The sequence below is a fragment of the Salarias fasciatus genome, chromosome 1 (genome assembly GCF_902148845.1).
Source record: "Salarias fasciatus chromosome 1, fSalaFa1.1, whole genome shotgun sequence".
In the NCBI taxonomy this organism is placed as follows: Eukaryota; Metazoa; Chordata; class Actinopteri; order Blenniiformes; family Blenniidae; genus Salarias; species Salarias fasciatus.
Window position 1 is genome coordinate 35,493,230 of NC_043745.1, and position 72,089 is coordinate 35,565,318.

Consider the following 72,089-nt stretch of genomic DNA (forward strand, 5'->3'; position numbering starts at 1 on the left):
GAACAGAAAAAAAAAAAAACAAGGATAACAGAAGATTTTCTGTTCAGCTATGCGTAGCTGGAGGCTCAGTGCTGCTCGCTCTCATCCCAAGACAGTAATGTCTTCTTGGTTGTTAACCACTGGACTAATAACTTTTTTTTTTTTTCCCTTGAAAGTCCTTTCCTCGGCTGATTAATAAGAGTCTTCTGCTCTGCAAGATTGACACGAGGAGAAAACAGAGGAAACAGCCGCAATGAAGGAAAGCTGCCGGGAAGAAAATAGGTCAGCAAAGAACAAGCATCGTCCATCCATCTGAAAACACCTCTTTGACCACGATGTGAACCCTCTGGCTTGAATAAGAATGAATTTATAATATCACATAGATTATTAACTTCAGTTTGTGATTTTCCCCTGTAAAAGTGATATAAATCAATATTGAAACAATACAGAACACACATATAAGGCAAGCACAAAATTTTTATGAGGGCCAGAGTGAAACTTTTGGAAAACGACTCCGAATCTGTCTCCGTGTAAATAGAACAAAATGCAATTTTTTGAAAGTGCGCCATAGTAAATAGCACTTCTGCACATGCACCAGTAGATGGACGATAACAACAGTGGTGACCTGCAGAATGGCGTGGCTTCCAGTCCAAATCCCTGATGTGTGAAAATGTCATGGAAAGATGTGGAGATTTCAGATTATATCTTAACATTTGTAATTCATGCGATAACATTTTACCTCTGAATTGTAGTGAAATAAAACTAGAAATGAGCATAAAATATCAAAGTTATATTTAAAAATTAAAATTGTAGCACTTGATCAAATATAATAAATGAAGAATTTACATACATATACGTTCAGTCTTGAGAAAAAAAGCAGAGATTTGTTTTTTTTTTTTTATGTTTTCTCACCGCAGTATTCAGATTACTTTTTCTCATTATAAGATGATTTCAACCACGCCCGTCAGAATATGGCAGGAAATCAGCTGCCATTGAGTCCTGTTGGCTTGATGAGGAATTGTTTGGGATTATCTTATTATACATGCTGTTATGTAAATGTGCTTTTTCGTGATTAAAGTGGTATACTGAATAAATCTTATTATACATATCAGGCCCAGCAGATAATGTTTCAAATGATAATTACAGGTCCTTTAAATACTTACCAACCACATCCCATTTTTTTTTCCATGTCTAATATCTCTCACTCATTATCTGGATCCCTCTGCTCACTGACCACAGCTTCTTAGATTTCCTCCAGTTAAAGTCAGATGATTGATTCCAGTGATTAAACTCTTCTCATTACACAGTGGCAGAGTTTGAATTCTTTAAGAATAACTTTCACTTCTTGAATTAAAAACTGTCTCATTTCTCAAGATGGCACATTTTATAATATGCATCTTTTCCTTTTTTTTTTTTGGATCTTGTGTCTCCTGATTTGTCCCTTTCTATTTAAGATATTTAGCCATAAATGTTAAAAACATGAAGATGAAGGAGAATATGGACAGTAGAGGAGGGAGTGGATTGGGTTAGATGGAGGCACTCAATACAGTGCTGATATTTCAGATGCATTCATTTCAAAACAAAATCCTGTTGTTTTGGTCGGGCTGTGGTTGTAATATCAGAAGTAATTTGAAATTGTAGCCGACAAATGTATTATAGCAAGAACTACTTGACTGAGTCCAACTCAAATGTCAAAATCAATTTATGTCAGGGGCCACAAGAGACAATTCTGGAATTATAACACTGTATTTTAAAAAATAGGACTCTAAATCCATGTCTTTGTTTCACTGCAACTGAATTTTCAGCTTTAGAACACACGATAAACCTTAAATGTGAATAAATATGAATAGAAGAACTGAGAAAAACCAGTGTTTTATTTTCACACTATATTACCGTACATCTTCAAAGGTTTAAAACCTTTGACCAAATGTAGCTGGAAGTGAAAAATACAGAAGGCAACGGAACATTATGATCAGAATAACTTGCCAAATTGCAGAAATCATCCTGAATGCAGACACATTTCTACATGTGTGTAGAAATCTTGATCACCTGACACACAGGACTGAGTAAATGCCGCCCTGGTGGTCAAAAATGGTTGTGTATTTCTATGGCTAAACTGTGATTTTATTACTTTGCATTGTGACTGTTTGTCTGCCCTGCGACTGCGTCAGTGAAAGGTCACCACAGCTTAACCTTTGATCTCTTTGTGATAATGTAAAAACCACATCCCTGAGGGACAACAGGTCTGAACCAGCCAGAATAAGGAGCTGACGCCGGGTCAGAAGCCCAGGAGGCAGTTCATCTCTAGTACAGGCTGCCTTCTATGGGTGTAACCATGTGTCAGTCTATTGTACTGGTCATATGTGGCCTGCTCAGATGAGCTGGACTGTTGTAAAAGGCCCCAAGCTAGCAGGAAGAGGGTGTTGTAACTGTCTGCAGGACTGCAAATCTTAAGCATGATTGCTAACTTCTGAAGAAGAGAAATGTCATGTGGTCACCCTTAATTATGCGAAAACCGAGTATGAGGAGGGCCCTCTCCCTTCGATCGGGGCCATTTGCTTGGGGTTCTAACTGTGATTAGTACTCGCAGGGCTGTGGTCCGAGATGTCTCGTATTTTGATTTTATTGCTAGCATGAGACCTTCTTCGCTGTCTGATCATCTTCAATCAAATAAAAGAATCTGTGCTGAGACTTACAGGTTTCAATCAATCAATCAATCAATCAATCAATCAATCAATCAATCAATTTATTTTTGTATAGCCCAGTATCACAACAACAGCTGCCTCAGAGGGCTTCAAGATGTTACATTGGTTGGTTTCAAGCATCCTTATTTCATTTTAAATTTAGTCTCAACAATAGACATACTGCAATTCATGTCAATAATTTTCATAGCTGGCAAACTTAATTTTGGAGGCTGGATTGGACTTTTTTGAGGGTCGGTTCTGGCCCACGGACCATATGTTTGACACCCCTGGTCCTACTGGCCTGAAAAATAAAGCATGGAGCCAAAATATAAAGAAACAGAATAATGTAAATATATGTATGCAGTACTTTAATCTGGCCCCAGCATAAATTAATCTCACAGATTGTATTCAGATGGATGAAACCATGAATCTGTGGTTTACAGATCAGGATATCATGAAGGTCAATAGCATTAAAAGGCTGTAGAGTTCACCCACAAATCTAATCCCATGTTTGATTTCATGTATCACAGCTGACCAGTGAAGAGTTTTTTCTCCCCAACCCGATTTTATGTTTGACAATTCGTTTTTTCTGCTGTCAGAAGAAGAGCTTCCCTTCCCTCTTGTCTAAAGTTTCTAAATATATCCCACTCCACGGCTGTTGCTGTCAGGAATGACCTGAAAACAGCCTAAAAAGGGAGGTTTGACACGTGGTATATATGTAATAGGCTTTCCCTGCCAGATCCGTCCCAGTGTTTGCCAATAAAGCAACCGCGACAAATTGATCTGAGAATGAGAAACTCGGGAGGACGGGCGTCGGCGGCGGAGGTATTAAAGCAGAATACCGCTGGAACTCAGCCCTGATTCACCCGCTGCCCTGTGACATTTCAGCGTGTGAACAATAATTGCAGGCTAGATTCATTCTTGCCATTTTAGCGACGAAAAAAAAGTGGCTTTGATTTGCTGTGTGGTCTCCTCGTGAGGCATGGCTGGCTGCGCAACTCAATAATTTTTAAATAAAAAGCAATAAAGCACAGAGACAATGCAGGGACTTTGTTTATATATTTGACTTTTAATTCAGGAAAGACTTTATGATGTATTTCTGTGACTCTGAAGTTGAGGAATACATTTCAAATCACCCTAAGAAAATGGGAAAAAATGCTGTTATTCACAGTAAAATGATCTCCAAGATGATGAAATCATAAATGAGGTTAAAATCCTTGCAAATGAGCCGATGGGGGCTCGTGGTCAAAAAACTAGACGTGACATTTTTCTGCCTCAAACCCTCCGTCAGTGTGTTTCAGTCTCACACACATCAACTTAAATGTGTGTTACATGTGAAGATGTATAAATATATCTGTTACTATACAGTGTTCATGCAGTGTGCAGCTCCTGCACACACACACACACACACACACACACACACTCACACACACACACACACACACACACACACACACACTCACACACACACAAAATCCTTGCATTTCAAGGACTTGACACCTCTGTGTTTCTCCCCAGTCAGGGTTGAGTCACTGCTCCACTCTAACAAGATATTCAGGACAGCAGAGCAGAAGGAGCAGAAGAAGCTTATTCAGGTTACTAAATAATGAAAATGACAGAGGAGAAAATATTGCTTTTGTTTGTGTTGCGGGCCGGGACTCTTTATTGTAGCGACACGGGTGATTAATACGATTGAAACAAATGAGATTCTGCCATCTAATGAATGCCAGGGAAAATTAGGAAAAAAAAATCTTAGTTATTAAAGTCAAAAGATCCCTTATTCTATATTTTGATGTTAATAATAAATCAGTCAAATGAATTCAGAGATGTTGCTTCTTGTAATGACAAATGCAATTCAGCCCTGACGTTCATCTCTCGCTCTTGGAGAGGTTTGTTGTGTCTTTCAGGTTATTACTTTTCTTTGTTTTTAACATCATTTCAATTAATGGCTTAATCCTAAACAGCGCCTGTCAGGTGTTCCTACTTCTGTTCTCTGAGGGATGCATCGATACCGCTTTTTTAAAGGATGACAACAAGCATGAGTACCTACCAGGTACTGGTACGAGAACTTAATGCCATCAAGTCTAATTTATACTCCGTAAGCGAACGCTATGTGAAGCCAGTGCATTGCTGTGAGCCTCCTCTGCGTCGACGCCGTGTTCACCTCCAACTCTGCTGGTCCAAGAGTCACGGCTGACTATGTTGCCGGTGTCTCCAAGAACAGGCGAAGTTTGTGACTTATTGGTGCACATAATGCAGTGAAGAGTGCATCCAGAGTTAAGTGGTAAAACAATATTGGTCAAAGAATTATAAAGACCATAAAAGCAGTATCCCTGCCTCACTGATAGCAGAGCTTTTAGTCTGTTGCTCTTACACGAGTAGCCCTCTTGTGCTCATTATGAATTGAAATGTGTTTATAACTTCAGGTTTAAGACTTGCTGGATGCGGAGCGCCCCAGTTAGCTTGTTAATTAACTACACTGTTACTGTGAGCAGCTCCTTCTCTCTCTCCAAAAATATCACTATTGCAGTCAATTCAGCCATGGAACGCCACACACACGGTTCTCCATTAAAAATCAAGAATGTTGCCAAAGAACAGTTTTAATTTGACAATTAATTCGATATAATTAAAATCTCATTTTGAATAAAGATTACCTGGAATCTCCTACATTTAATCAACTTGTTCATCTTCGTTGAAAACTGGGAAATGGATCCTTCACAACTGGGAACTGCCAGTTCCCAGTTGCATTTAACCCATCCATCTCATCTCAAACAGTAATATTATTGTACACGTTCAGTTATTCATTCGTCAGTTCGATTAATGAAATGTTTGATTCAACTTCCATCCTCACCTCCAGCTTTTTCAGTCAAGTCGTTCATTCAAAGCTCTCTCCAAACCTCTGACTGGCTGGTGGAAACCTGGTTTATCAACACAAAAACAAATGACAAATGAGTTCAGGATCAACAAAAAATTTAGGATTTGTAAAATCTGTAAATTCTTGAGTGCAGTTTACACTGTATGATTAAGCTTGATTTCTTTTGAGATTCACATCGAACATGAAGAGTGAAGGATATGTTCTTGGTCATTTCCTTATCAGAGCATCGCTTTGGTAAATCTTCCTGGTTCTGCAGGTTTCTTCCTGTCAGCAGAGACTTTTTCCTCTGCTTCCTCAGGTGTAACTGTTGGTTTTTCTCAGTTGTGCCTTGAGATGAATGTGTATTTGGCATTATATAAATAAAAACAACAGTTTGTTCAATGCCACTGCTCCTCTTATGTAAATTAAGGTTCAAACATTCAACTTCAGATGTTGTAATAATAATTACAACTCATCTCACTACAATATCAACCTGAATGAACGTCAAAGTGGCGACTGAGCAGTGTCTGAATATAAACAGAAATATGTGAATACTCAAACAGGAGCATGACTCAGAAGTTGTAATAATTCAGAGTTAGAAAATTGCACTGTATCATTTATTCATGTCCAATTTTCAGCAAAATACATGAGTTCAAAACGGAAATCCATTCATTTGTACTTGAAAGTGTTGAATTGAAATTACTGCTGGATAAAGATGAACATTCATAAAAAACAGTCTAATATGCACCATGAGGCAGTTTGTGTGAGTTTCCATCTAACGCGATGGAACAAATGAACTTGACATTATCCGGCAGCTCGAGTGTGGAGCAGATGTGTCGTTACCTCTGGAGCTTTCAGATTTTCTGCTTCCTTTGCTTTATTTAAGGTGGTATACTTTTGTTTGAGGCACATCTGCACCTGCTTCAAAGGGATACCAGTTTCCTCCTGGGTGACACTTTACACACAGGAGCAGATCTGGAAGTTGCTTTGTATCCTCATGAAAAAAAGAAAGAAAAAAGCCAAAGCGCTCTGCCATATATCATCCTGCCTTTTTAAAGTGAGTGAGAATTTCAAACATTAAAAAAAAAAGGTAAAGTGCATTAAAGAAGAAGACTTTTAAAAAATTCTTTTTTGAAGCTGCTGGTTGGTAAAGGGAATATGTGTGCAAGAAATCCTCTTTAATTATAACAACACTCTGTCAGCTTCTCGTGGTAAAACTATATGAGGACATAATTGTTCCTTAAGAGTTCCTCGCTGAAACTCGGTCACATTGGAAATGCAGGAAGTCGTAAAAGTCTGCATATGTAGTATCGCTCACAGTATGAAAGTCTGACGCAAGAAAAACAGTTTCTCCAGGTTTAGTTTCAGGCGGCGCTGCATCAGATGAGATCATCTTTTCTATTGGTGGCAATACAAGCAAGCTAAAGCATGGGACAAGAAACACACATTATTACCTCCGCCAAGGAGGTTATGTAATCATGTCGGTTTGTTGGTTGTTTGTTTGGCTGGTTGGTTTGTTAGCAACATTACGGAAAAAGTAATGGACAGATTGCAACGAAACTTTGTGGAAAGGTGGATCTTGGGCTAACTTAGAATCCATTAAATTTTGGTGATGATCCAGATCACTGTCTGGATCCAGGAATTTTTTTGAAGGATTCTTGATCATTGACAGATAGGGCAGCCTTTCATAGTTGGGCAGGCCCGCTGACAGGGGGGGCAAATGGGTCTGTCGTCCCGGGCCCAGGGGAGAATGCACTGGACGCGGAAGCGCCGTGCACGGAGTTTCTGATCGCCTCCCACGTTAACCTGTCTGACTGCCCGCACACAACACGCAGGGGAGCGCCGCGGCTCGCGCTCTGCAGCGCGCCCGCTCCGCTTCTATTTTTCACGCAAACAGCGAGCGCCGAGCGCCGACAGCGCCATTTCTCAAGCTGGATCAAACAGATCGGACCAGACAGGAAGTCGGAAACAGAAAAGGCAAGAGAATCCAGTCAATTTTCAAAATAAAATAAATTAAATGACGATTAGTTACAGACGGTGTTTCTCGTCCGTCTATAATTTGTCACTTGTCTAATCACAAGAGAGATGGACACAGACACAAACAGACATACGCACGTACGTATTGTTGGTGACTGATTTGAGCTGTGGCGGAGGTCTGCGCTCTCTGAGTGCCAAATTCTAGTTTAAAAACAAAATTAAAAATATTGGATAAATACAAACATCTGTTGACCAGTGTGTTGCAGAAAAGTCTTAATGTCTTTAGAGCCCAATAATTTTTCATGAGAACATCCGAGAAACTAATGGAAATAAACCAAATAACTCTTTAATAAAGGATGACCAGTTTAACTGAGACTCTTTAAAGGCTGTGTGGAAAATAAAGTGTTCTTACTTTGTTATTGCCATTGGGGAAATTCATTCTTTTCCACACTGACTCAATGGGATGTGAAGGTGCAGCCATATTGTGGCGCTCCAGGGAGCGGATGAGGGTCAAGGGTCGTGCTCACAGTGACGACCTGCCAGGCGTGGGATTCAAACCTGCAAGCTCCCAATCCCAAGTCCACTTCTCTGACCTCTCGGCCTGCGCTGGCCCGGTTCTCCACATTTGACCATTGCAGCGAGGGGTGGGGCTTAAGAGCCCTCAGCGATGACCCGTTGGCTGTGGGAATCGAACCAGCAACACTCAGATCCCAGCTCCACGTGTCTAATCACTGCTCTCATGGCCCGTTTAGCAGTCAACAAGCATTATTTCAGAATTTCAGTCTGAGGGTCATTTTCTGCCCGACAACAGGCGCCGATGGAAACCAGACTGCTAACCACCGACCATGAAGCCTCTCTGTTCATCTAATCTCCTGAGTATTCGTGTTGTTTTTTTCTTTGATATGATTTTATTTTTGCCATTGTATTTGCAGTAAAATGTGAATTAATGATCTACACAAATAGATCAATAAACAAGCAAACCTTTGGAGTGACGTGAGACTCGCCGTACCTCCTGAAAGCTGTTTGTCATCATGTTGTTTGTTATGGAGTGTTTTGCATTCGGCGTTTTAAACTCTGATTTAAATTCACCGTCACTGCTTTAACATACGTGTGAAACGTTCCACGTATCTCAATGGAACTTTAATAAAAGAAACCCCATGTTTCACTGTGTGTGTTACTAATTAGTATTAGGGATCACCAAAGTGAATCTCATTATTTTTCTAATGAACATTGAAGACAATCACCACGACTTACATTTCTATAAAATATTGTGGAGAAGTCAATCTTTGTTTATTTAGATTCTGTTAAGGGGGAAAAATAATCCTCACCAACAAAAGAGAAACCTTTAAAAACTCAATAGGTATGCACATTAAAATACATACACAAATTTAAAATAAGGGCCTGAATCGCAGCACTGCAAGATAACAAAGCTCTCTCTAATCAGTGCTGTTTATTAATATTTTCAAATCATATGTTGTCATTTGTTTGAGGGCCGAAGATGGTCCCTGATATTGAACAACACATCAAATGTCAATGGATCAGTAATATTCCACTCTGTTGAATGTGAGCTACAGTACGTGCACGGATTGTATAATGTGTGTCAGCCCATTCTACAGACGTGACAGAAGAGTAAAGAAGTCAGAGTTCAAAGCTTATCAGAGCCTACACTGTCTGTAAAGACATGAAAACTGCTCATGAAGGCCTTCTGCTGATCATATCAACCAGAACTTATCACAGAAAGCCATTTATGTCAGATTATTATCATGGTTGTTTGTCATGTGCATGAAAAGACTATGGATCGTATGGAAAACCTCATTACATAAGTCTAATTTTCAGTGTTGGCAAATCAATATCGATGCCTTCATTTACTGATCAATCACTGCATCATTAGAGCCCCGAGGTATTTGGGCTCATCCTCCTGTGACACAAACAAGTATTTGGTCCACAAATCTGACCCTTTCACACTCTCTCCGTGCAGCGTGTGCACACACTGCACCGTTTGGTCTCCACCTCGCTCGGCTTGTAATATTGCAAAAGGTCTCCACAGCACATATTTGCAAGTCTTATATCACTACATCAAAATGTCACCCAGTGTCAAAATTGTGATATTTCCATGTTTCCTCTGCGCCCACAGCTCCAGGAGTGTCATTTTTAGCTCTGGACTGCTCATATTTGTTTGCTTGTGTGCGTGTGTGCTAATCTCATTTCAGCTTTTCAGGCCAGCCGAAGGGAGAATTTGAGCAATGGCAGCGAATCAAGAGAGCCACAGCTGACCACAGTGACGTCAGCCGCGCTGACCGGCCTGCACAGACACACACTCTCACACACACACACCCTCTCACTCACCTATAACCACATTTCCACGGGGGAATTAACCATCAATGGCTCCTCAGTGCAAGCCAGTGTGTGTGCGCGTGTCTGTGTGTGTGTGCGTGTGTGTGTGTGTGTGTGTGTGTGTGTGTGAGAGAGAGAGGGAGAGCTGGATACAGAGAGAAAGAGGCAGAGTACCCTATGCTTGCCAATTGCAGCTGCAGCTTCAAGCATTAAAAGGACAGAACATCATTTCCAGCCTTTTTTTTTTTCTCTCCCCATCTCATTTAAAAATAAGTTCAAATACAAGCTGTGATTTGATACTTTCGTGTATTATAAATTATGAAAAGAAGGATTGCATGAGATATATCGTTTTGAAAAAACGTGTTAAAGGCTATGAGATTTTCTCGTGGTTTGAAATATTTCAGGAATGTGCTTTGTGCATCATTAAATGAACCCTGGAAGAACACGGACTTCACTCAGATCATGTATTTTCACCACTTCAGCGGCCTGGAAACGCTTCACACTGTCACATTAATCTATTATCAGACGCACCAACTGCAATCGCTGTGCGTCTTGTTTGTCTCTGGGGGATCGAACCACTTACCTTGGGATGGGAAGGCGACCTGCTCCACCAATTTCATTTTAAAATTCAATCCAATCAAAGCATATTGTATATTGATGAGAATGTGCCTCCTTTGTTGTTGTTTTTTCATCACTTCAGTGCCGTTCTGCCATCAAACCCAACACGGCGCTCCGGTTCTCTTGCAACACAATGACCTGCACGCTATAAATCTGCTCCGGCGACCCGCTGACGGCTTCAATTAAGACGCTCTCATCAGGTCTGCAGCGTCCCAGCTGGCCCCGTCAGCGAGGAGAACCTCCACAGACCAGACCGACAAAAGGATCTCATGATTTTCATATGAATAGTTTTGATTGCACGACTCAGCTCTGTCACCTGAGCAACAGCTGATTGGATCAGGCGGGCGGCCCGCACGCAGGGCAAGGCTGGGTGTGAAATCACCGGCGGGAGTGTGTGTGGATGGTCCGGGATGAAGCAGGTGAAGCCGCATCCACTGCTCGCAGCTTCTGAGTTCACACGATGCACTCAATGAAGTGAGCGAGAGTGCGTCGTGCTAAGTGGTGGAACCGGAGTGATTACACACACACACACACACACACACACACACACACACACACACACACACACACACACACACACACACACACACACACACACGGATAGTCATAACACAGGGCTGACAAACACTTGAGTAAACACACAGTCCAATCTAATATTGAGTGGGTTGGGTTGGTAAAATATTGTTGTAATACACTGTAAAGTTAAACGTTTTTCTTTGTTGTGGCGTAGATTGTATGGGACGAAAATGTTTCTATTTTTGCAAAAACCAAACAGTTTCTACCAAAAACGACCGGAGCAAATTTTAATGATACCTTCTAACGCAAAATACAGTGAAATGTAAAAAAAAAATATTTTGGCTACGACGTTCAGAAATTTCTATTTTTTTTAAAAAATCAGTGTCTTGGCAGGCTAGATTGAAAAGTCTTGTGGGCCATTTTTGGTCCACGGGCCTTATGTTTGACACCCGTCCCCCAACACGTGCAGCCGAATGTTGACTAAAGTAGAAATTTTCAACTATTTTTGGTTAAAATTATCCTTTTTTTTTTTTCCTGCACACTGTTTTCTGGAGTAGCCACCAGGACTTGTTCTGTCAGCAGGGAACAGCGAACACAAAGAGGCAAATATCTTCCTGCCCTGTCATGCAGTCACACTGGGTCAGGCTATTAAGGTCACATTATGAGAGGATAAGAATAAAAAAAAAAAAAAAGAGAGAGAGAGAGAGAGACATGGCGAGAGAGGGATTTTCTGTGATTCCTTCCAGGGGCTTGTGAACCATATGTTCAGCCCTGGGACACAATAACAACATGAGGGGGCTCAGCGAGAGCCCAGAGGCACACCGACACACCGACACATGGGTAGCAGGCAGCAGAAAGCGTCTGTGAGTCAGTGTGTGTGTGTGTGTGTGTGTGTGTGTGTGTGTGGAGGCTGGGTTCAGGCATGTGGAGGAAGTGCACCATTACTGGCAAACTGTCACAGTGCAGCATCAGAAACAAAAAGCCGAACTGAGTTTAATTGAGAGCTTCAGCTCAGACTTGTACATGTTCAGCTAGATATTGCTCAACCGCACAGCTATTGACGACCTGTCCGATGATGTTAGTTCTCTCTATTTCACAGGAAGTAAAATGAGGGATAAATGACGCGGCGCAGCGGCAATCCGCTTTTACTCCCGCATGATGGTGTTGCAGGCCGTTCTTAAATCCATTTGAGCCCATTAGGAGTTTTATTGGCACTATGGACAGGTCAGAGACTGTCACAGGAGAGCCCCAAGGCATTTTCACTGTGTTTGTCTGAGACTGAACAAGTCCTCCCACTCCATGAAAAACCAAATTAAACAATGGCTCGGACTCCTCTCTGCACAGCGCCAGTAACATCGAACAGAGAAAATGGTTAAATAGTAGCCAGACACAAGCTTTTCACATATAAATGTGTGCGCTCATTCAGATTCAGTGTGGTTATTGGCTAGTTTATCACTCAACAAGAGAACATCTTGTTATCTAACGGCTGCTGTGGTGAGGCAGGCTACAGACGGAACGGAGATGGTTGGATATAAAAATGGTTCGAGAAATTAGAGGTTCTTTATTTTTGAGAAGAGATTATGGTGAATGTATTTTAAGTGCAGCGAAAATGTAATTCTTTCAGTTAACACATACTGTTTTGGAATTGGGATATTACTCGTATTTGTGCAAAATTTAAATATTAAAAGCTGTAAAATGTACAGCTGTAGGTAATAAATATGCACTATCTGTGTGCAAAAAACACCTCCACATAGCAATACCGAAGAGCATAATCAACTTTGTGATTCACAATAGTAGAGGTAGAAGTTCCATATTGAGCTAAAAATTGCAAAACACATGAATGCGGTGTGAGTTTAGATCACTGAAGAAGGCTTTTTCTGGACATTTGTTGAGATTACAGTCATTTTCTATCGATACATGAAATTACTGACATATTCATAACATATAATTTTCTCTACAACAAAGAAAACTTTAAATGTTCAATTTGAAGGTTATTAATGACACTATTTTACCAGTCCGGCCCCCTCGTCCATTAGGACACTGCTTCAGGTTCTGCACACAATGAACAAATGACATGGTGATTTGAGATTATGAAGCTCTTGTAACTTTCGCTCCGTCTCATTGACCTTTGATGACTCACAACTACTAGTGGCATCATTTTGCTGCTGCAGGAGACATTGAACTCCGACCTCTTGATCCCACCTCTCTACATGCCTTTATGTAAAACCGATCGGTAGGTTTTATCTCAGCTATTACAGATCACGCACACAAACACGTTAACGCCTTTAACTTTGGTTTGGCTTCTGCTTTCTTTCAAAACAATAAATACCGAAAATTAGTTTGACGCTGCTTTTGAAACTTATTCACCATAAAACTGTACATGGAAGAAGGCATGCTGGGAAATACCGATAGGTTTCTTCAGTTGCTTTCTCCTTTTTGCACACAGTCGGGTGTAAATCACACACCTCAAATATGTACAGTAGATGTTTCCTTTGAGGTAACTGGCATTCTTTAAACATTCAGCTGAATGTAAATTCAAGTGGTGCGGAATCGACATTCTGTGTGCACGTCTGTGTAAAGACAGCAGTTTCAAAAGAAATAATCTCATCCTGAAATGTAGTCAAATCTTAGCAGTCCCGTGCCAGATAAATCAAAATACAAGCTCGCCTCTTTACCTCATTCCTGAAATGTCACACACTTCCTTTAATTGCCCCACAGAAATCATACGAATGCACAAAAGCCCAGCTTTGCAGCCTTTTCCAGTTTTCAAGTTCCAAATTAAAAATATGCCAAGCACATCCAGAAGATTCAGAGGTAAAGTGAAAAACAGAGAGTGAGCACTGAAGCAAAGGAACAATCCCCTGAGATCTCTGTAAAAAAAAAAAAAAAAAAAGAAAAGAAAGAAAGAAAGAAAGAGGTGGATGATGGAGAAAGCACAGGCAGCGGCAGAGAGAGAGGGAGAGAGGGAGAGAGAGAGAGAGAGAGAGAGAGAGAGAGAGAGAGAGAGAGAGAGAGAGAGAGAGAGAGAGAGAGAGTTTGCCTCCAGTCTCGGCACAGAGGAGGATCAAAGGTTTGTGCTCTGCATCTCAATGGACATCCGGTCACCAATACTGATGAGCCCGGCGTGTGATGCTCCATTCACTGGGTTTATATCTTATGGGTAAACAAGTGGCCATTGCATGCCAATAAATGACTGCACACTCACAACTCAATATTCAGGGTAGCAAAATGTCGAATTAACATGACGGCAACGACATATAAAGTGTTGCGGTATCGTGTTTGTGCTAGTTTGAAAAAAAAAAAAAAATACATAACCTGCATATTTTAGCCTTTTAAAAAAAAAGTTACTGAATATAACTTAAAAGCTTTATTATCTAAATGAGTTATGACACTTTGTTTTGTTCAATTAGCTTTTTTTCATAAGCATTAATGCTTGTTTTTTGGATCTGTTCCATGTTTTGAATGCAAGGCGCTCATCATAATTTATTTAGTGTCTTTACCCGTATCCCTTTGAAAAAAGCTTACTATGCATCTTACAGGTGCCAGTTTCCAGTTCAAGCCGACATTCATTTTCAGCTGCTACAGTCACAGAGAGAGATTTGAAAATTCATTGCACAGCACGACATGATCACTGCGTTTGCACTCTAACTGCGGCGCCTGTTTGCCAAACTAGCCGCTGCATAAGCTGGTAAACATCCTCACATGCAAACCAACTCCCTGAGTGTTTACCTGGACAATGCAAGTTCGGATGAAACGGATCCGTATTGATTGCTGCAACACTGGTGAAAAACTCCCAGAAAGAGTAGAGAATTTGGTTAACGGTGCATGAAATGATATGTTTAAACTGAATGAACCAATGATCTTGTTTTCCTCCAAATGAAAGGGAATTTTTTTAACAGCTTTATCAGATTTGATGGGGTTATTTTAAGGTGCGAGACAGAAAAAAAAAACTCACTCAAACAACTGCAGCACGTCGTATTTCAGCTGTGACCCCCCCCCGCCCTCAACGTTGTCGAGCTGAAACAGCACATCAGCAGCAATTATACTGATCAAAGGATTTGTTCTAGACGATGGACAGCCATTACTGTAAAACCCTTCGCATGTGATCCATTGTGGATGGAGTGTGGCTCAGTTTGCACCCAACACATTTATCCTGTTCAACCTGTTCAAGAAAGATATCTCCTCTCCGGATGTGAATCTTTCATCTGTAGGATAAACATAGATGCAACATAGACCGCCAAAAGTGCTGTGCTTCCCTGTTTGGAGTGACAACCCAGACGCTGGATTGTCTTTTCTCATTTGGAAAACCGGGAGAACAAAGAACTGTTTTACCTTTAAATTGATGACTCAAGATCACAAATGGAAAACAGTGTCATAAACATTTTAATTGAAAACAATAAAGGCTGTGGAAAGTGAAGGCTTAACAATTTAGAATATGATGATGCTGGAAATTAAAAGTAAGTGATAAATAAAGACTTCAGAATAATTATTCAGTCTCTGTTTGGATACATGATGTTAAAATAATGATTTCTCTTGCTGTAATAACCCTGAAAGAGATGATGTTTTCCACAGCTTTCTGCAGACGTGCGGATTCCAGCATTACCTCTCATTACTGTGTTTGTCTATTCCAGATGGCTGTAAATCCTCCTGACCTCCAATGGGATTCTGTCCCTTTAACTTGAGAGCCTATTAATTGTTTGCAATTATCCTCAGCGAGCGTTGCATCTGTCAGAAGTTTCTCCTCCCTTCTTCCCACATGGATAGAAATGCCATAGTGGTGTAAAGGTTGACTGCGACATTCACTATTTATTGCACAGTAGTCAAAATAAGCCATCACAGGTCTAACAGAAACATGTTGGCTCCACTGAATCCCTTCCAAATTCTCGTGTTTTTTAAGGGCAACATTTTAATTTGGTGGAAACAACATCTTTGCGTACAGGAAATGAATCGAGACAGCGCCTTGTATCGGCTCGCTTCATGGAAAAACTAAATCATGAGATACTTGTAAACTAGCTTGTTTGATTACTTTGTGTTGAAAATGTGCTGTTCTGTAACGTTGGGGAATAATCCGGAGTTCCCTTGGTGCATTCAAAATCTTTTAGTGCAAATTTGAAGAAACAAAATGACAGAAATAAGACAAACTAAGGAACTTATAAGGCAATAATTATAAATATATCAAAAATAGTCATTAGAGAACTATCTTTGTTACAAAAAAGGTACAAAAGTTTTGTCCTGTACCAGTGAGAGGGACATATTCTTCAGTTCCTCTACTGATTTCACAGCCTTGTATCCCAGCTGGTGAAGTACTTTTTGACACACAGTCTGAGTGTATTCTACCATATCATAAGACAGTTTCAAACGCCAACTCTCTGCATTGGCCGCCGAATCCCTCACTGTACCAAACTTGTGTTTGGCTGAGGGCTCATTGCTGCCTCGAGTGTTTGCATGTATCCAGTCTTCCACGTTTTTATCCATAGGCAGCCCCAGATAGTCATAGATCTCCTTTGTCTTTAGAAGCGGATTTCTGGCCAAATCCTCGTATCGAACCAACATGTACTTCCCTTTAAGCCAATAGGGATGGCTAAGACCGGTCGAAACAGAACTGAGGAAGTCTTCACAGACAACTGTAAGCTGACTCAAGTCTAGATTATAGGGCCTTCTCCCTGTGGCCCTCCAAATACGCCACAGACGATATGTATCCCTGAACGTCTCAATCCGCGACGACAAGATGCCACGCGGGTCTCTGACGAGTTGAATCACTTTGATATTCAGCCGGGGGTCTTCGACCAGAGCGCGTAAATCTCCAATCTCCGGCACCCGGACGATTTTGATTGCCACGTGCCGCTTCTCACGGCAGGCCTCCGTCGCTAAGGTCATGTTCAGAGTGGCACATTTCTTCACGCAGTCCCCCTCCTCCACATTGACATCGGCGGGGCTGAAGGCATCGCACACCGGCTGCTGGCACAGCGCTCGGCTGGCGCCGCGGCGGAACAGTTTGTCCGTGGTGTGGTTCGCGGGGGTCGGCTTTATGTAGCTCTCTAGAAAGTAGAGGTCGCAGCCGTACAGGCTGCGCAGGAGGTCTCGACTCGCGCCCAGCATCACCCGCCGATCCGCGGCATTGCGACTGTGCGACAGCCGCGGAATCAGCGTGGTCTGGACATGGTACAGCGGCTCGAACAGGTAGAAGACCTCCTGGTGCTGGTTCAGCAGCTGCCCCACGAAGGAGGAGCCGCTGCGCGTGGTGGCCAGGACCAGGATATGCGTTTTACGCGTGGCGTTGATGGAAAAGTACGGATAGTCATCGCAGCCGCCGCCGCCGCCGCCTGCCGTTCCACGCTCAAAGGGCGGTTCTGTCTCCTGGCCTCCCAGGCCACAGTTCTGGGGGCTGGGCAGCGGGCACAGCTGGAAAGGCTTGGAGGTGAGTGTCCGGATGGCCGTGTACTGGATGGCAATGGAGGCCAAGGCCAGCAGAATCACTGCCTTCCAGGAACATTGCATGGCTGAACCACTTCATTTAGACACAGCGGTCCATGCCAGGTCCTCCCTGCAAACACAGCATTATTTGTGATTTTAATCATAAAGACAATTTTAAATTTTAGTTCATTAGATCACCACAGTTTTTTTTTTTTTTTGGAAAATATCCCTGATTTTAATCTGTGTACAATAACAACAAGCTGCTTATTTACTACATGAATATATCGTATTATTATCACATAGATTGACACTGAAATTATACGTTCACTCAGTTATAATTACCAAACATAAAACTGTATTGATATTGATTTTCAAACTGAGGAGTCATCAGTAAGTCAAATAATAAGTACAAAACAGATTATGGTATTTTTAATTGCAAGTGCAGGAACTGTAATTTCATTGATTTCCGTACTTGTATAACAGGAATATTAACGATTAACTATATGCTGAGGTACAGTTTGCAATTAATTCAGTAGCCATGAGACCCAGCGTACTATTTCCTCCTCCACTGCACCAGTCTAATTTCTGAAAATCACAACAGATTAAGTTTGACACTGACTGACAAACCCATGCAGCAGCAGAGGACATAAAATACTCAAATAAGATATGTCTGCATGCATTAATGTTTTCATACGCTCTAGTGATACTTTTCAATGTTGAGCATCAGATAAAAGTTACTAGAACGATCAGTACTGAAGACTATTCACCAAGTAGTACTGCAGCACACCCTATGCATCCACTATAGCCCCTCTTTCTCTTCCAGCATGTCTGCATCTACTTTAGGGAACAGTTTGGCCTGATTGGAGAGTCGATGCACAGTGCTGTATACCACTTGTTCATGAAGAAACAATAAAGTCTGAGCTGGTTCAGGAGGGCAAACAATAGTTTTAAACTGCGCTGCCAATGTCACGTCAAGGGGAATCAGTGCTGTAAGGGAAGATTTAAATAATCAGGGGGAAATTTACATGAGGGTTTTTAAATAACAAGAGGATAAGCTGGGGCCATGATCCAGAAAACTTTGTTTGTTTTAATAAAATAAGGCTCACCAGAATAATGCATCTGTTTTTCTTTTTTTAAAATTTACATCAAATTTTGGTGCTTAAAAATATGAAAAAATACATAGGCCTACATAAAAAAAAAAAAAAAAACTGCTTCATAAAAGCATATTTATGTGTTTACTCTGGCCGGATTGAGAGTCTCCAAGCCATCAGCTTGTGTGAGAGGAGATGAAAAATGATGATGTTTTTTTTTCTTTATACTCAACAAAATACTGACTTCCGATGGAAACACGGTCGAGTTGGGCTGATATGAGAGGATATTCTCAAACACACAGCGAAGGGAAAAGGCAGCACCTCTCTAACACCGCTGATTCTCCGTGATGCAGACACCCTCACCCAACGCTGCGATAAGACAATATAGCACAGACGAGCGGATCCCACCCCAGCCGCAAGTGTTGATGGAATAACAGGAGAAATCGGGCTTGCGTAATTGGGTCTGAATGGTGCAGGGAAAGCTCAAAGTGCATGCTCAGTTATTCACTTATACCTTGTTAGTAGTTGTAGTCTTCTCATGATGCGTCCATGAAACCCGGTTTGTTTTCCTTTTTTTTCCCCCCTCTCTCCCTCTCCCTCTCCCTCTCCTTCTCTTTTTTTTCAGTCCTGAAACGTTTTCCACGGTGCGCTCTGGAGAGAGGATGAATGCGCCGCGCCGGGTAGATCCGCCGTATATTCCATCAATCTGCGCGGAGACGCGATCAACTTCAGCGGCTGGATTTACAGGGATAACTGAGGGAAAAATGTAGGACTAGGATGGAAAAAAAAAAAAAAAAAGGTACATATGTATGTGAAGGGTGGATGGAAAGAAAGTGTTGGAGGAGCGGTGGTATTACTGAGCAGCCGCGCGGAGAGAGAGGCTGCCGCTGAAAGCGACAGCCGAGCTTCCCTTAAATGATGCGCAGAGGCTGAGTGTGTGAGGTACACAAGGAGCGACTGTCTGGACCACCCCAGACCCCTCCCCCTTTCCACCTGCCTCTCTCTCTCGCTCTCTCTCTCTCTCTCTCACACACACACACACACACCAGCCTCACCCCCACACACAAGCAAATAAGCTCATTTTATTCTCAGTCCGCGGTGTTTTCCATCAGCCATTCCATTAGAATTGCATGCTTATGTTTGTTTTCTATTATTTTGTTTTATGAATAGATCTGCTGCAGCACTCCATGCATGTTGGCTGAGCCCGGTTATTATCTTGCATGTTATCAGTGCAGTTTGAGGGGTATTATGTATGAGATTAAAAAAAAAAAAAAAAAGAAGTTTCTCCTCCTGACTTTGACATGAACTCGTCACATCAGCATTAACGCCCGGGGCTCTGTGATTCTGCAAAGCCCTGTCTCCAGGGCATCTGTAACCCACTTATTAGGGACGGGTGGGCCGATAATGAATGTAATGTGAGGGTGGAGATGGTGCAGTTTGTATGAATGGAGCTGGACTTCAGAAGCAAGTCAAAGAAAAAGAGAGAATAGGGATGGATCCATGGACTCTATGGTTCAGGGACGTTGTTAATGCGAGGAGAACCCAACAACTTTAACCCTTTTAAATCCTGCCTTTTTTTTTTAATGTTCTAGTAAAGTTGATAAGCACTCACGCTCTCATAATCTGTGCAGTCACTGTTTCAGTCACCTCCCTTGGCAATTTACATCCGTTACAAAATAAATCCAATACCACTGTTTTTCATTTACATTATAAGCACGCAGATTAAGTGGCATGTCAACAAAAAAAAAACAAACGAAAAAAACAAATAAATACAAAAAGAATCTGAAACACCATTAAACAGCCTGACCACGAAATAATAATATCATAGTGAACAAAGAATAAGAGTAACACATCATTTAACAATCAACATGAAACAATTTGGATAACTTGGATAACTCCATGCATAAGCTATTTGTAATTGGACACTGCTTTACATTTGAACCAATGTCATTATTTTCCATTTTAAGGGTTAATAGTGATAGCTGGTTTTAAAATAATTACGTTGAAAGTGAATGTTTTTCCCGTTTTGCAGCGCCTTCTGGAGGCCGGTTTCCTCAGCATTTTCACATCTTGCCCAGCCACCTCTGTAAAAATGCTATTAGTAATCTTGTAACTGATGTTTTCTTGTATATTTCTTCAAAATTCACACTTTTAAGTACAAATTACCTCTTTGTGTCATAAATTGTTGAGTTAGCGGATTCATTTTCTTCATCAGATAAATATATCTTTGACAAATATGTCTTATGTTCCTTTTTTTTTTACTGTTTGCATGTCGCCTTGGCTGCACTGTTCTCGTCAAAATCTGGTTCTTTGCGAAGTTTGTTACTGTTCAAGAAAATCCCAAGCATCTAAAGTGGTGCAACACAAGAAAGCAGTATTTTCTCCTGGCTGATTGCTTACTTTTATATCAGTTTTTCACAAAGGAAAACATACAAGGATATCTTTATAGTGGAATAAACCATATAGCAGTCATGGGAAACGTGCAGTTGAATGAGTTTAATGATGGGAATTCTGCCTTTGACACAGTGTTATGCGCACTGGGAAAACTTGACAGTTGTGCAGAATGTGATGCATTTTTTTATACCTAATATTTATATGTGAGCCCACAACCCAAAAAACAAACAAACAAACAAACAAACAAACAAACAAACAAACAAACAAAAAAGGATTTTCAACCGTGTTTACACAGTGGTTCAAAAGAAAAAGCATCGTTCCGGCATTTTTTTTTCCAGAAAGGTTTTGCGTTTCAATGGCAAGGTTTTGAAAATGACGTCCATCTACACAGAAACAGCAGAAATACTTAATGCAATAGCATGTGAAGCCACAAGGTGGCACTGTTTACTTTTGTAACGAAACCACAAAAATATGCTTGTAAAGAACAACTCGCTCTACGGGAGTACGCGAACATTGGCATAGACAGTGAGAGTTAGATTCACCAACAGGCTACTAAAACTACTGAGTGCCATAAGCATGTAACTCTGGAGGCCACCACTGGTATGACTTTTTATCTACCGTAAATCCTCTAATAATGGCCTGTATTCCATTAAAAGCCCGTCTCCTTTAATGACCGGGTGCGTCTTTGAAGAAAGCTCATAAAAGCCGCCTCCCAATACAAGCTTGTTTTTTTTTTTTGTCTTTTTTTTTTCTTCTGTGAAGCGCTACGGCACTGTACTGACAGTAGTCTGTGCTACAGCGCCAGTCCTCCTGGTATGGCGACTGGGTGTATTACACGCGTCCGGTAAAAATGGCAGAGGGAGAGAAAACATTAAACTCAATGTTGAGATTTCATTTTTTCACATCGATTGAAAAAGTACATTTACAGTACATTTTACTGGGTTCAAACTGACACAAAGGATCTTTCTGTTCTTTTTGAAAATTTTAAAATATAAGCCTCTCTCTCACACATGCCTCCTTCCATTAAAAGCCTGGTGCCACCTACAGTTGAGAAAAATAAAAGCCCCGGCTACTGTAAGAGGATTTATGGTAGCGCAACAGACATGTAAATGGATAATAAAAATCTCTCTGCCTCGATGTACTGTATCTTCCTGATTTCCCTTCTTCTTGCTTCAGTCAAGTTTTTTTTCGTTCTTATATTTATGCCTCTGGATAGATGGAGATGAAAATCAATCCCTGAGAAAATGATCCACCAGCGAGTTTCTGTGCTTCAGCTGGTAGAACCAGTTGTTTCCCAATCCCAGAGTAATCGGTCAGATCCTCCACCTGAGCCAGCCCATGTGTCCAGTGGTAAAACACCAATTCAGGAGTTGCTCTTCATGGTGTGTGTGTGTGAGCCTGCATAGCCCCCGTTGGTGTGTGAATGATTCTGTCTGTGAACGTGCTTGGACTGTGTACTGAAGTCGTTAAATATGCCATATGCAGAACAGAGTGAATTTAGTTGTTTGCTATAGACATAATATATCATATATTACACATATTCATATTGTATACATACTCAGTTGTAGATAAGCAATGAAATGAAAACATTTGTATTTCAGGTTTTGGTTTAAGTTACAGACACAGACTTAACTTTACTAATTTTCATTGATGCTTACAATCCTCTTATTTTGAAAGTTCTTCACCAGTTCATCTAATGGCAATCACATCATTATCAAATAACAGTAAAAAAAAAAAAATCAAACATCAGCTTCCCTAGAAAAAGGGAAACACGGCCACTTGATCAATGAATGATAAGACCATATCTGACTCATGTACTGAATATATAAGTTTATAATAAAAGTTGTTATCAGAATCATGTTTAGAAACAGAACTGGGATTTTTAGAGATCTTTTTATGTCTTTTCCACATTTGATATGATTTTTTTTTGTACGACATCCTTTGATTATGAATTTTCCAACATAAAATCTTCACCCAAAGCCCAGTCCAGCTGTGCATGTAAGGAGAGCTGGTTCACTAACTACATCAATGGTGGGGCGCTTTTTGGCGGATTTCGTCAGACAGAATTTCATTATGGACTTTCAAGGGGAACTGGTTGCTCCTTGAAGAAAAAAGAAAAAAAAAAGCATTTGGAGGTCACTGAGGCAGTTAAAAACCGTGAAGTGGAATTCAGCCAAAGACAGATTTATCCTGAAATTCGGAAGTCCGGGATGTTTACGAGCCGTCCGATATTCCATCTGCTGCTATGCAGCATTTCACAAAGAAGTCAAGCTGACTTCAATATACTGTGGTTTTTTGGAATCTTTGTTTCTTTGTAAAACTAAAAAACAACAGCTGAAAGCTTCAACAAGTTTATGGTATTAGAATTACAATCAGGATATTTTTTATTGGCCAAGTACAGTCGCCCTTATAAGGAATTTCATGCGGTGGACACCCAGGCAGCCATTCGTGGCATGAGTACTGTATGAGGAAGGATTATAACATCTTCAATTTCCTGTGAATTTCACTTTTTTTGGTTTTGTCACTTCTCCTAGCTGCTGTCCTATAAACAAGCTAGAAAAATGTAGCTATGTATTTCTTGATAAAAAAAAAAAAAGTTCCAGACATGTCAAAGCAAACACAAAATGCAAATACATACTCACAAAAAAATCAATTTAGTAGTAGCAGTATGGGTTTGTTAATGCGCACACAAACATGCATGCACGCACGCTGTATGTACATAAAGATGTGCTGAGAAGACAATGGAGACCGAGGTTTGGATGAGCCAACGGCGCCCCAGAGAGGAACGTTCCATCAACTCAACCTGCGCTGAGTGGTGAGAGTGGACCGGTGCCCCGCCCCCACCCACCCCCGGCCCTCCAGCTCAGCTCGTGAAGCTCAGGCACCTGTTGAACAAAAGAAAGACTCATTCATCCAGGATACATGACTGAGCCGGACTTAACCAATCCAAAACAAGAGGGTTCAAGGATTACGGTACTTGGTTGCACAAAAGAAGAAGCCAGGATGAGAATACACAGATTCACTAACTCAGGTTGCAACTGTCTGGGATCAGCGCAACCTGTAGTTCAACACACACACACACACACACACACACACACACACACACACACACACACACACACACACACACACACACACACACACACACACACACACACACACACGCTTCAACAGCATACATACAGAACTGGAACTGTAAAAAGGTATAATATTTTTGTCATGTATGTAAATGAAGGATTATTTTGTGGTCAGAATCCCTTTCTCAGTATTTTTTTTTGTTTGTTTTTTTTTTTGTTTTATAGAGTGAAATCACTGTTCAGATGCTTCAGTTGCCCCCCTAAAAGCAAAAAATATTCCCATCAGAGTCATTGTTTTACTTAAAATGAGCTTTTTATGAACAACAGTTTTGGTCAGAGAGGTGTTTTTAGTGAAACCTATGTTTCTGTGTTCTACTGCTGATAACTGAAGAATGGAAAAACAAACTTTATTCCAGATGAAAGAAGAGAGTCTACTCTATTTTCGCCGGTTTGGCGTTTAGATACTCACAGAGCCAAATATTCTGTAAGTCTGTAAAAATCAGTAAATCCTTGGTAGTCTTGGGCTCTCTGCTCTAAAAATGTCGGGCAATCAAAGACGTAAAAATAAACATTTTCCAAATATAAAAATACACAAAATAGATACATTTGTATTCAATGTGTACACAACTATGAAGACTTAGATACTGATATACACATACATACAAATACATGTATCTAAGTGTAAGGTCTGAAAAATCTTCAAAATTTGTTAATAAATGTATTCTAACAGTGGCGATTTTATAGCTAAAATTATTTCTTTTCAACATAATTTTTTTCTATTTTACCTAGTTTCTTTAAATATGACAAAAATGACCAGTTGTTTCTAGTACTCATACATACCATTTTAAAACCTATTTAATCCTATAAATGTTGATAAAATTGAACAAAGACACATGAAAATGAAAACTATTACAAAATGAGATCCGTGTATCTAATTACACCGACGATAACCTGCTCCTCCTCCTCCTCCTCCTCCTCCCTCTGATGCTCTCACTATTCCCAGGATAACCTACATTTAGTACATGCCGGTTATTTGTAGAGATCACATACGCTATCACAGGCAATCATCTGCTCCAGCAGCTCTTTGATTGAATCTCATTTTCTGCATGTTTATGGCCACATTTATTTGTTCTTTCCTGGATGTGATTGTGTGAAGCTTCGCTGGTATTGTTTCATTCTCGGGGATGAAAGGCCCCTCGGTGCGCCTCCGGCCGGGCCACAGGGGGAGCGGCGAGGCAGCAGCCGTACAGCTCTGATTCCGCGGCTGTCCCCGGAGTGCTCATGTCAATGAACCCAGCTTGTGGAAGGCTTGTCAAGGGACGCACTCCCACTCCGACGCCGGGCATCTGCTGCACCGCGATAGCTTTTCACTACATTATCACATAAGGCTATTCTTCACCAGCATGCTGTGAAAGGATTTATAATAGATTCATAACATGCCAGGCTAAATAATGTCTGTGTAGAGGGGGGGTTGGGGGAAGCTGGCTTTGTTCTCCGCTCCATCAGCCTTATGTGAGCATGTACATGTGGAGAGATCCGGGGTTGTTGTGTCTGGTATTTTTTTCATTCGCAACTTAGAACTCAGGGAGCACGTGGATTTCAAGAGACGGTCTTGTTCTTTTATGCCAAATAAAAAAGCTGCAGTCCACAGAACATCTCATGTATTAAAAACCTGCATAAAAATAGGTGTAGCAGCTAAAAGACATCTTTATTCTGTATATGATGTTCCTAAAAGTGTTTGGGGAATTTATTGTCCAGGCAGCAGGAGCTTCATCACTTCCCATTGTATTTTGAATGAGATTTTGGTGGACAGTAGTGTCTATATTTCTGTGGACTCCATGTGGACTAATCCAGAAAAAGATTGGATGTAATCAAGCTTATATGAAGTGTTTCATCTTGTCCATGTCTTCCCGACGTGTCATTCCCTCATGGAGCCTGATGTCCTCCAGTCTGGCATCTCATCATGTTTTTATTGTTGATGCTGTTTCTGGTCTGGAAAGTCTTGACGCATTCAGTGTTTTCTTGCTTCTCATGTTTTCTGTCTTGTCTCAGCTGGTTGTCTTCCTGTGTTGCGGGTCATGTCTCGATGTGCGTTGTGTGCTGAATGTCTGTCTCATCCATGTGTTGTCCTCCTCTGCTCAGTGTGTTGTGTCTCCGCCCTTCATTGTCTTTATTATCCATCTATTGTTATCAACTGCTACCTCTGCTTGTCGAGTTCATGTCTTGATTCTATGTTTCTGCTCAAGCCATATTTTTCTTACCACTGTAATGCATTGTTTGAGACTCATCTGTTCATCCAATTCATCTCAACACATGAATAAGCCTACTGTCACTGCTTGAAAAGACCTGTATTCAGGCCTGATTACAGCAACACACCCCTCCTGTAGTCAGGCATATGAAGTTGTAATCAGGCGTATCTCAGCTGTAATGCAGGAGCTTGAGTACACCTGAATACGTACCATTTTTAGGGCTCGCATACAGCCTTGTCCTCTGTGATTTACAATCACATGTCAATAAAGGGAGCACATACTGAGGCTATACCTGCTTTGAGTCCAGGCTTGCGAGTTTTCCTGCATAGTTTCCATGTTCTCCCCGTGCGTGTGCACGTCTGGCTGGGATCAGTGACACCGAGATGAAAAAATGGGTTGTTGGACAAGCAAACCCACACTGTGACACAAAATTTCTCATAAAATACAGAGAAATCCAGTAACATGTTCTGCATGATGTAAACAGCAAATGGATTAAAATCTTTAACTATCTAGAAGTTTTTGCATATCAATTATGAGACAATAAGAATATGGAATAAACAGAGAAGTTGATCTGAGGGACTTTAGACTAAATGGTGTCCTCATAGAAGAACTTTATCAAAATCATATGAAACACATGAGAGCTATTGGGATTTGACGCTCACTACAGTCCTGAGAAGCAGACGTCTGTGTCCAGTTCGGCTCTGTCGGGTATTAATGTGGTCATAAGGTTGGTTCCGCTTGAATTTTATCATGAGCTGATCTATGTTAGTTATCAAAAAAAAGCATTGATTTGTCTAAAAGCCCTTCAGTCACTCACATCAGTAAGTTTCTGAGAGCGAGGAAATAGCAAGTTGAACAAGGCCAGCAGGCTTTCAGATCAGTGCTGCCAGCAATCCACACTCGACACTCGACATCTTTCCAGTTGAAGAACAGTATTTTTTTTTTTTTTTTGACTGTGGACCTGTGAGTTCAGCCATAGCGTTAGCATCATTTCCTGCAAATAACATACACCCAGTGTGTGAGTGACTGTGTCAGCTTATGATTAGGAAATCACATTTATTGACTATTCGAGGTCATGACTCATACATACATTCTCAGAGTGAAATGGCATGCTGGGATGAAAACTACTTGACACCATCTAATCAGATGTGTTGCAGCCAGTTACATATCCGCTGTTTTACTCAGTGTAGACTCATCTTGTTCACAAAAATGTTATTTTTCAGTGTTCCTCTTACGCTTTAATGAAATTACATGCCTGTTTTGTGAATTCGATGTTGTATTGAGTGCATGTTTCAACAAACAGCACGGAGTGTTCTAATTGGTTTTGCGTTGACTCATTGGTTTGAATGATTTGAAATGAATGCTGAGGCTTATTATGATTGGATGGCTTTGAGTTTCTTAGTCAGCACAGCATATGCTTAGTTTCCAGAGTTTTCCACGCTTTCACATGATAATTTGTCTAAAAAAAAAAAATAAGATGTAGGTGTTAATCTGCATCCCGTACAGTGAATCCGTTAGTGACCTGAAAACAGCTCTGGTTTCCAGCAGCAGTGGCACTGGTAGCTCTCTTTGTGCTTCAGACTGCTTGAAATTCCAACTAGACGCTGGTCCCTCAGGATGAGCTTCATGCAGCATAAACCCACAGAGCTGCGCCTGTCTTTCTACTGTACCGGCTCTTTTGTCAAAGCTCTGCTTAATCAAATAGACGCCATATATCCTGTCTCTCCATACGTCCATATGCAAGTGTCCGAGCTTTGACAAATGACTTCACAGCCTTGGTTGAAAAAGAAAAAAAAGATATGGCTTTTGCAACACATGCAGTAAACAGAAGAATCACGCTCTGGACAGACTGCAGTGCAAATACTGTCAGAAGACCAAACAGCGAGCGTTTACATTGCTTTTGGTTATAATTTACAGTAGGCGAGACGGATCATTATCAGAAAAGAATTTCAATTCTTTCTGTGTAAGGGAGCTGATTTTGAGAAGTGCAGAATGCTTTTCAGTTGCAGTGCGGCGCTCTGTCTCTCTCTGATACTGCAGGTGATTTACATGTTGCTCCATGAAGTTGCACAGGCGCTGTTCAAGTATTCAGCACATCAAGCTTCCATTTATTGAGTCAATATTTTTCCACTCAAATTTTCAAATGCAATTTTTGTTAAAGAAATAAACCTTTGACGGTTATGAGTGTGACGTACTTGCATATTAAAATAAAATCAACATAGTAGCATCATCAGAGGTAAGAATGGCACCCATTTTTAAGAAACAATAGAGTCAGATATTGCTCATTTGTGCTTGTATGAAATAATTGATAGACCGGTAGTAGGATATGAACTTACTCACGTGAAAGTGTGTGACTGAGTAGGCATAAATAAGTATATTACAGATAATTTCTTTTTTTTTTTTATTTTGTGTGGTCAAGCAAGTTATAATTAAAAGCAAATGAAAACTTTTCAGTGCCGCTACAGCACGAAAGAAAAAGCTCCATTACTACCGTATTAGACTGACAGCACAAGAAACTTTAACTAAATGCAATTTAAAAAAAAAAATGAAAAATTAAATATACAGTAGAAATTGAAATTAGAGTGACAGAAAGAATTAGGGTGTCTGAAAAAGCTGTGGAGAACTAGCAAAAAGCAGAAAAAAAAAGAAAAAAGGGGAGAAATTCATCAAGAGATCAAGTGCTAAAAGCCAAGCTAATTACAATTAGATGTGATGAAGTTCTTCACATCGAGGATAGTGTCTGAGTTAAGGTGGCCGCACGGTCCTGCTTTCAGTGTTAAGCGACTGGTTGTTGGTTCTTCTGCATGACGACAGCGTCAAAACAGCGTCCTGGCCTCGTGTCAAGATATTCATTATGGAAGCCACAAATCCTGCATATTTTCATTACATCTCAGTTACCTCATTTAAATCCTCTGCAATCCCACTCTGCCAAGCATTTGAGCCAATCCTGAAGTTGGAATTACTGTAGTTAAGTCTCCATTAGCCGCACTCCATCCTTCAGCTCAGGCATCGATATCTCCGATATGGAACCCTCCACCTCCTGCGACCAGCTGACACACGCGGTAATCATGCTAATGCACTATAAACCCCAACGCCAAAAGCAGATTAACAGCCAGCTTCAGATGAGTGCGGTGCATCGTCATCCTGAGCCGATACCCATCATCATTTGGTGCTGGATTGGTTTGCTGGTTGGCTAATGGATAGAACAGGTGTTGGTTGGAAAGCCATCAGAGGAAACCAGGGCAGGAAACCAGTATTTAACACTTGTTTGTATAATGATGTATATTTTCCAATTGTTTTAATAGTGAGTACTTATTTGATATGTAGTTAACAGTTTCAGAAGATATAAAACATTATGCTCTGTTATGTATAAAACAGAATTTTGGAAGAAACAATAAGCTATGTCTCTGAAATCAGATAATACCAATGAGCTAGTCAAACCCTTCAGAGACAAACTATCTGATTATATATCTGCTTTAGACGACTTTATTTTAGCCTCCAGCAGCACAGTAACGATTGTGACTCAGACTGTAGTACTGCAATTTCTTTTTTATTAAGAGGTCCGAATAATGCTTTAAAAGTCTCCAGTAAATTTAATTCTATCAGAAGAACATTTGCTTTAGGCTTAGATTTTTTTTTTTTTAGAGACATTCTTTATTGACCTGAGCGTCTCTTCTTTCTTTCTCTTCATACATTTGTGTCGCCGCTACATGCCTCTCTGTCCTGTTGTCTGTGCTCTCTTCCTTTGTCCTTTCTCTCTGTGTCTTCCTGCAGGAACTTTAAGTGGAGGTTTGTGATCTCAGCCTCCTGCCTCCATCACGTCTGCAGCAGGTAGATTAGCTTCTGATGTCAACTTGTTTGTTTGTTGCTCTTTGTCTCTGTCTTATGCTTTTCTCTTTCACTATCCAATACCATTTCTCAGAAGACCAGAGTGCCTCTTCCGTTGAGTCTGGTTCTGCAGAGATTTCTTTATAGTGAAATGGATTTTCTTTTCTTTTCTTTTCCACAGTCACCTCTTCATGTAGGATTGTAGGGCTTTTGAAAGATAGTCAGGTTGTAATTGATGCTGCATAAATAAAAGTTAATTCAATGGGAAGTAAAACATTTAGCTTTCAGGCTCCCTTCTTGTGCATCGAGGTTCTCGTCTTGCGAAGCTGCTCTAGGTTTAGATTGCTTATTGGCCCTGAGTGTTCACCTCCTCATGTGAACTGCTCTTCTGGAATTGGTGCCCTCTCCTTACTCTCCTCCATCTTTTACTGTTGTAATTCATAAATAAAAACTGATAACAATCTTGATAACAGAGTGAAAACAAAATCTGACAACAAATATACAATTCCGGTAAAAAAAATATTTCCCATGTGTTGCTTGAGAAAGCTGGTTATGAAGACGTCATATAAAAAATGAATGGATGGAGAAATCCAAGCTACAGCTCTAAGAATATGAAGAAAGCTGAATGAATCTTCAAAGAAAAGAAACAACAAAGAATCACTAGAAACATACATTTTATTCCTCATTTCTAACGAACAGAAATCATCTCAGAGCATGATCCTCTTATGACCTGAATTCAGTCCTGTGATCATGAGAAGAGGTGTGCCGCATTCACACAAAGACATGCACGGTTTTTGAAGCTATACCCACTCCAACATGGGTAAACAAGGATTCAGCTCTAATATGCTCCTGTGGGTGGCTTGGCCAGACATCCTGGGGCATGAAAAAGTTCCTCATCTAACTCCAGCGAGGACAGAAAAGTAGCATACTTCCTGAAATGCGCAGCAATTTCTCTAACTGCCAAATTATTTTTGGTTGGATAATGACCATAATTATCCATCCCAAAGTAATTTTTTTTTATGATAGTAGGCAATTGAACTTAAGGGTTCATTGACACTGTTTTGAGCAGCTCTGGCTCGCTCCAAGACACTTCAAGTCATCTCAGTTGTGTCGCAGAAAGTTTATAATGATCATGCAGTGAATTGAAGCATGCTGAACTTCTGTGAAACAAATCTGAACGAGTTCAAAATTTCATCTCTATCAGCAAGGACACATTATCAGCCTGTCAAATGGCTGCGGTACCTCCATGAATCATCCTGCTCCTCTGACTGGCATGTAATGTGCCCGTGGGATGACTCATTTACGTGTGACAGACATCCTAAATGCGAGATTACAGCACAGTTTCTTATCTGAGAAAAAAAACCAAAAAGGAATGAGACGCCTTCCTGTTAAATCATTCCGTAGGACACTCATCAATTTCTGTTATTTCTTTTTTATCTCATACATTGACAGACGAGGAGATTATGTGTAATTATGGAGATAAGAGAAATTAACGGGCTCTGTTCTTATTGACCCGTTGAAGCAGTGGTCTGGAATCCGAGTACGTGAAATGCAAGAGATGGATATACAGCGTTGAGAAAATATGAGATCACTGAAATCAACCTTTATTTCAAACCTGCCACCGAATTGGCATTGTCATGTTACTGCAATGAGAAAATACTGTTGTGACTCCGTCTACTTGTGCATGTGCAGATGAACTCTTCACTGCAGCCATGGTGCTCATACGCAACTGCTGTGTGTCGATCGATTTCTTTTTTTTCTTTTTTTTCGATCGATTTCAGAAAGTTCAGTTTTTACTTGTTGATGCAGTCAAGGTGTTTTTCACAAGGTTCACCTTGGGAGCCATTTATAAAAGAGTTGAAATTAAACAACTCTAGCAGGGCTGCCCTTTGTCACCGGTTCTGTTCACTATTTTTATGGACGTATTTCTAGGTGCGGCTAGCGGCTGGAGGGGCTCCGATTCATGGACCCTAGGATCTTCATCCTCATCTCTGCTTTTTTGCAGTTTTTGCAGATGATGTTGTCCTCTAGGCTCCATCGAACCTGGACCTGCAGCATGCACTAGGGGTGGTTTGCAGTTGAGTATCAAGCAACAGGGATGAGGATCATTACCTCTAAATCCATGGCCCTTGAACAGAAGAAAGTGGTCTGCCCTTTCCAGGTTGGCATAGAGACTGTGCCCCAAGTGGACAAATTCAAAAATCTCGGTGTCTTGTCTACAAGAGAAGACCCTGAGATTGACAGGCTGATCAGTGCAGCGTCTGCAGAGAAGCAGTTGTTGGATCAGTCCGTCGTGGTGAAGAGGAAGCTGAGCCAAAAGGAAAGCTCTCATTTTATCGGTCAATCTACGCCCCCGCCCTCACCTATGGTCATGAGCTTTGCGTCATGACCGAAAGGACAAAATCCCGGATACAAGTGGCTGAAATGGGCTTCGTTCGTAGGGTGGCTGAGCGCTCCCTTAGAGATAGGGGGAGGAGTTCAGTCACCAGGGAGGAGCCAGCTGAGGTGGCTCGGGCATCTGTTAAGGATGCCTCCCGGACGCCTCCCCAGGGAAGTGTTCCACTGGGAGGAGACCCCGGGGAAGACCCAGGGCACGCTGGAGAGACTACGTCTCTCGGCTGGTCTGGGAAAGCCTCGGGATCCTTCTGGAAGAGCTGAAGGAGGTGTCTGGGGACAGGGAAGTTTGGGCATCACTACTTAGACTGCTGCTCCTGCAGCCTGACTCCGAATAAGCAGAAGAAAAACGGATGGATGAACAGGCCTGAACATTGTTGTAAACAGACACCAATAATCACATTGTTGCATTTTCTCTTGAAAACCTTGTCATGTAAACAGGGCTCCAAGCACAGTCAATAACACCACGAGGGCCCCCCATCCACACCAAACTTGATGTGACCCCCCCCCCCCAAAAAAAAAAAAAGTTTCTTCTTCATTGTGATATACGTTTTAACAATTTAAGTGGGAGTGTTTATCATTTCAAAAGCTCCAATGTGATAGATCATTCCAGCAAATCAAGCATGAAGAAATAATTTCATTTTAATCTAACCTACACACAAAGCATTTTCCCAGCCTACTTTTCAAGGACATGTTCTTCTTTCTTTCTTTTTTTGTATGCATCACTGACAGGATGAAAACCATTGTCAGCAGGTTCATCTCATGCCATTGTTACCACTGACCCAAATTTGCTTGATGCTATGTTAATCAATGCAGAAAATCAGTATTTCAATACTCTCACTGTAGCTCCTCTATAAAAAGGAGGGCAGCAACCCCACTGTTTAACATGAAACCGTAAACATTACTTTGTCTCAGAAGAAAAGCCCCACTTGATATGGTCATTAAGGGTAAAGAAGGGCAGTGAAGAACAGGGTGGGGGGTGGCTCCTTAAAATCGCACTCAGTATTTTTGCATTGTGTTTCCTCTTTCGGGTGTGGTAGCACTTTTACATTCAAAAATAGTGCTGTTTAGAATGAATGGGTTCACTGTAGGCAATGAAAAGCATAACAAAAGACTGAAGACAACATGTGTTGTTGTTAAAATTAAGCTCAAATAATAATAAAAGTACTTTTTTCAAGACAGGAAAAGGGATTTGTTTTTTTTTTAAAGAATTTTGTTTGGTACTTTTTGTAATATATTGTCTGTAGAGATTAATACTGTAGAGGGAGTGTTCTTGGTTGGAATACAGCAGAGGAGCCATTTCATATCCTTGAGTGCACATGTTTTTGTTTCATGTTTTTTTTTTTTTTTTTTTTTTTAAATATTTTCCTAGAGTATTTGGCCAAATACCATGCATTGGCAGTTAGGTGGTGATAGGTCTCAGCTTGCTCTGTAATGGGCTGAAGACAGTCCAGGGTGTCACCTTCGATTTGCCCATAGCTGTGTTCACACCACAAGTATATAAAGCACAGAAGATGGATGATTCATTGCTTGATACAGCAATAACTATTTGTTTTTGACAAATGATTCAAAGCATGTTTTAATGAACACTTCTAACCCTTTTCTCCAGAGAAACCCACCCACTTTACTTCTAACAATGTCTGCAGTGGGCCTCAGGCCACATCTGATCTCCGATTTGTCAAATATTACAATATAACCAACAGCTGACAGACAGGCCCACTGTCACTACCATGTAAAATGAGATTCAAAGGTCTGCTGTAAATTCTACACGTTTTTTTGATCTCATTTTCTTTAACATGGTTCAGTGGTTTGACACCCCAATATTAAACCTGATTCTGTGCTGATCTGGATTAGATCTTCTCTTTTTCTCAATAAATCAGACATTTTATCACCGTGACTCATCAAATTGATAAGAACATTTTAATTGGAGTTTTTCCAAAGCAAGTGAGCCATGTCTGCTGGTTGTATTAGTCACTACAGGCTTGATCTGTGAGGTTTGAGATAACTGAAACAGATACGAATGATGTTGCATGTTGTACATGTGAAAGCTGATCCACAAACACATGCGCTGCTGATCCTCTCTGATACGTGCGCAAAATAACACATTGTGTGCATATACCTTCATGACAATGTAATATTGTGAAATTATCAAAAAGTTGAAAGTGTTTCATATCCAATTGATTTTAATGAGTTTGAAGAAGTACATATTAGGGCATTCTTTAGTAGAGATGCTACTGTTGTTTAGGTGAGAGGTATTTCCTCAACTGGCTCAGCACAACTTTCTGTTGTTAGAGTTCACTCTTAATTATTTTGTATTTTGAACAAGGGCTGCATGATAAGTCATCAAAAATCAAGATCTTGATTCACAGTTACACGTGATCTCGTTTCACACGCACACAGCAAACATCTGGAACATTTTATATCAGGAGCTGCATCACAAACAAAAAATTATTTCCTACCAGCTAATTTCAAGCACCTCCAAAAGCAGCACTGTTGCTGACTCCTCCCTCAACCAGTGGCAAAGCGTCTTTACAACACCTGATTTTGTGGAGGAAGCCCGGCTGCTGTTGAGTGTTGGAAAACAAGAGCGAGGTTAAAGCTGAAGAGGGCTGAAACAATTCCACAAGTTATTTATTAAAATGCCGTGTGGATTCGCTTAACTCAGTACTATCTACACCGCGCGCTCACTTCTGATGCCGTAAAGCATTGCGCCTGCCAAGTACATAATTCTAAATAGAGACGCCGTGCCGTTACCTCCGGCGAGCAGCCTGGCGGCCAGTCCCTGAAATATCCTGGGGCAGGTTGCCAGGAGACGCTCGCCTTGAGCAGAGGATGTGGTGGCATCGGTGTTCGAGTCATTGGGCCCCAGAAGGCAGTCAGCCGGGAGAACGCCGGACTCTTCGGTCCTTTGTGTCCCTCATATGCAGAGATACCATGCACGTTTGTTTTAAAGCACTTCTCTACCGTTGCTGCTTTGTGTCGTCACAAAAATTTGATGCAGCAAGTGAATTTGCACATATTTACATGATCAATACTGTGCTACACGCTCCACCAACACATCCAACTGCATGTCACACCAGATTTCATTCTGATATGATGATGAAACCTGTTTCCAACAGATCCTCAAGTAAACACGGTTTGAGGCACACAGTACCAACTTTTAACTGTTTGTTCAAGATGTCACTAGTGGAATCATTCTGAAGTTTTCACTTGGAAAATGTATGCAGTGGAAAGTACAGTCTATGTGAGTGAGCATGCTATTTGGCACACTTTTTACACACAAGGGGCACGATTTACTGAAATCCTGCATATTCACCTACTTCTTTCTACTTATCTCTGCAGCATTTTCCAAATGATAGTGTCCTTGTCAGACAGCCCCCTAAATGGAGAGCTAAGAATGGCCTTAGAGTGTTCGCTCTAATTAGGAGCACAACTCTGTCACTTAAATACCATTAGTTTGATTCCAGAGGGGGGTAAGGCTGCCCTGCCTTCATCCCTTCATTTATAACTTTTAAAGTTAACCTAATGCTTGAAGTTCCTGTCCTTGTGCAGTGTAGGATACATACTAAAGACTGACTTTGGGTGACTTCATTTGTAACTGTGAATTTATAGGAGACAGTCCTTTTTCTTTGCAGCTTTAGGTATAATTTCATTCAGTGAAACTGCTGCTAATGATGCTTCATATCAGCCACTGTTTCACCGTAAACATGCTATAATCGTTTTTTTAAACAGGTTAATAGGTATTGGCGAAATAAAACAACTTGTCCACACAGTATATTACTAAAAAATGGCTGATTTACAGCGGATTGTGTAGAATTTATCAAATCTGACATGTAAACTGCTTTAAGTTTGAACATTGTCTGTAATCCATCATCTCTATTATGTATTGTAAAAATCCAAGAAATTAAACGGCTAAAAAAAAAAGGGAGACAACATGTACAACAGAAGATTTATTTGTTTGAAAAATATTAGCAAGCTTTCCTCTATTGTATGAATAAGATGTATTGAAATGAAGGATTAGCCAACAGGATTTTTTTTTTAATTTAAACTGAGAAAGCCATGCATCTAAATGATCCCCTCAGTGTAGGGGTGGGAAGTGTTACTCATACATTAGTCACTCTGGCATTGTAAGCATGTCAACTTTACTGTCAACTTCTACTGCAGCATAAAGCTTGCTTAATGTGGAGGAATAAAGGCATAAATCAATGGATTTATTCAATCACATCGGCCTTTTGAAACTCAAAATGATTTAACATTACGCACACACCCAGACACACACATGGCCAACCCTTTTGTAATTCAAATGCACAAAGGAGCAGTCCTGAACCAAGAAAGCAGATTTCAACTCCTGACTAGGGTATCTGTGCATTTCACCGTATAAAGAAAAGTCCTGCTGGAGACGAGACAGAGTGTGCAGGGATGCAAAAAGAGAGTGATTTGTATCAGCTACAGTCAGGGTTGAGCGGGCAGATTCAGGTGTCTGATAGCTGCCGCCAGTTTTGTGCGTGTTCCTCTTCGTTTCACACAAATATGTGACACCTCCCCCCTCTCCCGCCTCCTTTATTGAAAAGCTGGGACTGGGGATGAAAAGGAGCAAAGTTGGAGGAAAAAAAAAAAAAAGGGAGTTAAGAGGAGGGAGGATTTGTAAAAAGACAAACTTGGGACGCAGACGGCTTTTTACCCAATCCTTGCCCTGAGCAAGATCCCCTTTCACCCAACAAGCTGCTTCTATAAAGCTTGCAGCCCTCCTCCCTGATTTCTGCTCGAAGCCACTCCCCCTTCCTCTGGGACATTCATTCAGCTCGGCAGCATCAACGGCATGAATGCAGCGATGTGCTTGGGTGTATCATTTACAAGTGCAGGAAGCACCCCCCACCACACACACACACACACACACACAACCCCGCGCAGCCATATAGTCATTCCATTAAAATGAAAAGATTAAACTACTTGAATTCCATCCAAATAAATGATGTCAAAATGTTCTGATATATTGTGAAGAAGATGAATATCTGTGGGTAAAAATACTGACAAGCTTATCCTTATCTTAGTATGATTTGGAAATGTTTGAAATGATTTAGTTTTGCCTAATTCACTGAGTTTACATACGTCAAACAGTTTGTTTTTTTTGCCCTTTGGTGGTGTATCAGGTTGACCTTGAATGTCAGGGAGACAAGTTCAATTCCCGGTTGCAATAAAAACAGGTGTTAACATAATCCCTGTAGATATTAGGCTAAAAAAATCGTACTTACATCAAACACTTAAATCCACAAATGTGAATCTTAATGAACACAAAGGTTTTTTCTTTTATGTTGGTCTCACTGAACTAATTAAAATATAGTTTCCAGTTGGTGTCCTGGTTCATGGGGTTCTATACATTCAGCAATTTATTGACAAAATACGTAATGATGTGTAGTTAGCAGACATCGCCAAACAGGCAATGGTTAAACATCCAAAAACACAACAGACAACAAAAATGCTGGAAGAACTTACACAGAAACACAAACAAACTGACAAGAAGATGCAGACACGAAGGCACTTATACACCACAGCCACCAGGTGAGGACAATCACACCCTCAAGCACAGGTGAAACACATCAGGAACAGCAATCAGACACGAGAAGCCCGAAATGCTCACCATGACAGCTCCCAATGAGTCCAATGCAATCAAACTAAATCTCACCACTTTCAAGCATGCTTCTTGCTTCAATAATCAATGTTCTCAAAATGATGTGTTTTCAGTGACTCTAAACAGACACCCAAAACGCAACGAAAGACTTTCATTTGAAATCACTGCATCTCTCACTCTCTCGCTCTACTTTAGTGGTTACATCCGTTCAGATTATCCACCTATCCAATTGTGCCACCTAATTCAGGAAAAAAATCCAACAAAAGCACAAAAATAAAGAAATAATCCATCCATTAATTAGTAACTCAATGCATATAATAATCTGTAAACTGGCAGAAGTTGTCTCTTCATTGCAGTTTGTCAAAATCTGGATTAAAACATGCAGGCAAACAAAGCGGATGAATTTATATGCAGTTTTTTTTTTAAAGCCTACCTCCAAAGCTGTCCTGTTCTCATATAACGTTCTTAAACTGTCTGAATCTTGGTAAACCTCCAGAAGATTTGTGAAACTTGCATCACTTAGTTTTGCTTGACAGTACAGCAGAAATATGAGCTCCGCTCAGGTATTTTATGTGTCTGTTCCTGGTGGTGGAACGAAGAAAAGAAGACCAGACAGTATATGCAATGCCTGTAATTTAAAGAGTAAATATACATATCTAGCCGTAACCTTAAACTTTCTGGTCACTGAGTTGGCTTATTAATGATTATTTCTCTCTGCCTGGTATTGCAATGGGAAGAAAGGGGCCAGAAAATGTCGATAAAAAGCTAAACATGCAGTGTCTGGGAGCATGTCTTTACTGAAATCAAGAGGAAAAAGTGGCCCTTGACAGACTTCGTTTTATCACAGGAAGGTCTTAAACTGGCACTTTTAGCAGTAATATAAAAACGACACAGTCCAGCTAACACTTCCACACAGAAGTGCAGCCTTATCAAATCATTAAATCATGTAAGGCTGCACTGTATTACACTCTGCCACCCCAATTCATATCAATCGACACATTGTTCCTCCATCAATTATTTCATCATCACCTACATGTCACATTAGATTTATTATGTCTTGACTGCTGTAATCATAGGGCACATGCAGAAAGTATCTGGCATTTTGTCATCAATAGTAAGAGTGACAGGAAAATATATGCTTGCACATGGTGACCAACTGCAGCATCTGGAAAAAAAGATCCAATTGGATGTGGAAGAGGTAACAACATGAACAGACCTGTATCTTGAAAATGAGGTACACTCATTGACACATAAATGAAAAAAAAAAAAAAAACTCACACCATTGTAAGGAGAACAAAGGAACTGTGTCGGCATACAGAAATGTTGAATATGCATGACCTGATTGGCACAGCATTAATGGGATCACTAAACAAGCATTCACTGGCATTCCCTGCTATGCACAGTTACAGTCAAATCAACAATATCCACTCCAAAATTAGCAATGCTGAGGTTTCTTTGCACAAACTAAGAGCTGCTGACTTCTGACACTCAGTCTGCCTAAGGAGCCCAAATACCAACAGGGCAAGAAAAACTAAATCTTATAAGTGAGCATATCCACCTTGGTCTTTGAAGTGTGAAGAAACAAAAGCAGAAACTCAATTGTACATGTGAGTTTGAAGTTCAGATTCAATTCCAATATTTTTTGTATATTTATATATATATATATATATATATATATATATATATATATATATATATATATATATATATATATATATATATATACATATATATATATAATAAGTAATTTCAGCTTATTTGCTTCCTACAGTATACTTCAAAAATACTTTTTCTACACAGTTCATAGAGACCAAGGTGAGATTTAGATTTAAAAATAGCTCACTAGTTTATCAACTCCAACATGTCATTTTTGCTTATGCCACCTGCACACTGTCTGTCAGCTCAGGTTACAAGTATTGAGTTTCCAAATATACCTCCTGGCAAGATAAGGCTGGCTACATCCAAATAAAAATAGTTTTACTGAATCTTAGTGCTACTTTTGATATAGATAACACCCATTCCTACCCACATCATACTGCTTGGGTTTTAATCTTATTTGTAAGACAATCACTGTTCTGCGTCTATAGGTAATTATGAATGTGAGTGTATGAAAATCACTTGTGGGGTTCCTCAAGGCTTCATCATTGGGCCTCTGTTATTCAAACTCTACATGTTCCCTCTGGCTCAGATCATGGAACATTACAAGATCCATCCTTATGCAGATGACACACAGCTCTATATAGAAGAGAAAGTGAAAGACCTTTATATTCAGTAACGTTGGGAAACCTTTTTCATGTTTACTTGTTCATATAAATATATTTGGTCTAGGATTTGATTTATCTCTCCATGGTATAACAACACGTTCTTCAGAAAGTTTACAGTCTTCATTTTTTTTTTGATTATCTTTAGATGAATAAAGCTTGTAGTAATTCTACTTTTTTAAAACTTTTCTTATGCATGTTGTTTTAATGTATTTCTGTCCTTCCATGTAAATGGTGCTACATAAATAAACTTGCCTTACCTTGATCTTAGACATATCTTAGACAGATCTTACCCCCAAATTCCACTGGACGCGAAAGTGCTGCGCTCTTGAATCATACAGTGCAGCACTTAGAACCCATTCTCTTTTGTCAGACAAATTCCATCGGACGCGAAAGTGCCACGCCACATCCCAGAAGCATGCGCCACGGCGCTGGAGTTTCGCTTCAGGTCTATTTTCTGCGCACCTGCTTCAAAACCTCGTAAATTCACTGTCGTTGAGAAAGCACCAGACAGGAAGTTAAAGCGGAACTTTCAAAATAAAAAACAATGTACAACCTCACAGACGTAAATTTTTTTCTATACGAGGGGGGACCCAAAAGTTTCCGGACTGATTCTATTAATAAAAAAATACAATGAATTTCCGACTTTGGCCGCTAGATGTCGCTACAGGATAGCCTCATGCATAACTGTGCCAGGTTTGGTCTTCCCCCGTGATGCGGTCAGCTGATAGTCATTGTTTATGTTGACAGAGTTACACCCCGCTCTTCGATTTTTCAAGATGGCGGATATCCACGGATATGCGCTCTGTCAAAACATTTTGTTTTTTATTGGGAAAACAGCGGCAGAAACACTCACCATGTTGCAGACATTCTTTAAGAAGGATTCTGAGGGTGTCTGAGTGGTTTGGGCCCTTTAAGAGCGATCAGATTACATCACGAAGACCAGGCACGCAGAGGACAACAATCCACTTCCAGAACAGAGGAAAACGTCACAAAAACTGAAGAAGACATCATGGTAGATCCACGCAGGACTTTTGATGACACTGCAAATCTGATGGGAGTATTGTAGAGATCCAGACGGATAATCCTCAGGTGGTTATTAGAAGCAGTGAGACGAAGGCGCCCGGAAATGGCCGCATCATAGCAGACAGCAGACCACAGGACGCCCCGTTACGCACAGAAATAGTACCAAATGTTGTGCGTAAAGCATATTTTTGGACTAAAACCGTGACCAGCCAGCCTCCCCACCACCATATTCCCCTGATCTGGCCCCAGGCGACTGCTTTTTGTTGTCAAAGATGAAACTGGAGCGGCAGCGGAAAGGTAAGACAGGCATACAGACGGGGGATGGAAAATCGAAGTTCTATCTTTCCGGCACAGTTACGCACGGTCATGGCGACTCTTCTGAACAGTGAAAATCTCGGGTGCAGCGTTGTATTCAAGCCAAAGGAGAGTATTTTGAAGGTGACAGTTTCAAATAATTGCGAAGATTAAACAATAAAAAGTTATAACTACAGTCCGGGAACTTTTGGGTCCACCCTCGTATGTTGTTATTACGCCACCTCGGAAGGCATGAGCATCAGGTCGACAGGGTCCCACACAGTAGCAAATGCCGAAATTACCATTTTTTATATAGAATAAACTACACAAAATTAACTATTGGATGAACAAAAGCACTCATTTGAGATCAAAACATAAATCATGTACTCACCCTTGCTAGAAGTACTATAAATCACAGAGCAATGTGGCTGGGACAAGCAGAGCCACCTTGTAGAAGCGAAATGAGGTTCATTCAACCTCATTCAAACATAAATCTATCATTTATAAAAAAAATTAAAAAAAAACTCTATTGAGGATGTGAATTCAATACCAGTGAATTTGCAGTGAGGTTTACAGGTGGTCTACAAACGTTCCTCCCCCCTGCTTCAATATCTACAGTAAATCCCAGGAGGACATAAAATCTATCAATTACACTTCTTATCCAGCAGACAGGACTAAACATCTTGATAATGTGAACTCCAAGACAACCATGGCACACCAAGACTCAAATCCAAAAAAATTTACTCTCACAGGTGTCACATGCTTCATCTGCCATGCAGCGAGTATTGGGTGAGTGTTGAACTTCCAGTAATGACAGTAATTCCATGACATTGCCCATTAGGGGGGTGATTTGCTTGGATCCTGCATATAGCATGCTAAATTGAATACTCAAGCAATGATTTAAGCTTTTATCAGTTTATTTTTTCAGCTTAGAGAAGTTACTCAGGTAACACAGTTACCAGTCTTCCCGTTTGGAGACTGCTGAGCCCTCAATGTGTCAGTAAAAACAAAGTCATCCGGCAGCTGGAAAGGGCATCAGTTATTAGTTAAGGTCCAAAAGGTGGTGGTTTCGCATAAACTTCTCAAAGGAGATGTGGCCCATCAGTTGTGAGTTGGCCCCGCCGTTGGTGACGCGTCCTTGGAGGTGTTGCTCTGCATCCTCTGCATCCTTCCTCAGGCAGACATGGAGGAGCTATGCTACCTCCTCCTTGCTGTTCACCTCCGAGGCTACAGTGCTTCTTGTGCTCTCCCTGCCTGCATAGAGGGTCGTCCCTCGTCCCCGGCAGGACTGTTGTTAGGGGCACGACCGCCATGGCGCTCTCTGTCAGCATCAGGTCTTGGGGTAAGGCTAGATCATGGCAAAAAGGTACAGAGGGCCAAGCGGCCGAGCTGGTGCCACCTTGCAATCTGGTTTGAGGCCTCAATCATCAGGTAAGGACTAGCAGGTCCCACCCAAAAAGAAATGCCTTCTGGCCATCGGTCAGCTCCGTGGTCGACCGGTAACTGGGAAAGTCCCAGTGGACTATAAGGTTACTTACTCTCAGGTAACTTCTTCTTACTAAGTTACTGTTTGGCCCCGTTTTCATGACAATGTTTTCAAGTAATAACACTTTAGTTCTGTTTTCGGTGTCCATTTGCAAGATAACATTGCTTGGAAAATGCAATAATTCTACCTTCATATAAATGAGGGACAACAGAACTTTTTTAAAACACTCTGTTTCCATCTCTTGGGGAAAACAGGGAAAATGTAACTTTTTGAAATGCTCAAAATCATCTCTAATGGTGGAAACAAAGTTACTGCACATCTTAGACTTAGACTTAGTTCCTCCTACTCCAGAGTACTGGGCAGCTAATCTCCTCCAACCATCTCTGTCTGAGGCTTTGGTCTTGACTTCCATCCACTCGATCCAGGTGATGCGTGTTCGTCCCCTCCTTCGCCTGCCATTGGTTGGAGTCCACGAAAAGGCGGTATTGGCGTGTCGAGAGTCGGGCAAGTGCAGAATATGCCCAGCCAAACGTAATCTTCTTTCGCCGACAATGCCACTTAAAGTTCTCAGATCGGCACGTCTAAGTACAGACACATCCGTGATATGATCTCTCTAAAATATTCTCATTATCTTTTGTAGGCAACGTTGATGGAATACATTTAGTTGGTGTATAATTCTTGCTGTACTTTTCCATGTTTCATAAGCATAAATGGCCATTGGGCACTAATCGTGCCATGTAGAATTTGATCTTAGTCTGAATGCTGATGAAGTTGCGGTTCCATACTGGGTTTAAGCGTCTGAATGCTCCTGCTGCTTTACCAGTTCGCACGTTGACATCGAAGGATGCATCACCGTCTCTGTCGATCAGGCTTCCGAGGTACGTAAACTGAGAGACGTCTTCTACCTGCTTACTATTGAGAGTTATATCCGCATGTGTCTGAGTTGATACGCTCATTGTTTTCGTTTTGCTGTTATTTATAGCCTACGAAGTCCCACTTTTTGTGCATTTTCGTCCAGAACATTAGTCATTTCTTTAAGTGTTCCTATATTTTCTGATAGTAAGGCGATGTCGTCAGCAAAATCAAGGTCACATAGTCGTCGATTTCTCCATTGTAATCCAAAAGTCTAATCTCCCATACTTCTTCTTTAAACAAAATCCATAACAATTATGAAGAGGAAAGGGGACAAGATACAGCCTTGCTTGACTCCTGACAAGATATCGAAAGAGCAGACATTCCTTTTGGATTTTGGATGCAGCATGACAAACCTCCATAGAGAGCCTTGAACATGGTAATAAATTGGTCGGGGATTCCATAGAATGCGGTAATTTTCCAGAGTGACTGGTGATGGACACTGTCGAAAGCCTTCTTGAAGTCTATGAAGTTGACATAGAGAGGCGTTTGGAACTCGACACTTTGCTCGACTATATTTCGTAGACCGAAAATTTGTTCGCTACACGATCTACTGGATCTGAATCCCACTTGTTCCTCTCGTATATTGGCATCAACAGCATTCTTCAACCTCTTTAGGAACACTTTACAGAACACTTTTCCAGGCACAGAAAGTAAAGTGATGCCTCTCCAGTTTTTACAATCACTTAAGTTTCCTTTCTTTGGTACTTTGACTATAATGCCTTTTTTCCAATCCCGAGGTACTGCGCCAAGTCTCCAGATGTCATTCAATAATTTGGTCAGCCAAAGAATCACGGAGTTCTCACCATATTTTAAAAACTCCACTGACACTTCGTCGATTCCAGGTGCTTTATTATTCTTGAGGGATGTCACTGCTTCCTTTACTTCTTCTGTTGATATCTCTCCCATGTTAACGTTGCGCGGATTTGCTTCTTCAGCAAGCCTATCCAAATCATATGTTCTGCTTGGCGATGGTTGGTTTTCTGATTGAACTAATTGGCAATGACGAGGTTGTGATCTGAACCAACATCAGCCCCTCGAAAGATCGAAAGTGTTCTGTCCAGCGAGCCTCTTGATCTTCTTCTCTTACTAAGATGCTTCAGTTTGAGTCTTTCATCGGCACATTGGAAGCACCTCTAGAGTTTCCAAGTTCTCTCACAATACGGTACAGTGTTTTCAAGTCATTCTTACTTGCTGTTTCTTGTGCTTCTCACCCTCGGTCCTCTAGCCATTCGCATTTGTCTCTTCGGCAACTGCGTTTCGCTTGTTTGTCAATTTCTCTGTACTTTTGTCCTGCTTCGCAACTTCTCTCTACACTCACCACGCTCACCACTCACCACTCTGTACAAGCCCTTTGGGCTTCGTTCCCTCCTCGCACTGCCTTAAAGCTATAGTGCGTAACTTTAAAATGTCTATGAATGTCCGTTTTAGCCAAGCCACTACTAGTGGAGATGATAAAGTGCAGATTAAGCCGATCGGCTCCTCTAACATGTCGTGGGATTTTTCAATATATATAATTCTTGCTTTGCATGTCGACCGGCGACATTCCCGCGCTGGCGCAGGAAATTACGCATTTTACGTCACAACAAGAAGGGAGGGGGAGGACGCGCGGAGGGTGTCATAGCAACAGGCAGAGCGCAGGCAGAACGAGGAAGCGGCATGGTGGATAATCCAAAGAAACGGCCGAGAAAGAGTCCTGAAGTGGATCCTACCACCAAAAAAAAAAAGCCTGGACAGTTGGGAGAAGGAAAGTGACCGACGGAGAAGGCAAACCTGTCAGGTACACATTAGCAGGCACCTTGTCTCCCGTTTGTAATAAGCTATTTGCGTTTCTGTGGCAAAAAAAAAAAAGAAAAAAAAGAAAAAATAATTACCTCTTCGGAAGAGTCCATCTTTTTTTTCACCAGCTGTCCTTATTCACACAGAATAATAGATAGATAGAGATAGATAGATAGATAGATAAAACTTTATTAATCTCCCAAAGGGAGAAATTCAGGTGTCCAGCAGCACACAAAAATCATTTGCATGCAAATAAATAACAAACAACAATAAAATAAAATACTGTATATAATACCGAATAAAAACTGTTTCCAATGATGATTCGCGCTGTGGAAACGCGAATCACCGTGGCAGTGGTTGGGGGGGGAGGGGACACCGGGGTGTAGTCATGTGGAAACGCCGGCTTTATTGTTGTAAGAACACAGAATTCCGCTAGAGGGTGACCGAAGTTACGCACTATAGCTTTAATTGTGTTGTGCTGAACAAATAAACTAAACTAAACTAAAACTAAACCACCCGGTCTCAGATATGCTTTTCTTTCTTCCTTCGATCAAAAAATCCCAAGTCGAACCCTTGATCCATCTCTCTTTATTTCCTCCTCTGTGTCGGCCAATTACTTCTTCAGCGCATTTCAGGACACTATCTTTGAAGTAATCCCATTGTTCTCATAAGTCCTGAAGATTTATATCGCCTAGTGCCTCACATCGGTTCGAAATGGCTACTTTGAAATGGTCCTCAACTGATGTATCCTTCAATTTATTGGTGTCAATCAGTCGCTTGGTTATGGTCTTCTTTTTCACTTTGAGCTTGAATCGAACCTTGGCAATGACGAGGTTGTGATCTGAACCAACATCAGCCCCTCGAAAGACTCTAACATCTTGTAGGGAGGTTCTACATCTATTGCCAATGCAAATTAAGTCCAATTCACTTTCTGTGTTTCCATCAGGGGCCCTCCAAGTCTTCGTGTGGATTTATTTATGATTAAAGAACATATTTCCCAAACATATTCCATTCACACAACATAGAGATACCAGTCGTTCTCCATTTTCATTTCTATCATTGGATGTTCTGTAGGGACCCATACCGATTCATAGCCTTGGCGGTCTCCGTTTAAATGAGCATTGAAATCACCTAACAGTATCTTCACATGATAATTAGGGATCTCGTCTATCTTTTCTTTCAGCTTGTCATATGTGATGTGTTACTGCACATCACAGCCGCAGTAAATAGGTGTTCTGCACATGTGGAAGTCAGTGAACAGTAACAATGTTTGTCTCCAGAGTGTCATGACCACTTGTCCATAGTCTCTTTTGACATGGTAGCTTTATTGTTGATAGTCACTCAGAGCAGCAATCCAACTTCATCGTCTGTCCGTACGAATGTCTGTGTACTCGCCATTGTTAACAGTTACAGTAGTCTGCATTTGTGTTTGGTTTCATTACAAAGACCACATACAGCACCCACTGGTGGCCTAACTTGGAAACTACATCTTTTTCAGTATTTCTGCCATTTCCGTGTAAAGGAGCATCATTTTTAAAACATTGCCGTGCTGAGGTAAAACTTTTCTGAAAAAAAAAAAAAAAAATCTGCAATGTCTTGTTAAACTAGGCCTGTGTTTAAAACTGAATTCAAGAAATCAAGAATGTTGGGAGACATCCTGCTTTGCAACTTGGCATCAATGCCTTTTGATGCCATCTACACTCAGAAAAACTGCCAGTATTATGAAGATCAGAAATCAGAGAAGGGGAACTTTGAGCATTATTCAGGCCATAAAAATTTGATCCTGACTTGTAGGGTGGCAAATCTTATAAAACAAGCATGTATCAGATTGATGGCTAGTAATTTCATAAAAAATTTAATTCAGTTTTGATTCATTAGAGTAGTTACAGAATACTTACAACTGAAACGAGAATTAGATGTGACTGAAATTAGTTTCCTCCTCTCATAAGCTGTGAGACTAATAATGTTTTAATTTTTGGGAACTTTGCCCACGTGCCTCTGAGCACGAGATTTGGTTTGAAAGTTTGTGATTGTGATCAGTATTTATTTATTTTTTTATCAAATGTATTCCTGTTTCTCTGTAAGGGACTGTAATTACACTGGAGCCTTGCTTTACACAGAGCACTGCGGTACATGTTCCCTTCCACTCGTGCTCAGAGGGGTAGAAATGCAACATCTGCCATTCATGTCAGTTTGCTCTGGGTGATCGTACTCTCATCGGATTTGCTGGTTTCTCAACTAATAAAACTCGAAGTGCAAAGCGCTAATTAACATCGCTGAATAATGTCGAACATCTCCTGAGCTGTTGTTTCTTTTCTTTTTTCCTCTTCCTCCTGGCAGAGTTACAATTCAGCCTCAGCATATGTCTGTTTACTTTGACAGGCAAAAAAAAAAAAAAAAAAAAAAAAAAAATCTTGCCTCAGCTTTTTCCAAGCAGCTCTGGAATTTCTGAAGCTTTATCTACTCCCACACACTCACACACACTGTGTCACTTTCATTTTTCCACCTGCTCTCAGTTGGTGCTCTTTTGTGCACACTGCCCTGTCCCTTTAGGGCTACTTTACATCAAACATTCAGATGATTTTAAAGTACAAACCAATTTCCTAAAAATGCTGCGTCTGTTCTGGAACTTGGTGAACCCACGCCGGAGCAAAATTATTACAGTCTTACAACTGTGGATGTTGTGAATTCAGCAGATGTTTATCTGTAAATAAATAATAATGGCATTGACTACAAACTGCTTTCATCACCTTTAAATCACCACAAAAGCACTTCAGGCGGTGGAGGTTAAGGGCTTGAGCACAATATAGGTGGATTCAGCAGCGTGCTGCAAACTGACAACTAAAGATGGAGCATCTTTTATTAATTCCTGCCAGAGCAGCTGTGTCAGAGCGTCGTATCATCTTTAATATGCAGGAGCGGCTTCGTCTTTCAGGACAACGCTTCACACAGAGAATAACAACAGATAAGATCAATACTTAATACTGCATATGAACTCTTACATGATCATTTTTATTGGCCTTCAGACTGCAAAACATGAATTCTTTCTTTTTTCATTCTTTCTTTCTGAAATTTAGTTAAAGGATTGTCACAAGAATTGTCCATTAGTGGAAACATGATAATTGTAGTGCTGTCACAAAACAGTTCATTTCCATTTGGTTAGAAATTGCATATCTATTCTGTCTCTCAGGGTCACCTAGTCTTCCTTTTTCAATTTAACCTGTGGCCTGGTAGCTTGTTCAGCACCACTGCTGTTACTGCGTTCAGCTATTTTCTTTCTCTATCATATCCTTTTTAAGTCATTATTCACTCCCACACTAGTATCCTTCTCAACAACTGCAGCTGTAACCTTGTGAAATAATCATGATACAAATCAAAAGAAAAAAAAAACATTTAAGAGGTTTTTTTTTGCAATACAGCTTTGTGCTGAAACTTCACAGGAGGCCAATTCAAAGAGACTCCCAGAGGAATATTGATGTTTTTCACTTCCATCTGTTAAAACAGCACAATCTCACACAGACCGAAGGCGCATATTAACGATGGCGAGTCCATGGACGCACGAACAAATGGGAGTTTCAGATTACTCAAAAGAAACATGTAGAAAATATAAACACCTCAACACAAACAACTCAAGGTTTTCAAGTGGTGGAACTCTTTGGATTATTTCCTAACTTTCCAGCTGCTAATCATGACTGTGGCAAATGGCATGAACTTTTTTTTTTCTCAGACAGTGAAACATTTTTAAACCTAAAGTTGTCCCAAACAGGAAAAAAAGAGGGATGCTGCATTTGGAAAGTTTAACAGAGGGAGGATATGCCTACACATATGTTTATGTCACAGATCGATTCAACCTCCACTTTGCGAAGAGGAGTTTTAAAAAAAGAAGTCATTTTTAAGCTGTTTCTGACTCTTAACTTGCAGCTGAGGACATAAGCGTTATAACAGAGAGATGACTCAGCATTATTTTGAAAACGCAGTGGAAAAAATATACTGCCCCCCTGCTGTTTTAAGTTTGATCTGACCTCTAGTTTCTGGCTCACAGATATATGCGAGAAAGACAGAAACAAGTGTGTTGGAGTTATTTGAAGTCCCTGTAGGAGGAAAATACCTGAATGTGCTGCCAACGCCACACAGATGCCCCCTCTTCCACCTACTCATCATCTTGACTACCATGTCAGGCATCTCTGAAAGGCAGGCTGTCAGATATAGACTTGCTGGGGTCATTCAAAGCTCCAGGACACAAATACAGAGAAAGCTGGAAAAAAAAAGCATCTGGCCACACGGTTCCCCTTGGGCAAACCTGTTGATATCGATCTTCACCTCAGAATAAGGTCTTCTCTCCATTTCTGGCTCTCGCTGATAAGAAACAGGATATAAATAGTTTTCCCCTCTCTTCTATTTTTCAGTGAAATTGTTCTGTGGTCATCAGGTCTGACAAGAGAAGACGACATGGCTACAGAAGTGCAGGGAGCGTTCTTCTGGGGAGAGCGCTCGTCCAACCAGCTCGCCTCGGACTGAATTTCAATGAGATGAGAGTGGATAGTATATGTGCTGAAATGAGCGGATGTAAATGTGTGCTGGGACAGAACGCAGCTCCCCGTGAACCCTGAAATGACAGCTGATTGAGAGAATGGAGATATGGAACTGATACTTCAGCAGATTTTGTTTGACAGAAGGGGAGAGAGAGTGAGGGAGGGAGAGAGAGAGAAAAGGGAAAAGTGAGACATGATCCATTTTCTGACAGTAAACATATCAGGTTTCAGCATCACAATATAGAAATATTTTTAGCGAAACCTGATTCAAGGTTTAACTTTCCACCCAAAAACTTTAGTGATACTATCACTGTTACTGTTAAAGCGATACTTCAACATTTTGGCAAATTGGCCCATTTAGCACAATTCCTTAGTCATTTTGAACAGCATACTTACTTTTTTTGTGAGGGCGAGCTGTTGTTTATTCAGAGGTGAGTCGGGGAAGGTTTTCGGGACGGACACAATGGAAGTGGATGGTATTTTTGTTCCCCCTCGACAAACTCATCAAATACACAATCCAACAACCCCAAAACACTTTGGTGGACACGTTTTAATCTGCACATTCACTAAGCTGTGAAATATTAATGCAAATTACGAGACTGAGTTGTTTATGCGAAGATTGCTAAGACGGAACTATTTACTAAACATGGCGTCTGGGCGTAGTGATTTCAAAAGAAAAAGTAGTTCCCAGTATTTGCTTCAGTGCCGTAACGCTACAATTTTATTTGTTGGTGTTCCACAGCGTAGTGAATGTGCGGATTATAACATGTCCACCAAAGTGTTTTGGGGTTGTTGGATTGTGTATTTGATGAGTTTGACGAGGGGGAACAAAAATACCATTCACTTCCATTGTGTCCGTCCCGAAAACCTTCCCCGACTCACCTCTGAATAAACAACAGCTCGCCCTCACAAAAAAAGTAAGTATGCTGTTCGAAATGACGAAGGAATTGCGCTAAATGGGCCAATTTGCCAAAATGTTGAAGTATCGCTTTAAGGTGTTAATCTGGCCTAAAACGAGTGCATTTGATTTAACCGTGTGTACAGAAGAACACCCATACCAGGGGTTTGTAACCTGCAGATCTGGAGCCACATGGTTCTCATAATATGATGAGCTCATATTTAAAATAAATAAACAATGATCATTCTAATGTTATTTACATCCCACACTGATTTTTCAAAAATGACATTAAGAATACACAGCTGAATAAGGGTAAATATAGCGTTGAGTTTTGTGCTCTCGTTTACAATCTTTTCTTTTTCTGTGGACCTTCCTTAAATTAATGTTATTCCATATTACATCATAGATGGTGTAATGGTGTTCATGTGAATAATAAGATATATGTCATATTTCATGTGGCATAATACCTACCTGACAGTCATGAACGCCATTTTTGTTGTTCAGTATATAGCACTGTACTGTAACGTTCTTTAAACGGGACTCGACTGTAATGATAGAGCTGCTGATGTTTAAGAGCTATAAATAAACACAGAGAATGAACACAGGCATATATAAAGTGCGATATTTCCTCAATATGGATGCTGAGGCTGGAAATGCACATAGCTAAAACAGCCAGAACAGCTTTGAGGAAAAGAGACAAATAAGAAAAAGAAAGTAAAAAAGGAAAATAATAAATAAAGAAAAAGGAAAAGAGACAAGAAAGTGGAAAAAATGCCAAAATAATAAAGAAAATGAAGAAATAAAGAAATAGTCAGCATTTATAAAATGGTGAAGAATGAAAAAGAAAATAAAGGCTAAAAAAAAATGAAAAAAGGAAAACATGGCCACAAAAAAAAAACAAAACAAAAAAAAAGCTAAAAATGTACTAAAATATGTTGGAAGGTCAGGAAGACCCACACTGGTATTCTCACAATGACTGGGAAACCCTCTCATTGTAACTCACTGTGTGAACACATTGAAGCAGCATCAGGAGCTCAGCTCATCCATCTATCCTCCACGAGCAGCAGCAGGTCTAACTCTGATTGGCTCCCGTGTTGAGGCTCCGTTTGCCATCAAAATATCAAGTGCAGGGCACAGCGCCACCACCACAGCAGGAGTAGATTGGGTAACTGAGGACGAGAGATTGAGGAGCTTCTGTTAATTTGTGGTGAAGAGATTCAATGGAAACGTACAGACGCCATCAGTGACCTGCTGACCTTTGTTCATCTCATGGTGACAGAAGAGTGAGGGCAGGAAAGGGTGAATTAATTTCACTTATATTTTCCACCACTTGAGCAGTCTCCAAAGTACTTTACACGTTCACCCATTCACACACACATTCACACACCAATGGAGGTGGCTGCGAAGGCGCAGGGCGCTCCAGTCCATCCTCTGGGAGCAATTTGGGATTCCATGTCTGTTGAAAGAACACTTTGAAAGGAGGACGGTGGAGACGGGGAATCGAACCTTCCGGCTGAGAGACAAGCACTTCACCAACTGAGACAGCTGCCCACAAGCATGGTCATGGTCAGCGGGAGGTCAGCGAGAGGTCAGATGGAGAGGCATTTAACCCTTTCACCCTATAATCTGCTGTAGCCGTGAAATGTGCTGTTCTGATGCGTGTCAGACTCCAAATATAACCGTCTTAACAGCTCAGTTTCACAGTAAATGGAAAACCATTTCCTGATGGCTCAGTCAACAAGTACAAAGCACTTCGTGTGAATTGTAATTTGCAGCCCTGTTTACACAAGAATCATCTTTTTCAACTGGGATGACTCTTGTTTCAGAGAAGATTGAGTTGTGGGCGCGAACATGAGAATCTTTAAGAGTGCTGCAGGTTGCATGCCAGGACAATAGTTTGTTGTTTTTTGTTATTCTTTTTGTGCATGGACCATGCAAAGTAAATACTGAAGCATGTTTTCACTGCCTTTTTGTTGTTGTTGTTGTTGCATAATCCCCCTGCTGCTCCCTCAACCAAAAACAACCAACCACAATATTCCAACTTTTCTTGTATAGATTCATAACTTTCCATGTGAAATAGAAAATGTGCTTCCCGGGAGATGTCATTTCCCCACTTTAAATTGGATTTTGACATGGAGAAGGGGGGGGGGGGGGGGGGGGGGGGGCTTAGTGATGTTTAGCATTTGTGGTTGTCAATCAAACACTTTTACAAGGGGTTAATTGGATGAGACGGCTTTTCTCAGCGAAGTGTATTCAGCATGAGCTAAGAAGATGCTTTGAAGACTGTGACCTTGTCAGCAGCAGCAGCAGCGAGTGAGGAATGACGGACTGTGGTGACATGCCAGGCCCTAAGGATCCTCACAGTCTCGTTGCTGCTTATTCAGAAAGTGTGTGTGTGTGTGTGTGTGTGTGTGTGTGTGTGTGTGTGTGTGTGTGTCCTTGTTCCTTGTTTAGCACACAACCCGATGTGCCTCATGGATGTTATTTGGCTGGCTTGAGTTCGTGTGTGTGTGTGTGTGTGTGTGTGTGTGTGTGTGTGTGTGTGTGTGTGTGTGTGTGTGTGTGTGTGTGTGTGTGTGTGTGTGTGTGTGAGAGCCATTGTGTCTCTGTGCGAGCATCTCGCCTGCAGAGAGGAGGCTGATCAGGCCTTGAGAATATCTTCTGTGACAGCACATCAGGACCGGCCTCTCTCTCCTCTGACATCCCCCCCGCTCATTACCGCCGCAACTCTTTGACTGTTCATTCATTGTGTTTTGTCCAAGTCACTGTCTTGAAGGGGGAGATGTGACAACCCCAGAGCTGTGTGAATTTAGAGGCTTAGCAAAAGGAGATTGCGAAATTTAAAGGATGGAAACAAAAGGAGTGGAAACACATAGTAAAAAGGGAGTCTTATGAGTTTGTACTTCATTCTTTTATGACTCTGAAGTGAAAAAAGAAAAAAAAACTGTGACTGCAAAAGATCACTTTCACCTTATGATGAAATTATTGCCTGAAGGTAGCAATTATTTCCAGGATGTTAATTGTTCAAGAAGTACAAGCTGAGTTGTGGATGATATTCGAGCTGCATTTATAAATCATCGCGGCAAAATGAAAACGCTCATTCGATGCAGTCTGTGACAAACCTCCCAAAGGGGAATTCAGACCACGACGGTGACGATTGACATTAATGTTAATGTGCAAGCATGTTGAGGAGGAGACGGTAATGCTGCAGAGAATTCAGAATGCAGAAATCCTCTGATCCTCTGAGCCAGAAGCCAACTTCCAGAGAATGCATGGAAAGTTTGGAGAAAGTCATACATCTAACCTACATTTGTGCTTTTACCACCCTGGAAGCATCATGTTTTGCATGATGGGTTCCTTTGATTGCTAATTTGTGCAAGTCATGGTTTGCCATACTTTCCTTTTCTACACCATTTCTTGACTTTTACTTTTCGTGAGGCTAATGCTCAGTGTGGTGGCTGAATCAGAAGACCTGCACTAAATGAAAACTCTTATGAACCATTATTCAAGATATTCTGCCACCGAGCCGGTGCTTTTCATCCCTCCTGTATTGCCATGCTTCATATCGGCAGGTTATTCCATCTGGACCTCATTTCCAAATCATCGAGTTTGTTTTGTATTTTATTGCTTTCCTGGTCTTTTAATATTTTTTGGAGTGCAGTAGCCTATTGGTTTCATGGCCCCGTGCCTCTATTCTCTGTGTGACGGGGTGATGTTTAACTCCTCGTCTTGCTCACCTATCTTTCTGATCATTCTTGCAGATTTTGCTTTATGCCTTTTTTAAGTTCAGCCAGATCACCTCTAATTTGAGCTGTTAATGATATTTTCGAAGGATTTCTGTTCTGTTTTCATGATGTGTGACTGTAGAGTTGACGACCATCATGCTTCACCGTACTTAGCCCTGAATCTGAACTGGGTCAATTTAAAGACAGCAGGCGCAAAAGCAACCCAAGAAGATAATGCTTTTATTCAGCAGAAAGCTATTAAAACTCATGCTGTAACAAATTGACCCCTGTAAATGATGTTCATCCAACAAAATCAAGTAATTTTAATGCCTTAAACTAACCTGCAACCAGGTCAATATGTCTATTATCCCCATTACATGATAAAATGTGGAAGTGAAAAAAAATGCTTCATGGTATAAGGTCCTGAAAATTAAACGGCTGTGATATCGTGACCTGATATTGTGTGGAGATAAAGTCAGTAACGTGCTGATAACATCTCAGACTGCTGATATCGTTGTCTCTGAGGAGCCAATGAGGAACTGACTGTATCCGTTAAAAATCCTCCCAAAAATGAAACAATCTGTGATTCATTTAATGAGATTTAAAGATTTTCTTCTGAATTTACATGTTTGGAAGCTGTAAGTCAGAGAATTATCCTTTCTGGTTACCACAGGTTTTTTTTCCTCTTTTCTTTTTTTTTCGGATGATTCCAGCATAGAGTCAGAAGCCAATTTTCCAAAACCATGATAATGGGTGAAAGGATGCAAACACGGAGAAAATTATGCTATGAAGTATACAAACCAAAAAAAGACTGCAAAGACTGTAAAATTTTACAAAGGGCTTTTAAACCACTACGGAATTAAAAACTTAATGTGTGGTCTTTTTCTGACACAAGCCAAGTTTTAATGTCACAATCATGTCTCTGTATGGGGAAAATGATTATTATTGAATCTATGCTAATGGTGTTGCAGCGTTTACCGACCACACACCAGATCCTGTAGGATTCAGATGACAGGTTGAAATGAGACATAGCTTTGGTTTAAATGTGAAGATTTATTGTTTTCAGCGAGTGCAAAAGGACACGTTCTTCCTTCCCTTCATCAGATGAATCTGATGATTTTAAACTGGTGGACTTGATCCACTCAAGGTCTGCTGACAAACCCGCAAAATGACATTAATTTAGTGCATCTGCCATTAGGAATATGTGATATCGGGCATTTGTTCCAGATTAGTGCCCTCTCCCATGAGTTTACTCAAACATGTTTCCATTCGTTGGTGGTGTAGATTTCTACCTGCTCTGTCTTGCTGTCTTGTGATTGGTATATATAAATAACTGAAGCACTCTCGACTTGTCAATATTAATTTTTTCAGTTTTTAATCAAGAAAACATTTAAAATTGACATTTTCCCACAGAGTGATTATTTTCAGGAATAAGACAAATTGAAATGACCTAAATGTTTTGAAAACATGTCCAGCTGGAACATTTTGCAAACTATATTCATTTTCCTGGTTTCACTATCATGTTAACATTATTAGACTGACTGCTGAAATAGTTTCTCTATTCAAAGGCCAGTAAGTATAAATGTTATTTTCATAGTTTGTGTAATTACTTCAACAAGCAAAATGTTTTGAAGCATCTGTTTCCTGTATCTGGCAAAATATGGTCATCTAATATTTACGAAATCACCTCAAGGAAACCCGACTGAGCAGTGATTCCTCAACAAAACTATAAAAGGAAATATATGTGCCAAATGTGTTTGAGGTTTTTGAGATATTTTTTTCTTATAACTCACCTCTATGAAGATATCTTTTTTGACTGAGTTCATCGGTGTGTTTTAATGAACCACCTCCTGATAATGATAAAAAAAAAAACACATGTGAATATAAACTGAATCAATGGTCAGTTCTTTTGCTTCATCTGATGATTGTCAACTTGATTTTTGTTTCCTTGAACTGAGAACGGTCCAGCAATATGACTAACACTCACCTTATGATTCTGATTCATCTGACTGAAACTTGAGTCCTTTTTTCCACCAACATCTTAGCAGAGACTCCTATTTAAAGCAATGAAAACCTTCATTTTCAACAAAACGCTACAGATCAAAGACGTTCTACTTACTGACAAAAATTTCTTCATTTAATCTTGAGCTCATGGACAGTTCTACATTATTTTCCATTGTGCATACATTGTAAATACATATATATGATTCTGTTATGTGCAAACATTATTGCATACATAATATCTGGGATGATATTACTCAGTTCATGTACTCACGATCAGTTCAAGATCAGGAAGAATAATGAACATTTATTCATTTAAAGCGGGTTATTCACAGGACTCCATCTGCGAGGCAAAGATACATTAACCCACAAGGCAAAATCAAAATCCAAGGACAAGCATGATTATAAATCCAAGAATCCACAGGAGAAATTCTGGAAAGGCTTCAAACAAATGCACAAACAATCAAGTGTGTAAGTAACTTGTTATTGTCTGTCACAAGCTGAGCTGGAATTTCCATAATGACGGACCAACAAACAAATCACATATACTACAATAAGATATAAAATCAATAGGAACTCCAATAATAGAGAAAATTCAGCATTTAAAAAAAACTCTACAAATTAGTTATATTGTATATTTGTCGAATACAGTTTGCTTTCAGTGCTTTTTAGTAACTTGCTCTGATCCTTTGTGACGTTTTCTTCTATTGTTGAAAAATGCAACATCTAATTAATCTTTCACATGATGACATGTCAAGAGTTGTTTCTTGGTGTGCTACTGGTTAGTTTATCAGAAGCAGGTAGTTTTTTTTTTTCTTCTTCCTGAGCCTGTTTAGCCTTGCAGTACAGGTTTACGCCACAAGATAGTGTATTGAGTCACTCAGAGAAGGAGTGAACTTAATAGAACGATAATCGAAAGCCTCGGTGCAGTTGTAGTAAAAAGGTCATTTACACACTGGAAAAAAAAAAAAATAATAAAAGAAGATCCAAAAAAGTCCAACCTGCATAAAGAGAGCAGAAAATAAATAAATACATAAAAAATTCTCAATGCTGCCACTCAGAGTACATCAGAGACACGTCTTAAACTGCACACAGCCGTTTTATTCGTCTTCGAGGGAACCGCACATCACCTCTTGAAGTCAACATGTGTGTTAGTAGCAGGTGTGAATAATGAGCTGCTGCGGAGCCCATTCTTCTTCCTTTCCATCGCATTAAGCTTTATTGCTTTACAGGGGTTAACAGTGAACCATTGATGTACTGACAACTGAATAGAATACATTTACAAAATGCCTCACGCTAATGAAAATGCCAGTCAACCGCCCCTGTGTGATTAACTCGATATGATTTATAAAAAAAAAAGTTTCTGTAATGACATTTTAATAGTTTTCCAGAAGAAATCTCAGCAGTGATGAGCACCACAGTATTCTCAACCATGTTTGAGTAAGAACTTCAGCTGAAGCTGGCATACTCTTTCTTTTCTTTGCAAAAACAAATGAGCTCAGGGACTGTTTGGAGGATTTTTATGAAGACCATCACTCCACTTTTTACTGCACGGCAATGAGTAAGGCTGATGCACTCCCTTCCTAACTGAGCTGCTAATGGTTCAAGGTGCAACTGGCCGCTTTATGCTGACGTCAGGTTATTTGGGAATACATTTCTGATAATGCTTTGCTTTTTGTACACTGAATTAAACAGCTTTCTGTTTAATCATGAGTAGCAATTAAAGCAGTGGCGCTCCGTCATTGTGTTATTTCTGAGCGTGCAGCGCGTGGCGGTGCTGGGCTACACTGCAGCTTGCTGCTCAGTCAGGTTTCCCTGCGGCGATGTCGGCTCTCCTTTATGAATAGCTTACCAGCCACTGTAGATCACAGTGAAACCAATTACTGAGGTGAGTCAAAGCGAGCTCAGATTGAGCTCACATGAATTCAGATTCAGGAGACTTAAAGCTGGTCGCTGGTTTCATGTCAGGGTGAGATTTTGAGCAGATCAGAGGCATTTCTGCCACTGATTAAACACTGTTTCAAAACTGTGCTCAGACGCTTTGATCGCAGCCGGCGGTATTGTTGTTTTTCACCACAGCACACTGTGATGATGATGATGACTGAATTCTTAGGATCACAAACCAATTCGAACCCTCCCAATGTTGTAATGGCAGACATGAAAAATTCAAAAGAGCCACCTCAATGTTTAATAACTTGGTTTCACTTCTCATATAAATCATTCTTCATAACATCAAATACAGTGACTTATTTTATATCACGCTGCGCTGGAGTCATATGGCTAAGTGTCAGCGGCTTAACTTTCAGATGATTCTAACGAGATCGAAGCTGTTTCTGTGAAAAGCAGAGGCTTTCCTTTGGTACACAAAACTGGATTTCTTTATTAAAGTTCAAATAATTCGAGGAAATGTATATCACCACTCACGCTGTGACAGTAAATCAAGGTACTGTCAGGATTCTGAATTCTCAGCTGAAGTGCGTGTTGTTGGAGTCTCACATGTACATGACTCAAGATCAAGTGTTCAGCACAGTTTGAGATGTACATCGGCTCCTACAGACTACGGCTTTGGAGGTGTAAGAAGCTCACCACTTGACACTCTGTGCAACATGAATTTCAAAAACTGGAGTGTAACAGCTCCAGCTTCAACGCACGACGTCATACTCCATCAAATTGAGGGCACTGCCGTGTTCAGTGTGTGTGTACAGGGAGGACGTTACAATCCCACAGTGTTGAGTTCTTTGTAGAAGAAATGGAGTCTGTTTTACAATAAAGCACTAACTAGCATGCTCGTGCGAATAGACTGCACTTGAAGTCCTAATTTTCATTTGGTAGGAAGCAATCAGTTCAGGTCAAACTTCCAAATCTTATGGCCAGCTCCAGGTTGACCTTTTTGATGAGATTGCACTTTCAGTCTTTTGTGCACTTTGCTGGTAGTCAATAAAGATAATACTATGAGAGACATCACAGACAAAGTGGAGCATTCAAATGAGGGATTTTTTTTTTATTGTATTGTGTATTATTTTGTCTACTCATCTAACACATTCTTCAATGCATCTGGTAGGAGGCCAGCTTCCACGTCGGCGTGTGGAAGTTTCTACATGCAAAAACATTTAGAAGCATCATGTAAACAAGATTGCACCAGGGCACACTCTTTCTTGAAATGAACTTTTTATCTTTCATTTCATTTTCATGACAGTTCGTCTTCTAATTTAGTTGTTGCACCGTTGTCCTGTTGACTGTTGCATTATTTTCAATTCCATTTTACTTGGCTGCTGCGTAGCTGTGAGTGATTGCTGTGTCGTGTAGTAAGTCTGCTGCGTGAAATTTCTGAGAAAATCCCTGCAAGTTTCGCAAATTTTGAAAAAATATAGCTGCCAGTTTTTACATGACTGCAACATGAGGCATCTGGGAATCTAATGACTGCAATACGCACGACCACAGGATTCAAATCACAATGGGAACAAAAAAAGAAAAGCAAAGCAATTCATCGTGACATAAAATCAAATTTGCCCATCTTTGATCTGAGACAGCTAAAATGCCTTTAAATAACACTGACTGCTCATTTTGCAACGATTTAGCCCTTGATGTATAAAGACTGCTGCACAGTTAGTGCTCTGGTCTCACAGCGGGAAGCTCGTCAGTTCAAATACCGACCAAGCCATTGTGTTTGGAGTTTGCATGTTCTTGTCTTTGCGAGGGTTTACTCCCACAATGTTTGTTCTGTGATGGACTGGAGACCTGTCCAGGTGCATCCTGCCCTTGGCCATAGCTGGGGTCGGCGCCAGCTCCCCACAGCGCTGACCAGGACAAAGCAGTATTGAAGATGGAGGGTTGGCTGTGAGTGCAGCAGCAAGGTGGGACAGTGGTTGGCACTGTAAACTCACAGCGAGAAGACTCTGGTTTAATTTTAGGTTATGATTCTTTCCATGTAGACTCTGCATGTACTTCCTGTGCACATGTACGTATTTAGTTTTCATCCTATAGTGCAAAAACAGTGTGATGACTGAGAATGGCTTCAGTCCAAATAGTGGATGAAATATGATAGATGGATGGGCCCAACTGTCATTTTGTCATTTGTAAGAAAGAAAGAAAAAAAAAGCTCAATAGTCAAATAAATGAAAATAAAATCTGATCAATTTGTAATATCAGCTGTGTGTCAGGTGAGCTGTGACAGATTTCTTCATCCGGTCCTCTACTGAGTTTTTCTCTGAACACAACATGGCTTATCCAAATGAAATTAGAGAAAGCTTAAAACATAAAGTTCTACCAGTAATTGAGCGTGATTGAAACAGACTTTAATATTCTGGTCAGTGCCTCGGGGGTTTGCTATTGTTTCATTTCCTTTTTTTTTTTTTTTTTTCTCATTGCAGATATTCCAACCTGTCATAGCTAGGAAAGCACAAGTGGAACTAATAGCGCTAATGATGGCTTTGCCCATTAAGTATCAGAGCAAACCCTGGCAGTTAGAAAGCCGACGTAACACCGGGGTGTCAAACCACACATTACTGGGAACAACTAAACTTATTATAAAATATCATATATTTATATAGCAGTAGTCGCATTTATTTAGTGGGATCTTTTAATGGTTTAAAGTTGAGCTGTTAATGAGGGCTACAGGTGAGTTCTATGAAGAGCTCCTCCCAGATCATCATCCAAACTATTGCTTGATTTCTTTAGAGCACTAAGCTGTTCTTCAATCAGTCCCACTCAAGTCAAGAACCATGAATCAAACCCCCAAAGGAGTCCCAAGATCTCAAGAGAGCTCATGCCTGCAATTTTCAGACACAAAAAGATTACATAAAGGATTTAAGTTTGACCCTTTTTTTTTTTTTTTTTTTCGCCAATCAGACAATCTGCTGTTGGAGTTTCTCTCATCCAAGATGAAAATGTAGAGCTTTTTTCACTGTGAGTAATACTCATGTCAAATGATCTGGAAAGTCAGAGCTGGGACAAATATGAAAGAATGTGTGATTTGTTAAGCATTCCATTAAAAGTACGCCAAACCACCTGGTGCTTCCTGCTCATTTTAACCAGTTCAGAAGACAATAACAAACAGAATTTGCCTTTTTGCTCTGAAACCCCAAAAAACAGGTCCAAGAATTCAGCTTTGTGCTTCGTTATTTCACAAAACTCTCTAACCTTGATGAGTCTACCAACAAAATGGACTTTTAGAAATGAAAAAGACTCCTACCGGATGACATTGAAACTCAGATTTAACATTTAACACAAAGATTCTGCCATTGTCTCATTTACGAAAAGATGAAAAGTTCTGTTAAATAGAAGAAAATCTGTGGATTCGACTTGAAAATTGTTTTCAATTCTAAGCAAATATCTCTTCAAAAAAACCATTTAATGCGGCTTCTTTTATCAGTGTGCCAGGTACTTTTTGATTTATAATTATTTAAAAAGAAGAATAAAATGCCTATCCACATTCAGTTTCCATATTCAGATTTTTGTACCACTTTATATTGTGCTTAAGTCAATTATTGTGTAGTCTGGAAGAAAATTTACATTTTTTAAATACAAATGCTATTCTGATTCATGGAGAATATTTGACATGATCCTAAAAAGACTATTTTATTTTTTAATTAATGAATTTATTTAAAAAAAAATGTCTCCGCTTCTGCCCTCTCTCAGTGACGCTGGAAAAATGTTTAATCGAGAGAATAAATGTGTTTGGAAAAATACGTTACAAGAAATAAATGTGGGTTGCACTTACAGAGGATGATAAAAAAAAATTGCACTCACTGTATTAACCTCGCTTTGAAACTACAATCAAAGAGGACGTTTGACTATACCATTAATGCCCCATTTTAATTAGAAATACATAATGAAATTCTGCCTCTAAGAGGGGTTATCTCATCTTTCTCCCTCTGGTTTGTAGCTTTTTTTTTTCAAATGTGCATTACCACAAAGTCGAACTGTGAAAATTACAAATAGTAAAACATGGAAATTTTCCAACTTAATAATTGAGTTCGAAAGAAGTCAGCCAAGCGCAGTTTGTTAACGCCCCACACAGCTCTGTCAGACGGTCTAATAAATTCAAAATAAGTGAAATCACTTGTCTGGCTGTTGGGGGCTGCAGTGCTTTCCAGCTTTGTTGGACTCTTCTTTTAACATATTTGACGGCGTGCTGTCGGGAGCTTGGCGACGGTGCTTCTCTTTTTAGAAAAGCAACGACTGGGGCGTATCATGAAATATCTCACAACCACGCAAGAGTAAAGGCCAAACTGTAAACACAGCATGGTCAAGAAGAAAAACAAAGAAAGATTTTGTTTATATTTTTTCAAATGCAGTTGATTAACTTTGCATAGCTAATTCACAGTTTACACACACCCATCTAGACATACATACATGCACAATAAACTACACATATAACACATATAAACTTTAACATACTTTTGATTAAGTTAAACAAAAACTATTGATATTGAAATCTGATTTGGCTTTTGCCGTTTCTCTTCTCCCCTTGAACACTGCCGTACAGTAGTGAAAGCAAGTTATGAAAAAGTGAATTAACCCAAAGGGGATTTGAAGGGGGGCACAGTGGTAATAGCAATGGATTAAGTGGGACTCAGAGGAGATTTGAGTTGATATTGAGTTGTGTTGCCTGCGCTGCAAAGCAATTTTTGACAGGCGCTCTGGAGGAATACAGTGACAGGACTGAAAATACATTGGTATTGAATTTTCATGAGGACTTTCAGAGCGGTGCAATTACTACGCCTGTTTCTCTGCACAGGCCAATTACACTGGGGATAGTTTCATTCGAGGCCTCACAAGACTCAAGCCCAGTAATTGGTCGACCTTGTAATCTAAGAACAATCTGAGGGAATAACTTGACTCTTTGTGAAATAACTAAAAACAATTGAAAAATTAAATCAATTTATCTGAAAATAAATCCACGGGTTTTTGAGTTTGCTCTGAAGTGTCATGAACTTCTTGAGGTGTGCAAGAATTAAAGCTGTATTTGAATGTCTGCACGTTACCGTGGTTTATTTCAGCTCTTTGAGGAGCAGCAGTAAAGTGCCTGCACCTCCCAAGAAAAGCACAGGACGAATCACAGAGGAGGGTTTCGCTCCTCAAAAGCGATTTTACATATTGACTTAATTTTATAGTACAAAATAGATGGTGTCGCTCCCTCATCAGCTTGAAATCCATTCAAGAGAGCAGGTTAAAACCATTTTGTTCCAAGCTCACGTAGTGAGGGACTATTTTTCACAAAGTAGCAATTTCTGCACTTTTTTCATCCCAATGTTGTCGCGAGTAACAAATCTCGACAGTGGTTATTTTTGCAAAAATGTAACAATTAACTGTGATTCTTGTTAATCTGTTGGTGGAAAAAGTGTGAAACCTAAGATCCAAATGTGAAGTAAACAAACAAAAATGTTTCATAATTACGATGTACCGTAAAAGCTGGACAGTTGCTTTTTGCAGGGCTTTGTGGCCGCTAATTAAGCTGCAGAAAATAATTAAGCTGAATGGTTTAATGAGTTGTATTCCCAGAAATCTTGAAAAGATGCCGCGCTCAGTGAGGCACTCAGGGACTTCTTCTAAAACAATGGCCTCTTATTATCATTATTATTTCTACCTGAGGCCATGATTGACAGGAACAGATTATATGTGTTCCCTTTTCAGTATGTGAGCCTCGTGGCTGCTCCTGTTGAGCAGGTACTCTACATGCAAGAAATGTTCTCATTAAATTTGCATTAATTCCAGTGCATACATTTTCTGTAGGTGTCCTCTCACCGAGGATGCTGCCACATTTAAAATGCAGGGATTCTTCCTGGTTAGATAATCTTTGATCCACAAATGCAACCTGCAGTCCTTGGCTCGATGCCAGCACAACTGGCTGCAACATCAGAGCCTGAATGAAACTCCTGACTGTTGTGGGCCTAATTCATCGGCGGAAATGTCCCAAGTTGGAGGTGAACCAAGAACTGAAACAACTAAAAACCCTGATTCAGAGCCATATAAAGGTGAGGCCCATTTTAATTTTGGTTGTAAATATACACAGCAGTACATCATCGTTGTCAATGTGTTTGAATTCCTTTTTATAATCAACAAAAAGCCTTATTGTTTTTACTGGAAAACGTCTAAATGGGATGGGAGTTTGATACGTGTGCATGAGGACACAACATCCACATAATCTCCAACAGATTATACTTCCACCCAGTTTTATCCAATTTAAGATTGAAGGTCAAAAGGCAAGTAATAACTTCTCAGCTGTGCAGATGGTAGCTATTCTACCCGTCACTGACCTGAGACACCGGCTGAATTCAGTAAATGCAATCAACTCACAACATGCAAATTCATGAAATCCAAATGCATTCTGGGTAAAATTCTGCCATGTTGAATCTATCTGCAGATATTTATTGTCAAATGTGCATTCCATTAGGTTCTTCTCTAAGCTGTTCCCATAAGAATTTATTTATTATAAAGGCATGATGTATACCTCCGAACTGATTTGGTCCTCTGGTACTCAGAGGTGAACAGCAAATATGTATTTATACCATTTATCAAGGCACCATTGTAGATATCTCTCTGTGAATTGGATTGGTCCTTTTTTCTGACAGTCTACATGGAGTTCATGAAATTATTTTTACACATGTAAGAGGCCCTCTTTACATGGCAACCTTGTGGAGTAAATCAATATTTTAAAATCAGTTACAGAGGTGCTGCTATGCGATAAAACTCCACAGTTACATTATTGTCCACAAGGTGGATTAAAAAAAAAAATGGCTTAGTTGGGTTCTGATGAATTTAACATGAAAATACTTCACTGTAAAAGGTAACTGGGACCCATAGGCATTAAAAAGCATTATTGATTGGAAAGCTTGGACCTCACGAATCACAGCGTGGTTACAAAGGACACTGGTTAATGTACTGTGGCAATACTCATCTCTCATCTATTACGATTACATACATGCATTACGTAAAAAAACAAACAAAAAAAACCAAACTGTATAATACCAGTGAAGTAAACAGCATGAGTAATGTTCCATACAATGACATGTTTTATTTATTCTTTTTTTCCAGTTTGGTTCATTTCACTGAAGAGCTGCTGTCCATGAAAACAAACAAACAACAACAAAAAAAAAGGCATAAAAGCCCAAAGAAAATAGGACATCTTATTACACGGACTGTTAAGAGATAGATTCAACATACAGACTTCAGGTTGTGAATCAAAATAGATTGCAATCGGTGCCGCTCTGTCTCTATTCCACTGGTGTTATAGGAAGGCACTGTATCTTTTGTTTGCCTGTCGTTAATCCAGCTGGATCGCGATGAAATTGGGTCACAGAAAGCTGGTTAGACAATAGCATGAGCATGAGGGGCATTACGTCCAGTTCAGATGTTGTGCAGGAATATTCTGTTGTGACTGCTTATCCAGCATTTCTTAAAAATGAACAAGCTAATGTCGACTGTACAGTAGACATTATGCAAGAAGCACTCACTAAGTGGGGGAACACTGCGTAATCAATTTTGGGTCTTCAGCTCATTAAATGGGTCCGGTATAGTTACCTTTTTAATAGAGGGGCAATTACAAAAAGAGTGCAAAATGAATTTCCTAAATCAAATTAATAACACATTGCTTTTAAGCACCAAAAATGAAAAGGGGGATTCAAAGAGATTTCAAATTAATTTTCTTTTATTGAGGGTCCCCTGGCTGCAGGACATTATGCCACTATTTAGCCTGCTTATGCATTGGTTTGCCTCCAAATTCGTTAATGATATGGGAGCGAGCTGAGTGCTTAAGAACACTGTGTTTAATTTCTATGGTCAATGAAACCCATTGATATTAAATGGTGGAGTGGCCTGGAATTAATACAGTGCTCACATATTTTCATTGTCCATCTGTGTTCAGTGAGTGCAACCAGGAATGCAGCCAAAAGAAACCCATTTAAGTCTTTAAAGCCATCTGAAGCAGTCCCCCGAGTGAGTCAATTAAGATGTTATACGTACGGTCTCCTTGTATGATACCACGGTGCCCTTTGTTAAGCAGGTGTTCCCTTTAAAAGACTTGTTTTAATTGCAGCAGCTATTTGAATGTGGCTGTCGTACCATTCTCAGAGGTCCCTGTCCCTTCATATCAGACTGCAGGTGCAATCACCAAATTATCAACCTCAGATGGCGCTGAAATTATCGTATGGATCTCTAAAAGCTATAAATTGTGTCAAATGCAGGGTGTAATTTGTAATGAATGAAGGTGGCTTATAAGTAATTAACTACGTAAAAGTACTGTTAATCCTTCCAAAAAAAAACAAAAAAAACCTCTGTTAATTCTATTAAGACACAAAGCTGTACAACTTCACGTTTTAGTAAAAAATATAATTAGTGCAATGACGTAATACAGACAGATTAAAATGTATGAACATTGAATCTGTTTCAGATTGGCAGTCTGCCCGGGCTGAACACAGCTGGTATGGTGTGCTGTCTGAGTTCAGTGTTGACTGAAGAAGAGTTTGATGTTTATACAGCCACGAGTTGGCGCTGTTGAAATCAGGGGTCTATTTCACCACGCAGGTTTTAAGAAAACTCTGTTTTGAATAACCCGGAAATGAGGGAAACTCTGATATTTCCATTACACAAAGGGAAAGAACTCAAACCAGAGACAGAGGAGTAACTCCAGCCTGTTCCACTAGGAGAGGGAACTGAAACTGTCGGTCAGTTACCGCAGTAACACACTCCGTGACTCTAACCTGGTCAGAAGCAGGTTTTTCTCAGTCAACCCTGAAGTTTCTCTCTGGCTCCGCCCCCTTTCAGCCACAGGCGCTGTTCCATTTCCTCATTCTTTCAGTCAGCTGGCGAGTTTTTGTGTAGCTGTCAAAATTTCATGTCCTTTTATCATCGATCCTGCAGATGAAGGAGCGGCATTACTGCAGCGTGATTTGAATATTCGTCGGGAGATTATTCACAGAGCGCGCATAGATGTTTTGGCGTTTCCGGACAGTTATCTGTTTGAACGGTACCGCTTCACGTCTCAATCCATACGCTGCATTTCACAATCTTTTCCGTCCATATTTTGCAATATAACCCAACGTAGTCGCGCACTCACATCCCAGCAGATATTGTGTGTTGTGCTGCGGTTCTTCGCAAATGGGAGTTTTTTATATAACACTGGAGATGCAGAGCACTCAGGAGTTTAAATCACCACCATCATTACCACCACAGCAAATAAAAGACATGACACACATTTCATTTTGTCTTCTGTATTTCCTACAAATAAATAAATAAATAAATACATAAATAAATACATGAATAAATAAATAAATAAAGGGTTTAGTTCATGTTCCAATAGTGAACATAATTCACCTGTGACCATGAACCCACCTGCAACTTCTGCTCCAGTATCTCAATTTCCAATTTCGTCTTCTTCATCTGGAGGTCCAGATACTGCTGTTCTTTAAGGGATTCCTCTATCTTGTTAAGTAAGTGGATTTTGAAAATGTCTTTGACTGGTAACTGGGAATACATAGAGGACATTAAATTATCCAGCTGCACATGAATTGAATGAAATGAGCCTCTGGTGTTTACTGAACATCATCTCACAGTGTTGATCTGAGATGTGGAAGTTGAGGGACCATCCTGCTGCTGACCAGCCATGATCTGTTACAAAGGATGATAATGTTGAATATTTCAGTGTCAGCTAAATGTCGAGCTCTTTGTTCCACAGGAGTATTCAGAATTTTAATGGGAAGAGAACAATCAGTAACATACCTCTATGACTTTCTGGATCCTCTGTGAGGGCAGCAGACACGGTTTCATCCTCCTCATCCTGGATAAATAACATATTTCAGTATATTTGTGTATATTTTTCCAAACTAACATTTGGCAAAAAATATTTTGAGTATTTCCTGCTGACAGTTTCAGGTTGGTTGTAGCATGAAGGGGCTCCAGCAGGCAGTTAGAACCTTCGCAATCTATGGGGCCAAAAGAAGAAAAGGACATGAAAGACAAAATAAATATTTGTATCAATAACATTTTTAAAATATTATACTCAAATAATAGATACTATTAGATTAAATAGGATTAATTATTTAACATAACATGATATAGATGTGTGACATAAAACAACTGCACAGTCCATCAGCCACTTAGTATTTATGCTACTTTACAATGTTAAACATGCTTGAAATGATGAACCTCAATGAGATAATGCCGAGGTCTTCTGAACGATGTTTCTATATTTCATCTTTAGCTGCTGCCATGTGCGCTTCTTCCCCGCGGGATTACAACTAAATGAAATACCTTAATTGGTAATCATTCAAACAGTTTCCCTGTAATAATATTTAATATTCAATAATATTCTGATATAAAGCACTACATTTAAACTTACTCACAGGCAGCAATTTTCTGCCACGGCATCTCCCTCTCTTTCGCTGCTGCAGCGTGTTGCATTTTTTTTCGAAAAATGTGTTCCAGCTTCCATATGTCGCTGTCCGCTTCTCTGTTGCCATGGTGACTCGTCGAATCGGTGCTCCATTAATGCTGGCTTTTTGTGCACGTGCTAAACTCCAGGTGAAACTACTTAAAGTTGAGTAATCCAACTCAAATCAGCTGTTGTGTAACCGAAAACCCAGCGTTTTCCCTTTCAGAGTAGATCAACACAGAGTTCAGGATTTCCCTCAGAGTTTTTTCAACCTGCTTGGTGAAATAGACCCCAGATGTTTTATGCTTGATTTGAGAACTCAGACTTCTTTTGCAAGACAACTTTTAAGTGAAAACACTTCTATCGTTTTTGCCTTAAGATTTCAGAAGAGTTCTGTGACAACGAGATGATTTGAAAACGATGTCTGTTACATGGAAATGGTAGAAAAGCACTCATGTTGTGGCATAAGATGATGCTATTTGTTTTTGTAATGAAGGCACACACACACACACACACACACACACACACACACACACACACACACACACACACACACAAGATCAGAGAATACAAAATAAGCAAGGAGCATTTGGACTCGGAGTCATCCCACTCTGGAGGCCGCCATTGCAGTTATTGTTCTGTCTATTCACAGTGTGCTTGTGATGTGCTTGCATGCTAGCAGCATTCCAAAAAAATTGCATTTTCCCAATTTTCCTTGGAGACGGAGTCAGTGCATTTCCTAGAAGTTCCACCTTGGAAGTCAGTTTGAAAATCTTGATCAAAACATGACCAAAGTACAGTTTAAACACTGAGTGACACTTTGAATTGTAGTAACTGAACAATTGTTTAAAATAGACTTGGGGAACTGGTGGCTGGCGGGCTGTATGCGGCTGCAGAGATCCATTACAGTGATGTTGACACATTGAAGAAGGTCAATAAACTTCACGTGAACCAAAATCAATTGCAATTATCTTTTTAATAATGTGAAATTAAATGCATTTTAAAAAGAGAAATGAGCACATGCATTTTGACTGAACTAGTTTAGAGCCATTCAGTGATCACTTTACGGTAAGGTTGATCCACTTCTCATTCATTTTTTGTTGCTCATAACTTGGCTATTTGGTAGAGAGGATAATATTTGTACAAAGTTGTTTCAAAACACCCCTATTTTTTATCAGTATCATCTTCACTTACAGTGTTGAGCCAGTTGTAACCGAGCGCAGTATTTATTAGGTAACTAGTGCTCTAATCTAAACTAAAGCACTGCAGTCTGGTGTTTACAGTGTTATGAACAGATTGTCATTTTTCAGCTAATCACAATCAATGAAATCTGCTACCATAAAGCACAACAATACAGATTGCAGTCAGCATTTAGTGTTGCTATTGAAAGAGAACAGTGTCGATACACAGCCCAGATCTTATCCGCAGCATCTTTCATGTAGCTGTCACGAAGCCTGAGCCGGTCTCAGGATTAATGATCCTCTCCTCCAAGAACCAGGAGTTTGGCTTTTCATTGCAAACGTCAAGCATCTGCAAAATGTGGTGTAGAGATGTAGTAGCTTGCACTTTCCCTCATCGAGGGAGGGTCATGGGTTTGGATGCTGAATAGGTTTTCTGTGATTCCTCCCCGCAGTCCCAAAACATGCATTTCAGGGTCATCGGTGAGTCTGAACTGTCTGTCAATATGAGTGTGACTGTTCTCTGGAAGGTGCTCAACACTCATCTCTCATAAATACTGGCATGCTCTATAAACTGGTAATAAATCACTTTCTTCACAAACACATTCGCTGTTTCACAAGCAACTAAGCTCCGCCCACACCCACATCCTGCTGGGACCTGATGGCTGAGCTCTGCCGTCCAAAGGAGATGTGACTCAAAATAATACACCCTAAATGCAAACTAGCAGGGAATTTATAACACGGGGCCTCAGACTGATGGACGGCCAGCTTGTGCCAAAAGCAATTGCTGGACAGAGAATAAAAGAATTGCTCTCTAACTTTTTGTTTTGCTGATGAGAAGAAAAAAATGAGCAATCAACCCACTTTTCTAATTGAAGCTGCAAAACAAAATGTAAAAAATGTAATTAGTTACAGAAACCACATCTGCCAAAGAGAATGGTGCACAGTAATTAGGTGAATCACAATCCTGCTAACAAATAAAGACTCATTCTTTCTGCCTGTTATTATTATTATTTTTTTTTTTTTGGTTTTTTTTTTTTTTTATCAGTGTCTTCTTTTAATGTAATTGTGTTGCTTTGTTTTTAAAGCTGGAGGATTGTTGTGGAAATATATGAGGAGATGTTCCAAATGTGAAGTAAAACACGGGACGATGAAAGATTCAGTATATCTATAGCTTCTCCCCTTCAAAATGCATTTTCTATGTTTCTTATTTCATTGCGACTGCTCACCTGATGCAAAGTGCCAAACAGCTTTGTGCATATGTGCAAAGCTCTTTCCTTTCTTGCCAAGGTGAAGCCTGGTTTCTCTCCTATCAGTAAAAGGAGCAGCTCTTGGAGAAGGCGAGGAAATGCCTTCCAGGCATGTTTGATGCGCTGGATTTCAATGAAGCTTCTCCTGGGCTCGCCGTCATCGAATAGCCTTTCTGGTGCAGCTGACAGGAGATGCCTGGAAGCAGAATCACTACAGTCTGAGTGCAACCAGCTGCACCAGTTCAAGCTTCTGCTTAAGCTTTTGTCTTTTTGCTTTTTTGTTTTTTTGATGAGCAGATGTGCGGCTGCAAAAAAAAAGGTCTGTAGTTAACACAAACA

General features: G+C 40.3%; 1 protein-coding gene and 1 long non-coding RNA gene across 2 annotated transcripts; one reads left to right on the forward strand and one right to left on the reverse strand.

The window, feature by feature from the left end:
• Nucleotides 1-15,518: 15,518 nt before the first annotated feature.
• chst1 (carbohydrate (keratan sulfate Gal-6) sulfotransferase 1) lies at nucleotides 15,519-19,045 on the reverse strand. Its single transcript, XM_030097281.1, has 2 exons — nucleotides 18,982-19,045; nucleotides 15,519-17,506 (listed from the first exon to the last, which is right to left on the reverse strand). Exon 2 carries the CDS (start codon nucleotides 17,458-17,460, stop codon nucleotides 16,168-16,170), a length of 1,293 nt encoding a protein of 430 aa, XP_029953141.1. The 5' UTR covers nucleotides 17,461-17,506; nucleotides 18,982-19,045; the 3' UTR covers nucleotides 15,519-16,167.
• Nucleotides 19,046-32,505: 13,460 nt separating this feature from the next.
• LOC115393723 (uncharacterized) lies at nucleotides 32,506-43,072 on the forward strand. Its single transcript, XR_003931972.1, has 3 exons — nucleotides 32,506-32,571; nucleotides 36,880-36,887; nucleotides 43,062-43,072. It is a non-coding gene; the product is annotated as an uncharacterized LOC115393723 (long non-coding RNA).
• The last annotated feature ends 29,017 nt before the right edge of the window (nucleotides 43,073-72,089 follow it).

What these genes read in the sequence shown, in the direction of transcription:
- chst1 (XM_030097281.1), bottom strand. Translation starts at nt 17,460, where the DNA reads ATGCAATGTTCCTGGAAGGCAGTGATTCTGCTGGCCTTGGCCTCCATT.